The following is a 72089-nucleotide window of genomic DNA, read 5'->3' as shown; positions in this document are numbered from 1 at the left end:
CTCCTTTAATAAGATTTACAGAAGATTTATGTTTCTATTATAGTTAACCTTAAACATCTTGTCTGGAGGGTGAGGTTAATTCTTTGTACTGCAGATTTTTCAAATTGAAATCAGTCATTTTATGTGAATTTAAAAATATTATGCAAAATGGAATTATTTTATATTTTAACAGTTCAGAGCACTAACATTGCAAAGCACCATACTTACCTCACAGCTTCAGTGATTACATTTTTATTACTTTTCCAATTCAGTCATTTGCTTTTATATTCATTTCATGTACTTTCTTAATTTCACACTACGCCTGCATGAATTACATTGTATTTACCACTGAATGAAAGAGAAAAATATGTACATTGTTCTTACTATATGAAGCTCAGGTATACTTGGAATTCTAGAAATATTTAATGGTGGAAAAATCACTGCAGCATTTGATTTAAATTTCATATAATTTACAATCAAATGTGCACCCATTTCAAGCACAGAGTATTAAATATAAAGCTGAGCTGTTGATTACAGATAGTCAAATGCTTAATTTTTCTCTTATAAAATGCCAAATAAATACTACAGTAGTATAAATTGAAATATGCTGGCTGCTAATGTGCATTGACCAGAATCACAAGGAGAGGACTATAGCAAAAATATGATTTATGAAATAGGTACATGTAGTAGAACAATTGTAGAAAAATATAAATTCTACATATTGTTTCAAAGAACCAGCCATGTTACTACCTTAAACATGCCAATCAAATGAAAATCATTCAGATGCCTAACCTTTAGAATTGATTCAAAAATAGCATGCATCTTTTACTGGTGGAAACAGATATGTAGCTGATCTCTTTTTCCAACTACCCTATAGGAGTTCACCTGATTAAGATTTCTAATGCAAAAGAGGCAGGCCAGATGCTGGGAACTCAAATGCCATCTCCTCATCTGAATGCTGTTAAGCAGTTCCCATGGCATTTCTCATAGCCTTTCAGTGTGTGCTTGTCACTAAACTCAATCCCACAGATAAAACAGAAAATATAAACTCCTGAGGGAGGAGAGTTAAGTAAGTGCTTCTGTCTAGCACTAAAGCTTCAACCAACAATCTCAATCCTCTCACCATATACAACCAAGAGTTTGGCATGGATGGGTAATAAGTTAAAGTAAGGAATGCACAGTCTATGAATAGGTGTGCACACATGGATACATGAGTGTTCACAACTAATCTCCATGTTGAAGACATTGCAAACCCTATCATCCATATCCATTCCTGAGAGTGTGTGTTGTTACTTAGAAAATACATTTAGCTAGTGAAGAGGGCTTTAAAAGGTAGAGAAAAATGTTTTTAAGGATTATTGGTTCAATATTTATATATATGTACATATATTATTAAATATATTATATTAAAAATAAAAATAAAAATAAAAATATATTATTATATATACATATACAAGTATATTTCCACAGGTTTTTGCAATTCTTATTTTCAAAATGAGTCTAAAAAGAAATCATCTTACAGATACATTTTCCATTGGTATCTAAAATTAAGATATTTGTTAAGTATTCATCAAATAAAAAATAAGCTATTTGGCCAAATTATTTATCTTAAATCTTCATTAAAGTAGGCTATCAGAGGTTATAAAGTATCAGAGACTATAAAATAACTTATCAGAGACAGGCAGACTGAAATATAACTCTTACAGAAGAAACCAACTCAAGAAATTCTGAGTAAAAGGGACAGAGGAAAAAGAGAAAGAGAGAGTGGGAGGTAACAGCTAATAATGGATAAAGTGAATAGAAATATCTTGGACACACTTATGGAAACTATAAAATGGTAAGGGCATACTCTGCTGATGGCACAAGGCAGGAATAAGTACTAGAATTGAAAGACGGGAGAGTGGAATGTGTACAAATGCTGATTGATTTCTTAATCTACTCTAACATAGGGATTGAAAAGAGTATTGTTTCCATACATGTATCTTCCAAATTCACAGACATAGCAGCTACACAGAGGTTACCTCTGGGTATAGAATGCTATTTTGTTTATTAATTTGGTAATAATTAATAATAATAATAATAATATTGGAGAGGGCACTTTTTGTTTATTAAATATGCCACTACTACTAACAACAATAATGATACTAACTACTAATAATACTGCCAACTACACTTCAGCCACTGTTCTTTATATACCATAATTTATTCAATACCTTCACAATCTGTAAAAGCAAAGTATCACAGGACAAAGGACATGATTTGAGCCCAGGAAGGTCTCTAGTTCCTGTCCTCTTAAGCATTAAAGTCCTCTTAACTGCCTACACTATTATAGAAGTAAAGAAAGAAACTACCATTTATTGAGTTCTTTCATTTTTTACTTGGTAACAACTTTATATATACAATCTCATGTAATACTTCTCAAAGTCCTGTAAAGTCATTATTGTTGTCCCAGCTAAATTCAAATAAATTACCAGAGGTTAAAGCATGAGCAATTGATAGAGGAGATATTCAAATCTAGGTCTGTCTGACCTCAAAGCACATATTTGATTGCCCTTTCAACCAGTTAACAGAATACTACTGCCTGTACAAAGCCAGTGTTTTAACCTTAATTTCACATACACTCTTCCTAGGACCTTAAAGCTGTATATAGAAGCATAAGTTAATATGATGAATACCCAGCTGTCCTTATGGTGATAAGAAATCTTTGGGTTATATGGGTACACATGTTTCTCAAAGGAAAATGTGATTTATACATTTAAAAGTATTATTTTAGAAATTTATGTTAAAGCTTGGAAAAGAGTAAGCATAACATGAATGTAGATTTTCTCTCTCCTCATGAAAATCATCTTGGTGTGGCTATCTCAAATTTTCCTTAAAAATCTTTAAGGAAGAAGAAAGAAATTTTCTTCATGAGCCATAGGCAATGCAAGACTTAATTAAATAATGAATATATATGTATAAATATAGAGCTGTTGCTCTGGATATGCCAGTGGTTTTATTTTATGGCAAGCTGAATGAGGGCTCCTTGAGGGCTTGGTTCTCTCCTATTGCACATGATAATTCCAGGACCAATAATGGTGACTGGCACATAGTATGTGCTTGGACTCACCATGTGCTGAAAGAGGGCTCAGCATACGCATGGCTAAAGCATATAAACAGTGGAACAACATCCTTTATTAAGTATACCAATTACAAGTTTCTAGAAGCTACATTTGCTAATGGGACAGTGTTTCTTACTTTGCTGGATGATGTAGGGTGGGAATATGCAGAGCTATAAAAGGGAAAACAGTCAAGTCTACTGCTCTAATCTCTTAGTAGAGATCTTTAAACTCTTCTAGAACTTGGGTGTCTGGTCACATTTCCAAACTGTGGTAATACACTGCTAATAATTAGGTTGTAGGGTCTATATAGAATAATTTACAAATAAGAATCTCAAAACTATATTCAAGAGAAAGCAGGGAGAAAGGTGCTGAGTATTATCTACATAGATATGGAGAAAATTGTGTGTGTGAGTGTGTGTGTGTGTGTGTGTGTGCATGGTATATATATGTGTGGTTGCTTTAAATATCAATGCTTTTCACTTCCCCTATAAGTAACATTTGACTTAAGCCAGAGCTAATATTGCCAAATGAGCAAACATTCATGGATAAATGCCTCACATCTGGCAAAGTGAAGTTAGCTGACATTTACTTCACACAAAGGAACAAGGATGAGATCAGATGGAATCTCGTAGGGTCTAATATTGGTGTCTTTTTCTCTCATTTTTTTGTTGTTTTTGAAGAAAAGTAGGGAAATTCATTATCAGCTAAGAAGTTAAAGGAGGAGATCATATTTTATTTATATTTTTAACTTACTTGTCTTATTATATCAATGGATACTTACTGTAAAAATAAGGAAAAGCACAGACATGAATTGTAGATGACTTGGAAAATGCAGGTACACATAAAAAAAGGGGGAAAATGGCTCATGACTCCTTAATTCAGGGAGAAACACTCTTAAAATATTGTTGTGTTTCTCCACAGTATTTTCTGTGTATGGGTAGAGAGACGATAGATTTGTTGAAAGAAACAAAAATAGACCTTGATAGAAGATGATAGATAGATTTACATGTATGGATAAAAATTATTTTTTACAAAACTAGAATCAAATTATATAAACTCTTTATGATGTGCATTTAATTTCAAATATATCCTAAATATTTTCTGATGCGGTTTTAAAAAACTTTTTAATTTTTTCATAATATTCCGATCATAATTATTTTATCTTATAGCAATAAGTTGCCATTAAAGAAAATTTATAAATGCACTTTCTAAAGATCACTTTGAATATACCTTGAAGAGTGGAGTTTTGCTTAAGGGTGCATGTTTTAATAGAAAAATGTGGTAGTAATCTAGATAAGAAACATTAAAGAGAGGGCAGCCCAAGGGGCTCAGTGGTTTGGTGCCGCCTTCGGCCCAGGGCATGACCCTGGAGTCCTGGGATCGAGTCCCACGTTGGGATCCCTGCATGCAGCCTGCTTCTCCCTCTTCCTGTGTCTCTGCCTCTCTCTCTCTCTGCTTCTCATGAATAAATGAATAAAATCTTTAAAAAAATAAATCTTTAAAAAACAATGTTAAAGAAAGAGACAAATATTATAAATGCAGGATGGGGAAAATTGAAAGATTAAGAGGAATAAAGAATAATGTGGGTAACTGGGTAGCTGGGTGGTGATGTTTCATTTTTATTGAGGAGACAGGAAAAGAAGTTATATTGCTGTTTTTAAAGGAAATCAACATACAGTGATCACTTCAGTTGATGCAACAGGAAATAAAAGAAAAATAGACAATACTGGTATAAAATTAAGAATGAAAATTGAAATTAAGAATAATGTAATGTGTTGGATAAAGAAGTAGAAGATAATAGGAAATCAAATAAGAAAGAGACAATAAAGGGCCTAGAAAATGATGATTGATATGATTTCACAACCATGTCAGAATAAGTTAAAATATGCTAGGAAGGATAAGCAGTTATAACCATGGAGTGAATTTTTGATGCAAATAATAAAATGTATGTGGCATATATGGAAGTTAAAAAATATGAACCCTAATTATCCTCAAATGCAAGAGAAGAATTAGAGCATCACCAGAATTATTGAGTAAATTCATGTTTTCCTCGTTTATGCCATCCTTGTACCTTCTAGAGGTAAGTATTTTTCTGGAATATCACATTTATTATTTATTATCTTGCTTTTTAAAATATATATTCATACCTAATACATATTTTCTCTTTTTCTATTTAGGTCAGTTCTAACCCTTGAACTATACAACAACAACTAGTAATGTTTTTGACTAATATAAGATGATATCTATTACAGGTGGAAATGCTGTCTCTGTAAAGAGGGTAAATATGAAGTCTCAAGAATCATAGTAGCCATCTCAGGTCCAGAGATCCCAAGCAATATGCGTTCTTTGTTACCAGTTATGTGTGTGACTTCTAGTGATTTTTTCATGATTTATGAAAGTATTACTAAAAATCCTCTTTGTAAATGGGAAGAAAAGAGGGGTGTTTAAATAAATATACACATGAGACACCTGGGTGGCTCAGCAGTTGAGCGTCTGCCTTCAACTCAGGGCATGATCCCAGGGTCCTGGGATCAAGTCCCACATCGGGCTCCCTGCATGGAGCCTGCTTCTCCCTCTGTCTGTGTTTCTGCCTCTCTCTTTCTCTCTCTGTATCTCATGAATAAATAAATAAAATCTTTAAAAAATAAACATACACGTAAAGAGATAGTTAAAAATTTGTTTGTTATGTACCTAACAGAAATATACAATGATAATGCAGGCAATATTTTGTAATTAGTCAAAAATGTATAGTTGATATTTACCATTTCCTCTCTTTTTTTTACCTACACCATTTTTTCATCACCCTCAGCTAACCTCTCAGCTGGTTAGGGTCCTCTACTTGATGAGGTAATTTAATTTTTGAAGTATCTAAGTCCTCTATAACCTTGCATTTGTTGAATTACTTTTTCCAGTGACATCTACGATTTATCATAAAAGTACCAAGAAGTGCCAGCAAAACATTTAGGTAACATTCAGAGTCTTCCTTGCCTCCACCAGCAGCCTTATTTCCTCTTGGTACTTAGAACTGATCACCCTGTTCTGTCCATTGGCTCTGGAGCATAAGGAGCTTGCTGGCAGTTTCAACTTAAAAGAAAAAAACCAATTTGTATCCCATTTTTAAAATCCCATTAAGTTTTTTTTTTAATTTAAATTCAATTTGCCAACATATAGTATAACACTCAGTGCTCAACCATTAAGGTTTAAAGATTCTAAACAAAAAGAGCCCAAGATTTCAGGAAAAGAAAGCAAAAGTTTTGCAAGCCAATAGCTAAATGGTATAGTAGAGGCACTACTCACACTGCTCCTTAGGTCTCAGATATGTGTATGCTGGCTGTAGAAGAAACAACACCTTAATTGTCATTGTTTTAAAGCATATACTACATTGTATAGGACAGAACTCCAACTTCACTGGATATTATTATTGGCAGGTGCCTTACCTGAATCTTCCATAATTATATCAGACTAGCTGACTCTAGCAATGGTAAATTTGACATAATATGTGAAATCCATGATCCATGAGCATGGGTTTTGTTTTTTTGTTTTGTTTTTGTTTGTCTGTTTTTAAGAGTGTGTTATTTGGTTACAGCAATGCAGTCTGCGGTATCAGGATTGTAAACGGTTTCCTAAAATTATGCAGAGTGGTAGTGACAGAGGCATTGTTACAGGAAAAGAAATCAAATTCATATCCTCTCTTCCCTTCAAATCTTTCACCAATAGCCTGACTACCTATGAAGGGACCACATCAGGTGCTTAACAGCCTTGGTACTTAACCACATACAAGTATTGAAATCATCTTTAATGTTGGGGAGCTCTGTATTGGGCCTATGCATAGTTTGCATTTTAACACCAAGACCACTTTGTAGATGGATAAGGAGTGAAGATAACTTACATCCAAAACACAGGTCATTTTATCTGACTATGGAAAAAGTCATTTTTATTAAATGTTGGCGAAAACTAACAGGGGAAATTATATTCATAGACTATATGCCCATTTAGAGAAGTAATTCACATGACTTTTATTAAATTTCCTTATCACCGAATCTTGTTTGTATCAAGTCTGCAATCAATTTGCAAATTGGTAGGGCCTTTGAATCCATGAAAACCCATTCCTTTGGCTATCACTTCTTCCTGGCAAAGCAGACAATCAGATATACTAGATATACTGCTCGAATTTTCACTCACCAAAAAAAAAAATTCTATTTGCCACTGTCTTTCAGGACAACACCTGAATAGAATCGTAATATGATTTTAGACTATAATTTAGTCTTGAGTAATGTAAAGGTTAGGGACAACAACACCCATGCAGTTGAAAAATCTTCATATAACTTTTGACTCCCCTAAAACTTAACTATAATAGCCTACTGTTGACCAGAGCCTTACAGGAAGAATGAATAACACTATCTTGTATATGTGTTATATACTGTATTCTTACAATGGAGTAGGCTAGAGAAAAGAAAATGTTATTAAATCATAGGGAAGAGAAAATACTTTTACAGTATTTCACTTCATTTTCAAGAAAAAAAATCCATGTAAAAGTAGACCCTCACAGTTCAAATTTGTGTTACTCAAGGGTTAACTGGTGCCAGCATATCTACCTAAAAATGAGATTTGAGATATTTTTCTTCCTCCATCAACCTATAATAAAGAATTTCCCATGAAAACATAGAAATTAGTGTAGGAGTAGCTTTGCTGAAGTCTGAATTACTTACTTGTACAATTTTTTTGTGTCTTCAAAATCTACTCAAGGACTATCTAACATATACTATTTTCCATTTAATAAGGGATTGCTTCTGAAAGGCCCCCTTATGGCTTGGCAGATCACATAGCAGTTAGTTTAAATTGGCAGCTAAATCCCATAATCACTGTGACTCAATAGCCAAATCTTTAGATTCTGTGAGAGTCCAATAAAAAACCTGTTATTTAAAAGAAATAAATAATCTTCTAAGTCCTCTCATGTTACCATCCCAAGTCTGAGAGTCTCACTTCTTTCAAACTTACTCCTTAACACTTATGTGAAAGAATTAATGAAGTCATTGGAGCCCATATCATTATGGCCGCCTCTCCTACTACCAACACAGCTACAAAATAACTTTTTTTGATAAAGTAGATTTGGTCTTACCTTTTCTCAATGCCTTTGTGAATAAATTGGTTTCTAAGCCCTTTCAAGAGACACAGTTCAGATTACAATGAGCAGTGGCACATAATCCACTCTAACATTTCTATTTTATTGAAAATTTTAATTATTTCTCTCCACATTATGCTAGAAATAACGTGGCATGCCTATTTCATTTCATATAGACCACTTTTGAATCCAGGTATCAATCAGCCTATCAGAAGCTACTACCACCTTCAGGAGTGGAGGGATAATGGTAAAGAGGTAATATTATTATAGGTCCTAGAGCCTTTGTTGGGACTGCTTTGCAGATTTGAGGTCAAAGAAAGATTGAGTGATAAAATAGATAGCTTTTACTTAGATACCATAGGAAGCACATGGAGCAGAAGAAATATGTTGGTTTGGAGAAAGTGTCTTCATATTCCCATATCATCCACCAGCCCTCTGATTGGCTAAACATACCATGAGGTCAGCAGACATATGACATATGATGTGTTATAGAGAAAAGGTGGGAGACTGTGGACAGTTATCTTAAAAGTAAACATTCAATTGTCCAACATAATACTACAACATAGTTAGCCAGTCTTCTATGGTGGACACTTGGTTTGTTTTCAGAATATATTTTAATGAAAAATAAACAGTATAGCTATGACTACTTTTGGCACATATGAAATGTTTTCTCCAATGTATATGCCTATAATAGGATTACCACATTTTCAAATTCACAAAATAATGTGAAATGCTTGAACTATTTCATCCTTTCTCTAATTATATAAGAGTTTTTGTTACTTTGCATCCTTGCCAAAATTTTGCAAATTGGGAGATATAAAATCATAACTGAATGTGGTCTAAGAGTGGACACATTTTTTTTTTTCAAAATTAGAGCTGTGGAGGTTCATATGGCAGAAGAAAAGTGTCGGTAAAAAAACCCTCCAGATGAGAAAGCCAAACATTTGTGAGACTAGGATATTTTCTGAGTCATCTCTATAGATTATAAAACCACCCAGATGATAGTAAGACTTGAGATAAAGAAAGTCGTAGAAGCAGGGGCTAATGTCTGAAATAGGAAGTAATTTAGTTTCTGATGTTATAATATTAATTTTTGAACTAGAGGAGGTATTTGTAAAATAAGAAAGATACACACCTAATCTTTAAATGATAATTGGATATTCTCTGTATTGGAAAACAAGCCATCTTCACTAGAATGAACACCAACAGACAATGTTGTTTCCAGGGAGATCAGAGTTCAGTGAAGGCATAATATTGGCAAAAAAATGGTTAAAAAGATAAAGATATGGAGGACATGTGCATTGTGTTTTGAAATAGTATTTATAATACTTTGTTTTAATTATATTTCTAGATGATTTGAAGTTATCCCCAAATGTCCTATACTATAACATGCCTTTTTAGAGCTCTTATATAATTTTTCAGGCTAAGTTATCTGTATCTTTATCTATATACATATATGTAAATATAGACACATAGCTGGCTAGATATATATTTAAGTTACATACAATTATGATAGGGCTTAATACTCTTAATACTGTTTCATTTCTAATATTCATGTGATAAGTAGTCAGAGAATGAAATTCTTGGGTCACAAATATTTTCCTTAAAACTGTGTAGATGAATTACTGTTTTAGTTTTTTTCTTTATTTAATGTTATAGGTGAGAATATTAAAGGAGGCCCTAATTTTCTTCCTTTGTGGATATCCTAGTTTTTCCCCTTTGCATTTTTTAAACTTTCTGATTAGATTTTTATACAATTCTTTCTGTATTCTTGAAATTTAAAGAAAGTCACCATAATTTATGTAGACAGGGATATAGTTCTATTAATCTTCCCTGGAACCCTGCTGAACCCTTTCAAACTACAGGCATATGACATTCTTTGACTTTTTTTTTTATTGTATTTCATACTATAGCTTTCATTCCACTGTGCTCTGAGGTCTCTCTAGGGAGCACCAATTATCTCCAGGTATAATTCTGTTCTTGGTGCTCCAAACTTACCCTCTTTGCTTGTTATTTTCACTCCTTTGCCCCATCCTCATTCTGGGACATACTTTTGCTTCATATCACTTTCTGTAGTATCAACTCTGTTATTTCCTTCTCCTAAAGTATAAGGGACTTTTCTCCCTGCTGCTGTATTTAATTTAATTTCAATATTTTCCTATATCATCCATCTCTGTTTTATTTCAATCTGACTCTCAGCCAGAACTTTTGTCATGTGTCTTTTGTCTTATCATTCCACGTTTCATCTCCAGTTACAGAAGATCCAGGTTATATTGAATTACATTGAAAACACAGATGGATACATTCTAGCATGTATTCTTTTTCTTACAGAGAGATTTTTTTTCAAAGCCTCTCTTTTTTTCTTATCCTTGAATGGTATAACTATTTTTTTCTTCCTTTTTGTCATTGTAGAATCTTTTTATAGGCTAAAACTGAGGGGTTTCATTCTTCTCTATTTTATAATATTAATACTGGAAAGATCTATTCAGGGATATCATTTGTACCAAAAGGAAAAGTTCTCCTGCTGTTTTCTCATCCTCTGGTATATTGCTGTTAGAATATGCATCACAGGCATAGTGATACAAAGCACTGTTTCAAATGTTTCTCATGAATAAGTTCATGAAAGTTTGTCATTTGCCATTCTGAAAATCTACAGTGGATTAGCATACCCTATTTCACTTGGCTATAATTGATGAAATTGTCCAACTTATTGCTCCGAAAAATAAGACTAAATTTGAGTTAAACAAGATGTGAGCTACAATATGTTTATATGTTAATATTTCCCCCTCCTTGCTTTCTGTAATTTCTAACATTTTTTTCTGATATTTGAATTTCACATATATATGAGCTCCCAATTTCTGATGACAGAATCAAGAAATCAAAACAATGAAACTGGTAACTGAGGAACTGGACATTTGGGATTACAGCAAAGATGCATTCAGAAGACATTGAAAACTGAAACTATTCTTCACCTTCAGCATCAGCATAGGCCAGGGGTTAAGCAAAGGCCAGAAAACTGGTGCATGAAGAGGTATATCTTGTCTCATGCCACAGACAGATCAGGGGGAGAAGTTCCAAAGGTATGGAGACACTCGTCATGTATCAAGTGTAGAGTTGCTCTGAAATCTTCAACGTGCTGGTGATGTCTCCCTCTTTAACATAAGATAGCTGCAACCATTCTGAGCATCACACTTAGGAACAACTATGGTTTAGCATGAGGAAGGGGGCACTCTGGTGACCATATCTTTATTATATTGGAAAACATGTCCCAAAAGTTGCCCAGCAAGGTTCCATCGGTTAGCATTTGATCCTATTGCATTCATTAACAAAAAAAGAAAGAAAAAGAAGAGACAAAGACAGAGAAATTAGGTGTTGAGCATTTTTAACCTCCGAGATGAAAACCAGCCTCTACTATCAAGGAAGAATGGCACACATCCATTCATGGGCTTATGTCATGGAGAACCAGAGAGGAATATATATTTTTGTGGGATTGTGAAGAAATATTCATGTATCATCTTGCTCTGAGTGTCCAGAACTATCACCAATGAACTCAACAGTCTTTTTCTTAAATTCCCAAACAAAAAGAATGCTTAGAGCAGATTGATTCCAAAGATTTTAGAAGACTGGCACATAGGTTTTTCCTATTAGTGTGGCAAATAGAATATTTTGTTATCTTTGAACCATGTTTTAAACATTATTTAAATTAATATATCCAAAACTGTCAAAGAATCCTGAACCCACTCCCAAAATTTTATTCTCTAGGATTTTAAAAATATGCCTCTACGTCCAGACTGATACAAAACCTAGAAGAAGGAAAAAACAAAAGTATCTTAATTTCATGTGACTTTGTCACAGCTATACTGAATAGCACTTCTACCTCCTGTTTATGTCATTAAGTCATCTGGCAGAGCCAAAGACTACTATTCCTCATCTTATTAGATAAACCTCACCCAAGTCCATCCAAAATAAAAATGTTAAGCTGGAGAAATGGTTAATATTAAGCTACTTTATCAGTTTAAAAATCAAGCTAGCTAAGGTTAGTGGGGAGAAAATCTAGAGTAGCCTAACAGAGGAAATTCATATCTGTGTCTTGCATTCTCTAGGAATGGTTAACCTGCAGGAAAGTTTTCAGTCTGTTATGTCTGTCTTGTGTTTGAGGCGACCCATACGAGGCAACTTTGTGGTTTCACTGCACCCCTTTCTGCAGTCAGACACACCTTTAGGCAGCTCTACTCCTGGCAGCCTTTCTGCTTATTTTAGCCACCAGCAAAATTGTAATGTATAATCATCATCACTGATTTCAAATACTACATTACAGTGGGGAGAGGGAGAGAATGCACTTCAGGTCCTAAACTCCGTATATGATACAAGGCTTCCCTTGTTTCCTTATCTCACTACAAACCAGTAACTTTCAATGGGCTTCTCTTTTAAGCGTTCTCTGTAACTTCCCTGAGATGATACTGTTTCTCAGGAAAAGAAGCAAGTATAAAGTGTTCCTTGGTGACCTCAAGTCTAGTTCCATATGTACTAGACCTACTACTAATTCTTTATTATTCCCTATATATGAATAGCATCCTTCCCTAATTAAAAACAGAGTTTCAAAAAATAAATAAATAAAAAAAATAAAAACAGAGTTTCAGACTTCTTTTTTTTTTCAAACTTGAATATTCTGTTAATCATTTCAATAAGAGTTGAGAAGGAAAATTAGATAAACTTGTTTGTTCCTTTCTGCATCTTAGCTTGATATCTTTCATGCATTATTTTATACCGCTAAAATTTGAAGGAAAAAATTGGAAAAACACTTTTACAACTGAGAGAAAAAAAAGATAATTTCATCCAAAAAATATTTCTCTGAAGCTACTGAAGCCAACATAAATAAACTAAATTTTCATTTCCCACCTGTGGGTATGTTGTTATTGTTGTTCAATTATTGACATGTAAAATTTTTGTGAAGGTAAATCACTCTGAGACGATTCCTTAGTATAAGGTAATTTCTCAGCAGACAATTTATAAAGTGTATTCTAGTATAAAAAGCTTTATAGGATGTTTTGTACCTTGAATCCTTCTTTTTTTTTCAGCCTTGACTCCTTCTAAGTGAGATCTCAAGACCAAAAAGATTAAAAAAAAAGATTAAGAAGTAAGGAAATAGTTCAATTAAAACATCCACCAATCTCCACTCCCTCACACACACCACCATTTTAATAAACACACATGATCTCCTTTTCTCCCATCTATTTCCAGAGAATAACATCGTAATAAACAGTTTTATCACCACATGGCATTCAGAGGTGCTGACCAGAGCACAAAATGCTAAGATGAAAGAGATGAGAAAGCTAAAATATAGTAAGTTGATAAACACTTATGTTAAAGAATACATAAATAAAAGAGATAGCTGTAAGAATTCTTAATAAGAAGAATTGTGTGTATGAAATCTGATAACTCTTTCCAGAGCATTATCAGTGGAAATACATCCATTGAGAAATCTCTTAAGAAAGATTTAAACCAGGTAAACCATGAGAAATTCTGAAGATTAAACCTACAAATATTCTCTAAATTATAATAAAGGTCTTCAGGCTCTAGCACAGGGGAGCTTATAAAAATAGATGCAGCCATTCTGGAAATAATTTTGCAAGTATTTAATGAACCTTAAATTATACATATTTTACCAGCCAGGAACTCCATGCCCCAGTGTTTATACAGCCTAGCAAAATGTAAGCCAAGTAAATAAAGAGACACATATGAGGATATTCATGACTCTGTGTGTATGTTTGTGCATATGCAAGTGTGTTTATTTTGTGATAGCAAAGAGAGGAGAACAATCTAAGTGGCAATAAATGAATAGAGAATAAAATGTGATCTGTAGAAACAATAAGACATCTTACAGCAGTAAAAATAAAATACATCTACATACATCAACATGGACCTCAAGATGGATCAAAGGCCAATATTAAGAGGAGAAAAAACGACAACTGTAGTTCCAATAATGTAATTTTGTAGATATGAGATCATGATGATGATTTTTTAATAAGGAGATTTATAAGTGGTTTTAAGACATACATTAGATACCATAGGTAGCATGGGGATAAGGAAAATGAGGTAAAGAATGATAGATAACAATAAAATAAATATAATGGGATTCTCTGTGGAGAAAAAACCAATAGTCTAATTTTGAAGGTTATGATTCATTTAATTTTGTCAACCTGAGGTCAAATGTAAAATCAAAAGATGAATAAAATAAAGTCAGATGAAAATTGAAAATATTTACTTTAGTAAATTCGGGTTTTTAAAAATTGTTTATTGAGTGCAGCCCGGGTGGCTCAGTGGTTTAGCGCCACCTTCAGCCCAGGGTGTGATCCTGGAGACCCGGGCTGGAGTCCCACATCAGGCTCCCTGCATGGAGCCTGCTTCTCCCTCTGCCTGTGTCTCTGCCTCTCTCTCTCTCTCTCTCTCTCTCTCTCATGAATAAATAAAAGATCTCTAAAAACTTTTTCATTGAAAAATAAATTCAGAACAAATATTAGGACCTTATAGTATAAATTATGGAGTTTGTTTCATGTTACAGTTTAATTATAAAAGGCACCTTGACCAAACCTACATGTCTGTAATACAATGAACCTTTTCATCCTCTATTCTACATGGCATCTTATAAGCTATCACCACTCTGAAAATTCCATTGTTAGTGATATATTTTTCTTAGTTTCTATGTTTGCTCATTGTTCTGATTTTCATATTAGTTTCCTAATTGTTCCCTCTTATTTCCTTTCCCTGGGCTACCCTTCTCCTCTGGGCCTTTTCGTTCTCCTTTCACCCCACAGCATTTATCTTTGGGATCTCAGCCAAAACCTCTCTGTGTAGACGAGGATTTCAACAGACTTCAAACACATCATTTACAAATCTGAACACTGGATCTTTACTTTGATAAACCCAGTCCTCTTCCACTGTTCTCCATCTCATTGAGCAGCCCTATCATCTAAAAATTTCCTTCTTCATTTCTTTCTCATGAATCCTACATATCCAGTCCACTGAGTACTGATGATTTATGATTTTTTTTTCAAATTTATCCATTTTTTCCATCTCTACTGTCACTCACAATCATGTCATGCCTGAAACGCTTCAGTAGCTTTTTTTTTTTTTTTTTTTTTTTAGAAAGAGAGGGAGAGAATGTATGTCTTCTTTTGAAAAACATCTATTCAGGGCCTCAGATCCTCTGCCCAATTTTTTAATTGGATTTTTTTGGTTGGTTGTTTCTTACTTTTGAGTTGTATAAGTCTGTATGTATTTTGGATATTAACCCCTTATCAGGTATATTATTTGCAAATATAGGAATAACTAGAGTTTTAAAAATTACATGTAGTGCTCGCTTCGGCAGCACATATACTAAAAATTACATGTAAACTTTAAATTCAAAATGTTGGCACATAACTCAAATGTTTTAAAAATACCATATAAAATAAACAGATGACATCTGTGGCAGGATTTGAGCTATAGGCCATGAGATGGCAATCTCTGTCTTGCAGAGGCTGGTTCCATTAAAATACATTTGTTGTCACATATTACTTAAGCATTTTCCAGTCTTCAAATTTCTTAGATTTCCTCATGTATGATTATGAATATTTATATCATGTTGAAAGAATTTACTTGATGTTCTATTTTTATTTTTCACTAATTTCCATCAGGACTAAGTTAACAGATAATCAAAAATTAAGAATTAATGCACAGATAAGAAGACACAGATGGTGGATAAATGAAATAATTTATGTACAATTTCAACTTTAACGGTTTAAAAAATGGTTGCTTTCAAAGTAGAATAAAACATAACATAGACCCTAGGTGGGAGGCAGAAAACCTGGAATGCAATAATGATAAAATTAACTTTGCCTAAAAGCGTCCCCAAATTAGATGCACATTATTAGCATGAGACAAATAGCTCAGAGGGAATAATGCAGAATAAAGCAGAAGCAGGTACTCACTTGCATAAATTTGATCAAATTTTCACTTAAGTTGTATGTAATTCTTCATGGCAACTGAACATATTTTGGAAAGAGTTTAAAAAACACTAAAATGTGCAAGAATAAAAAAAATCAGTAATTGTCAAAAATAAGTGATATATCTATCCTTAATCTCTAAGGAAATGTGATAAAATACAACTTCAAATAAAGGACAAATATACCCAACTAAAAATGTGACATAAGTACATAATCATTCACAAAAATGATAGAAGGAGCAACCAAAAGTTGTATTTTGAGCTTTGTACCTCTTCAGAATTAGGCTGTGTCAATAATGAACTTTTGAACACAGAATTAAGTCCCAGATAGATAGGTATCTTGCCTATAGTAAGAGTTCAAGAAGTCTTTCAGGAAAAATTCCATAAAAGGCAAGTTAAAAAAAAAAAAAGAAAGAAAGAAAGCAAGTTAAGTCCTTTCTATATGAGAACATGGGTTATTCCTTTTCTAATGAGATTTGTCCTAGGGACCCCTGGGTGTCTCAGTGATTGAGTGTCTGCCTTCAGCTCAGGTCATGATCCCGAGGTCCTAGGATTAAGATTTGTGTCAGGCTTCCTGTGGGGAGCCTGCTTCTCCGTCTGCCTGTCTCTGCCTGTCTCTATATCTCTCATGAATAAATAAATTTAAAAAAGAGAGAGAGAGAGAGAGAGATTTGTCCTTGATCAGATGCCCTCTTGTCCCCTCAGGGTCTTCCTGAAACAATTATCTATTTGGTTACTAATTATTGACTCATAGCCTTGACTTTTTCTCCCTTTAATCCACAAACATTCTTTATTTAATCTTTAAAAAATTTTTTAAATCAACATATTATCTCACCCCAACTTTTGATCCTTAACTTCCATCTTTTCTTTAGAACCAAACTTCTAGAAAGAGGACTTCAGTTTTTATACCATTACGGAGAAAAATCATATATATTTTTTCACAATATAGAAATTTTTGTTGATATAAGAACCAGTTTTTTTTTTTAAAGAACCAGTTAAACAATGAAGTTTTATATGCAAAACTAAAAGTTCAAACTGTCTCTCTTCCTAACTCTCTGCTGTGGACCTTCTTCATCTAAGATAGATTCTATTGCTGATTAGGTGCTAAAATGAGCGTGATGCTGAGTGTTTTATATGTATTAAATAACTTAATGTTATCATAATTATTTGGAAATATTATACTGTATTAGATCAGAATCCAAACTTTCAGACAAAACTAGAGGAACACAAGTTGCCAGCTATGAATTTAGCATTCAAAGTTCACCTTCTGCTGCAATAAGCAGAACAGAAAAACAGCAAAAAAGGGAAAGAGTTGTCAGAATATTTTCTTAGAATCCTTTATCTACCCCCACTACATTCAAAGTACCAAAATTGTGAGTTCCATAGTTATCAAAAGCAAAAAAACCCAAAAAACTAAAAACCTTGTGTGTATCTAATTCCTTCAGGGCTCTGGAATAAATACACACACACACACCATACAACCTAGATGCCAAAAGTACACAAAAAAAGCAGAAAATTGTATCACATTTTTCTCTTTTCACCTGATAAACTGTCATGTAGATTAAAACCCAATTCAAGCATCAGCCCCATTCACAGGCTTTTCCTGACCGCCATAGATCTTCTGTCTCTTCTTTGTGTTCCCATAATATTTTCTCTTATAATACTTGCAACTCTCCATTATAATTTTTGGTTTTATTTGTCCTGCAAATAATGCTAGTTCACTGGGGTTATTACTCACCTCTCTATCCTTGAGGCTTAGTGTAGTTTCTAGCACATAGTAGATGCTCACATGCAGAAAAGAAGGAAAGGAAGAAGAGACAAAAGGAGGGAGGACAATGAGAAGAGAGCAGGTAACCACATTCTGAAAATAAAAAGTACAATTTTACAGGAAGTGGTTAAGATCATTTGTGTGCATAAAAGGAGTAAGAAAGACAAAAATATGTGGAACGGGAAAAAAAGCTAAAAGTTATCTGGATTCAGTGAAGGCAAGGACTTTGATTTATGGAATTTCTTTTTTTCAACATTTCTTTTTTTATTTTATAGAGAGAAAGAGAGAGTGGGGATGGGGGGTAGAGACAGGGAGAGAGAATTTCAAGCAGACTTTCCACAGTGTGTGGAGCCAAACTCAGGGTTAAATCTCAATGGCCCTGAGATCATAACCTGAGCCAAAACCAAGAGTCAGATGCTTAACCAACTGCACCACCCAGGAAGCCCTGATTTCTGGAATTTCAAAAGGCTAACAAGTAATGTGATAAATATTTCTGAAGCTCTATGATATATAATTAAATAGTAAATAAAAAATAATTAGAAACTATTAATATAAACAGTAATGTATCTTATAGTGGTGACTAATGACAGGCAGGTTCTTTTATACATTCCAATTATATATAGAGTTTAAAGCAAAATAGCAGGAGTCAATGCTTATACATGAATATATTTTAAATATTTAGTTTGCTAATTAACTATATGTCCTACTACAGCAATAATTAAGATGTGTGATTTCTTAGTATTTGGTACACTGAATATGCCACATCTGAGAACTTAGACAGCAATTTTCATTATTATCATTATTACGATCACATTTAATATCCTTTTACTCAAACACTCTCACCATGAAAATGAAGCCTTATCTTTCATCTTTTGCTACTCATTCTCACCTGCTTCATCGAATTAATTTATCTGTTACAGGTATGGCATATGTAGGTATCCTTCAAATGTATGATCTCAAACTGCTATAAAATTTGCCATTGGTTTGTTTCTGTTCTTTCCAATGTTATGTCCGTAATAAATGTAGCTGCAAAATTAATCTTCCCTTCCCTATGCTCATGTTACTTTAGTTAGTTAAAGAACAATTTCCTACTCACAAGAGAATTGGGCTAAAACTGTTATTTTTTGCATTTTTGAGTTTCCCTTGAATGATTCCCTTATATCTAGTTAACAATCTGTGTCTGCACTTTTCAGAGGACAACTGCAACCTTTCTGTGAATCCATCTGGGCCTTGTTCCATTTTGAAATCTAGGGCATTTTCCTATTTGACTCCCTCTTGATGAAATGTTCCATAATTTGAAGTTCAAGTATGTGAGTTATTTAATTACTCTAAGATTCAAGCTAGCACACATATTTTCTACCATATATTGTGTGTTTATGTTCATCTGCACACTAAACAGAATGTATTTTGCTTTTTCTGTAAGCATCGATTTTCTATAATAATGAGACATAGGAGTGTCTGGACACACAAAAGGCACACAAATACAAAATGAATGAAATGATACTTGTATCAAGATAACTTCCACAGTTTTAATATAATGGACAGTAATTTTTGAAACTGTGCTATTGAATTTTTATGGCTGCAGTAACAACCACAAAGTTGGAGGCTTAACCACACCGTCTATTATAATAATTCCCCTTATCTGTGGTTTTGCTTTCCACAGTTTTAGTTCTCCAAGGTCAACCATAGAAGGAAGCAGAAAGCCAACAGTAGCCTACTGCTGTGTCACAATGCCTACATCATTCACCTCTCCATCTCATCATGTAGGCATTTTGTCATCTCACATCATCACAAGAAGAAAGGTGAGTACCTTACAATAAGATATCTCTAGAGAGAGAGAGAAACCACATTTACATAAATTTTGTTACAGAAAATTATGATAATTGTTTTATTGTTGATGTTAATCTCTTACCATGTCTAATTTATAAATTAAGCTTTATTGGAGACATGTATGTATAGGAAAAAACGTAGTATATATAGGGTTCGGTGCTATCCATAGTTTCAGGCATCCACTGGGGGTCTTGGAATGTATACCCCATGGATAAGGGGGGACCCATACTTTACCATATAGTATCCTATAGTTCTGTAGGTGAGAGGTCCAACACTGGTCTGACCTGGCAAAAGTTAAAGTGTCTGCTGGCTGCAGGGCTGCATTCCTTTCTGGAGATGTTAGGGAATAATGTTTTCTTGTGTTTTTTTTAGCTTCTATAGAGCACTCACATTCCTTGGCTCATGCCCCTTTTCCTTTTTCGTCAAATCCAGCAACGGTAGGTGGAGTCCTAATTATGCCACCATCTCTCTAGTCCTCTGCAGCTGGGAAAGATTCTCTGCTTTTAAGAACCGGTGTGATTAGATTAGGACCATCTGGATAATCCGATCTAATCTTCCCATCTCAAGGTCTTTAACCTCAATCAAATCCGCATACCATTTGCCATGTAAAGTCATATATTCCCAGGTTTCAGAAAATTGGGAATGGCCATAGGGGTTGGTGAGCATTACTCTGCCTACTCCGACCTCAAATATACATACCTATAAACATCTCTTATGTACCCACTATATGATCTGGCAATGTGATCTGGAGAAACTTAGGAGTGCAAAGTAGCATTTTAAAAGTACTATGAGAGTATATCTTAAAAGTAAAAAAAAACAATGTAAACATAACTAATAAGTGGTGAAAATCTTGTTTCATCTCAAAGCCAACTCCAATCCTATTCCTTCTGCCATAATAAGCACTATATTCATACTTTATACACTTACATATATATTCATACAAATATAAATAAGATCATAGTTTTATTGGTAATTGCTTTAACAAATATATTATCATTTTTGCACATCATTGTATATAGATTCATGTCAGTCTACAGTCTAGCTAATACACAATTTACTAAATGTTTGCAATATTAAACTTTTCTATTTTTTAGCTTAAAAATATTTTGAAGAAAATTTTGGGGATTAAAACTCTGAGTATATGTATGTACGTATTAGGACTTCTTGGTTACATGACAAAAATGCAATTCAATTAGCTCAACAACAAAAACAACTTATTGGTTAATGTAAGGTGCATATCAAGAACTATTAGATTTATGGATTAGTCATCAGCATGTGTCCATCCAGATCTCCATTTTTCGTTATTTGGTGTCATTCTGAGATAATTTCTTTCAATATGGTGGAAGATTATATCCAGCTGCCCAAGTCAATATCCAAACAAGAGAGAGTAACTTTGCAAATGTTTGGAAAGATCCAGTAACAGCACTGATAGGCTTAGTCTGAGTCATATACCCAGATAGTAGAAGACAATAAACTGTGAGTAAGAAGATGGACTATTCTGACTTGAGTCGCAGAATTGTGAAAGAGAGCATGGGGATCCCCACTGAAACAACAGGATAGAGAAGATTGCCCTGGTTTAGTTTAGGCATAAATTCCCAAAGGAAGGGAACTATGAAGTGTATGTTTTTCTGTGGAGTTTCTGAATTAAAAGGTATGTCATTTATAAACTTCATATTGTTATGAGCTGTATTCTATCCCACACAAAATTTATGTGTCCTAACACTCAATATCTTAGAATGTATTAGATCTGGAGATGAGCCTTTAAACCTTTAAACAGATAATTAAAGTAAAATGAGGTCATGTCAGGGAGGATGTAATCCAACATGACTGGTGTCTTTATGAGAAAAGGAGACCAGGATACAGGCAACACATGGACTTGGGGGCAACCATGTGAATGCACTGTGAGAAGGCAGGCACCTACAAGCCAATGAGAGAGGCCTCAGAAGAAACCAAACCTGCCTACATCTTGATCATAGAATTCTAGCCTCCAGAACCATGAGAAAATAAACTTCTGTTGTTTATCCATCCAGTCTGAGGAACTTTGTTATGGGAGCCCTGGCAAACTAATATAATAGTTATTGACAAATTTATAGAGAGAGAGATGGTGACATTTAACACTCTTATGAGCCACATAAGAAAGTGACTAACCTGCTTTTATTTTTTATTATTAATGTTTTCCATTTTTGACTAAAATGGCATCTCATTTTAAATAGTTATTTCCCTAAGGATTAGAAAATTTTAATATTTTGTGTCATTTTTGGTCATTTTGTATTTCACCTTCTATGAATTTGCTGTTTATATCCTTCATTTTCATAGGGTTATTTTTCATTTTACACCCTTGGTTTGATTTTATGTTACAAATACATTCTTCTGGTTTGTTGCATGTCTTTTTTTTTTATTTGTATCTAAGCCTGAGTGTTAGTGTGAGTCTGCTAAGAAGCACACAGAACAAAGTGGAATTAGACATGCAAGATACTTAATGGGAAACATCATGAGAAAAAAAATGGAGAGTTAGCCTGAGGATGTAGGAAAAGCCAGTAGGACAATGGTGTAGGTCTACCCATTGAGGAAGAAAGGAACAAGAAGGAAACAACAAATAGACTGTGGTGCAGTTCTAAGAAAGTTTTATCAAAACCCCCAGGAGCCAAAGTCACTATCAGAAGAGTTGCCCATCTCCCATGTATGGTGCTGCCTTAATATCACTGCAATATGCTGTCATTTCTTGGGAGCAATTCGTGTGAGGTGTGGTCTCTGTGCAATATACAGTGTGACCACAAAAGCTGGAGATTTTGATCAATTATGCTCCATGCAGTCAGTGATCCACGAGGTAATTCAGAACTTTCATGGCAGCTACAGCCTCTATGCTCTAAGATACATTCCTGTGCTTCCTCTGCTCTGTTCACTAATGCAGAAAACTTCATTTTCCAGAATCCTCTGCGAGCTACATTTTGGCATTTTCTGCCAATGGTAGTTTCTCACAGGAGACCAGAAAGTGGGAAGAAGAGAAAAGCTACCGGATTTCTTGCTCTTTTCCTCTGCTTTTGGAGAGTGTCTCCAGCACTGATTGTTCCTCCTCCAGGGCTCCAACTTTTGTGGAAAGCTTTATTCCCCATTAATTCCAGTTTCCATTGATCTAGGAATATAGATATAATTATTGAACATAGAAGTGTAATTTTGGTCAAATCCTAGAGGCTCAAATGCCAGTTGTAAGTAGGTTTTTAGGGAGAATAGAAGAAGAGAGTAGATTTCCATGAATAGAATAGAATAGAATAGAATAGAATAGAATAGAATAGAATAGAATAGAATATTAGCAGATTTCCATGGTGTGCAATACAAGTTCAACCCCACCAGCAAATTTGGGAGACGTTGTGGAGTGTATTTTAGCATTATCCCAAGAAAGAAATCTGAAATATTTATTGACCACTACTCATCTGTCATTGAAATATCAAACTCAGGGACTTCCAGTCTTCTGTGTGCATAAGCTAAACACTCACACTCATCCACAGCTGGAGGGGGAGGGTAATAAATGTCTCTGGTAGAGCACTTCTGTAATTATCAAGGTAGAGACCGAGGGGGTGTATGTTTGGCACAAGCATCATCTTGTATAGTTAATGTCCCCTTTGGAGACAAAATATGAATTTACCCAACACTGTGTTTGAACACTTTAACTAGACAAATGGGAAAGGGAAAAAGGTTTTGTTAGCCTTTTCATTTGCTAGAATGGTAATAAAGTCATATGTGAGGAATGTGATAGAATGGGATGGGGTAAGAGCCAGTGGGTACCAAACAACAAACAGACAAACAAAAAAACCTTCAAGAGCACCAAACCAGCTTCTTCATGGGAGAGAATTCATGTAATAAATGGAGTCCCTCAAGGAATCAATATTGACTTATACTCAATCCACACACAGACTTTACGAAGCACTGTCATCGATTCATCATTCCCAGCAAAAGACTATTTCTATTTTATTTTATTTTTTTATGAAACAAAAATATTATGAGGTCTTAGTTAAGACCTTTCAATTCCAAATAATAAAAACCCATATGAGCTAGCTTAGTTTAGGAGTTTGTGCTTAAGCTAGTCAGAATTATCATATGGCCAAAAACTATATATATATAGGCAGGTCTCATGAGATTCTAGAATCAGGAACTGAAAAGTCATCTGAAAAAGAAGCATATATTTGTTTTTCTATGAGTATCTTGAGTTTAGGTGATCTGGGTTTTGGTTTGGTTTGGTTTGGTTTTGATTTTGATTTTGTTTGTTTGTTTGTTTTTTAGCTTAGATCACATTCTCCCTCTCCCTCCTTACCTTCTTCTTCTCTCCCTCCCCCTCCTGTACTCCCTTCCTCTCTCTCCCTTAATTCTTTCTACCTATCCTATTTGTTGTCTGTGCTTCTGCAAAAATATGTTCATTTTCTATTTTACATAACAAATTTCTAGAAACTTAATGGTTTGAAATAACATTAATTCATTATTTCACTGTATCCAGGGGTCAGGAGTCTGAACGTAGTAAGTTAACTGGGTTCTCTGCCAGGGTCTCACCAGACTGAAACCACAATGTCAGCTGGAACTCAGGATGCCCTTCAACACTCATTGGTTGTTTGCAGAATTTGGTTCCTTTTGGCTGTAAGAATAAAGGCAGTTGGATTTTTCTTTTTCTCTTTTTTTAAGTTTTTATTTAAATTCCAATTAGTTAACATACAGTGCAATATTAGTTCCAGGTGTACAGTATTAGTGATTCAACATTTCCATACATCATCTAGTGCTCATCACCACAAGTGCCCTACTTGTCCACCTCCTACCACCCCAGTAACCATCAGTCTGTTCTTTATAGCTACAAGTTTTTTTCTTGATTTGCTGCTCTCTATCTCTCTCTCTCTCTTTTATTTCCCTTTGCTCATTTGTTTTGTTTCTTAAATTCCACAAATGGGTGAAATCATATGGTATTTGTCTTACTCTGACTTACTTAGCATAATACTCTCTACCTCCATCCAGGTCATTGCAAATGGCAAGATTTTATTATTTTTATGGCTGAATAATATTCCCTTTTTTTAAAAAAAATTATTCATTTATTCATGAGAGACACAGAGAGAGAAAGGCTGAGAGACTGGCAGAGGGAAAAGCAGGCTCCCGGGCCCCCAGGACCATGCCCTGAGCCAAAGGCAGATGCCCAACCACCGAGCCACCCAGGCATCCCTCCCTTTCTTTATCCAATCATCAGTCAGTGGACACTTGGGCTGTTTCTCTAATTTGGCTTTTACAGATAATGCTGCTATGAATATTGGGGTCCATGTATGCCTCTGAATTAGTATTTTTAAAAATATTTTTTTTATTTATTTGAAGGAGAGAACACACACAGGGGGATCAGGAGAGGGAGCAGCAGTCTCCCCACTGAGCAGGGAGCCCAGTGCAGGGCTTGATCCCAGGACACTGGGGTCATGACCTAAGCCAAAGGCAAATGCTTAACTGACTGAACGACCCAGGTGCCCTTGAATTCGTATTTTTGTATTCTCAAGGTAAATGCTGAGTAGTATGATTGCTGGATTATAGGGTAGTTCTATTTTTTTTAACTTTTTGAGGGACCTCTGTATGGTTTTCCAGAGTGGCTGCACCAGTTTGCATCCCCACCAACAGAGCAAGAGGGTTCCTCTTCTCCATATCCTCACCAATAGCTTTTATTTATTGTGTTGTTGATTTTAGCCATTCTGACAGGTGTAAGGTGGTGGCTCATTGTAGTTTTGATTTGTATTTCCCTGATGATAATTGGTGATGAGCATCTTTTCATGTTTCTGTTGGCCATCTCTCTATCTTACAGAAATGTCTGTTCATTTCTTCAAGGCAGTTGTATTATTCAATGCCAGAAGGAAAATCTCTCCTATCCTTCAAATTTCTTCTTTCACAGCCAACTCCCTAAATCTATACCTAACTAAGCTTGACCAGTTAAGCCAGGCCTATTATCTTTCTTTTGATTCCTCATAGTCAATTGATCTGGAAACTTAGTTACACCTACAAAATCTTTCCTCCTTTGTCAGTATAATTTTATCTGATTATCAGAAGAAATCCATCATATTCTCAGTCTCATACACATTTCACACTTATGAAGGAAGATATATAAGGCATGCACATCGGGGAATGGGAATCTTGGGACTATCTCAAAATTCTGCCTATAACTAGACATACTGGCAAATGTGGCCCCAAATGTAAAGCTTAGTTTCAGCTAGCAGGGAGTGACCATTTCAAAGCTAATTTTAAATTTCTGGGAGTAAGACTGAATGATTGATTTGGGATCTGGCAATGACTTTTCCCTATTCATTATGGCTTGTGGGATTGAGTAATTTACCATAAGCCTGTTGTGTTAAAAATAGAGGGGATGCACAAAATAGTATCAAATAATAGAGAGATTGAAAATAAGTGATTAGTGGGGGGAAAAAAGAAGACCAAGGAACTGTGCTGACCTTAAAGTCAAGCAAAAGATATGTATATAACATATATATTTTCCCAAGGGAGGGGTAATAATCATCTAAGCAAAATGTTGTTTAGGATTGACTATTAGATCTAGCAGAATAATGATAAAAATAGTAAGTATAAGTTATATAACCACTATTTCTATTATGCCAAGTGTCCCTTGACTACCTGAAAATACATTCAACTTCCTGCATGCAAACATTGTCATTCCTATCCTGTATCTAGAACTTTTATTTTTTATCTTAATGTGAATTAAAATCATCTCCGTGGTGAACTACTCACTTATCTATTATAATCTAAGTGACTATTTAAACTTTGGCATGATATATGTATATATAAATTGTATAAAATACAGATATATATGTGAGATAAGTGATGGAGACAGTGAGTTTCATGCACCTCATTGTGTTGGTACAACTCTTGTTTGAAGGGATGATTTTGCTGGCCAGCAAATCTGGTTGCTTTGATTTTTGACAACTGATAAAAAATGTCCCTTGTCTAGACCTTCTAATGTCTGTGAAGGGGCAATAATACTGAAGGGTTTGTAGCAGGTGGCTTTCAGTTAGTACTGACATCCTTTGTACTCATAAACTATCTCAGTAATGGTCTGAATGACCAACATTCTCTGTTTTCTTGGTGTGAATCAAGCAAGGTGCATATTCAATAACAGATGTTTTCCCAATTTTATTGAGATATATTGGCATATTGTGTTAGTCCAAGGTGCACAATGCAACTATTTGATATAAGTATATATTGATTACTACAGTAGGTTTAGTTAACATCAATTGTCTCACAGAATTACATTCTTTCATCTTGTGATAAGAACATATTTTCCTTTTATGTTTCAAGTTTTAATTTAAATTTTAGTTAACATATAGTGTTAGTTTCAGGAGTAGAATTTAGTGAATCATCACTTGCATACAACACCCAGGGCTCATCACAAGTGCCCTCCTTAATGCCCATTACCCATATAACCCATCCCCCACTTACTTCCTTCCATCACCCCTCAAACTGTTCTCTGTAGTTAAGAATCTCTCTTATGGTTTGACTTCCTCTCTCTTTTTTTTTCTTCCCCCTATGTTCATCTGTTTTGTTTCTTAAATTCCACATGTAAGATCATATGGTATTTGTCTTTCTCTGACTGACTTATTTAACTTAACATAATATATTCTGGTTCCATCCTCGTCATTGTAAATGGCAAGATTTCATTCTTTTTTATGGCTGTATTTTGTATTCCATTCTTTATCCATTCGTCAATTGATGGACATTTGTGCTCTTTCCATAATTTGGTTATTGCTGATAATGCTACTATAAACATTGTGGTACATGTGCTCCTTCAAATTAGTATTTTTGGATCCTTTGTGTAAATACCTAGTTGTGTTAAAATCTAGTCTCTTCCATTTGCAATCATGTGGGTGATATTATGCTAAGCGAAATCAGAGAAAGACAAATACCACATGATTTCACCCATATGTGGAATTTAAGAAACAAAACAAGTGAGCAAAGGGGGAAAAAAGAGAGAAAGAGACAAACCAAGAAACAGACTCTCAACTATAGATATCAAACTGATGGTTACTGGAGTGGAAGAGGGAGAGGGGATAGGTGAAATAGATGATGGGGATAAGGAATGCACTTGTGGTGATGAGTACCAAGTGATGTATGGAAGTGTTGAATCACTATATTGTATTAACCTAAAACTAATATTGCACTGTATGTTAACTAATTGGAATTTAAATAAAAACTTAAAAAATAACATCTAGTTTTTTAGTGGCTTCCAATATTTGGGTTTGCTTTTAATTGGATAAAAACCACATAGTACTTGAAACTATCTTTTAGTGATCCTTAATAACTTTAGTCTAGGGATCTAGCTAGCTGGACCAGTGTTGACATTTCAAAATAGCCTTGCACAAACCGAAGTAGTGGAATGTGCTTTAATAATAGAAAGTGGATTAATCTCCACATTCTCTATGAGTTAAACATAGTTACAGAAAGTGTGTTAGGTCCTATTATTTCATTTTTCAGGATTTCACTCGTTTTCAGCCCTGAATCACTCTGCACCATAGGTACAAGTAAAAGGACAGAACTGAGCCACTTCAGTTCAGCAAAGCACATTGTTAATCTATTGATAATGTCCAATATGGTATAGTGGTTAAAAATGTAGTGGTTGTTGCACAAAGCAGAAATGGAATCAAATCCATTTCTTTGGACAAATTTCTGAACACTCTAGACCTCAGGTTTGCTCAGAGGAATGAGAATGATAAAAGAATCCACCCGTTTGAATTTGCACAAAAATTAAATAAGACAATATGTATAAGTTACTTGACTCCCGGGAATCATGCATGTAAATTTCCATTATTATTTCAATTATTATCAATCTAATTAATTCAGATCTCAGTAACTTCAGAGCTTCCATCTACTTTTCTTTCTATTTACAGCCAAAAGAGCTTTGGACTTCAATTGTATTCTTTCCCATTATGTACAACGCTAATCAAAACAATTTGATTATATTTGGCTTCTAAGTCTCCTAAAGTATAATTTTATAAGAACATAGCATCTGGATGCCAAAGGCAGTAAAAAATCACTTGGTTCATGTACATATGGAGCCACTTTCACATGCCAGGATAAAGGGAACTTCATTATCTCTACTCCCCATCCAGGTTATGGTTCTGGGGCATGTTATTTGCAATCTCAAGCTTTGGATCAAATATTAAGTTAGTAATGACATTTGTGGAAGGAAAATTCAATCTAGGTTAAATGAAAAAGAGGAACTTCCTATCACTTACAGAGCCTAACTGTGGGAAACCATTCTATTGGAATATACTTGGTTCCAAATCAAAAATTACATAAGAAACAGGAAAAATGTAAGTTAGTACTTATCCCTTAGACTATCCCTTTGGATAATATGTCTCTCTCAGTCCACTTTCAGTGTCTTTCTCAGTCCACTTCATTTCCTACTCTCTTTCTACCTAATAATATTTACTACTTCATATGCTTGGCCTACTTAGGATAAAGGCTAAGCTGCTTTTTTAAAAAAGAGGCCCAAAGTAAAGAAGCTTAGAAAAAAATTTTTTTTTCTTTTGGATAAAAAAGTCCCAAAGTGAGCAGCACAAGTCGGCAATCATTTAAAGACCCAGATCCTTTCTAAATTCCAATTTTTATATACCCTTGATTTTGTCTTTGACAGTTCAGGCTGGATTGTAGGTATTTTTATGTTCCAACAATTTGAGATGCATGGAAGCACAGGGTCACATAATGTCTTAAGACCAAGACAAACATTTCAATGATGAGAATTTAGTATAAGGTCACATCTGGTACAGTGGAGGTTGGAAAATATTATCTTTACTGAGGCAGCTATGTGAAGACCAGTATTTTTTACCTCAATACTGAAGTCTCAGCTGCTGAATGTATTTTTCTTAATTTTGAGAAACCAGTAAAACTAATGTTTTTAATCTCATTTTTAAGTTTTCATTTGAGAGAATCTGAATGGACCACTCTTGATCCAAAAAGTTATGGACAGAGATAAGTAATCTAAAACAAATACGGCTATAACTATCCATATCTAACGTCAGAGAATGGTTCAATGGAAAGAGGTTGAACAAATAATCCAGTGGTCATTTACTACCTATATAATAGAATGTTAATTTTGTGAAGCTGATTATAATGCAGACATAATGCCAACATCAAAACAAGATAATACACTCACAAACAGAAAACTACTGACCAAATTTGGTTGATGAAAATATTGTTATCTAAAATACTACCAAACTGAATTTTGAAGATACCTCACCAGTAAAACACCATGTTCAAGTATAGCTTGCTCTTCAAATGTAAAGGTATTATATAGAATGACTCTTTTTATATAACTTATCCTATCAATATGTCAAAGTAGAGTAACTATTGTTGTTAGATTTTGTTAATTAAAAGGCACCTGAATTGATTCAACATATATTTTTCTATTTAAAAACATAGTACTAAAAATAGATTTACCATTAAAGAGATACTGTAGCTTAAAACTTTCAGTCTTTAGATCTGCTGATAGATTGTATGTTTTTTCCTAATTTAGAAAACCCATAGAATGCTAACCTGGCATGATGTATGAGTTGGCTATGGGATCACAGTCCTTGATTCAGTCTGCCAGGACATGAATGCCAGAATTTCTGGCTTCCTCCTGTAGTGTGTGTGTGTATTTGTGTGTGAGAGAGAGAGGGAGGGAGGAAAAAAGGGTGGGAGGGAGGGAGGGAAAAAAGAAAGCGAGAAGATAGAGGAGACTTTTGTGTGTGCAACATGGAGACTTCCCAGGAATTAAAAAAAAAAAATCTTAACTGTAGTTAAATTCAGTTAATTAACATATAATATACTATCAGCTTCAGAGATAGAGGTCAGTGATTCCTCAGTCTTATATATAACACCATGTGCCCTCCTTAATGTTCATCACCCAGTTACCTTGTCCCCCACGCCCCTCCCGTCCAGCCACCTTCAGTTTGTCTCCTATGATTAAGAGTCTCATGAAATTTTAACAAGAAAAATGGAATATATTTTTCTTATTAGTTATTTATTAAACACTAAGCATAATTGAAATTGATGGTACCATGGCTATTACTAATTATTTTTACCATTAAGAAATTAAAATTTAAAAAGTCAAGTATTTTGCACAGTTTTGGGTACTTCAAATATTTCACTGAATAAAAAATGCAGAAGAAACAATTTAGATTATTCTCAACTGAGAATTCTCTTCCTTTTACCATCTTTCACAATATCAACTAATTCCATAATTGAACAAGCAAATTCCAGCACTTAGAAATACTTTCTAGATGTATGGCTGCAGTGAGACAGATCTCCAAACATAAAGTATAGCACTCAGATATTCAAACATATTATTTGTTCTTATGTGAAAGGAGTTATTGATTCTTATATCTATTAATAAATCAGTTTTATACACATGCAATCAAGGTTCAGTAAGAGTTTCTAATTCAAATTTGCAGATGCATTAGACATGAAATATGTTTAAATCTAAACAAGCAGCACTAGTCTCAAAACTTGCATTGCTATTTCCTATCTTTCAAGAGAGAAAATTTTCTCTTCTACTTACTATACAACATAACCCATGTTTTTAATCCTCATAGCATCACATTAAGAGAATAAACATGCTTTGAATATATCTGCTTTACAAAAAAAATATGTATCTCTTACATATATTTTTCAATCTTTGGTGAGCTATAATTTAGTACTGTGCTCTAATTGTTTGTGTATTTCTAAAATGCTTAGCTAACGGAAGCCCTGCCAAAGAATGCCATGATCAGTTGCTTCTAGACCTTGTAAATAACTGCTTATGCAAGCCTACAGACAGACCATCTTTATATAGTCCTGATGCAACTGTGTATATGGGATGCTTAGTCATTATTATGTAACCATTGAGCAATGTAGCTAGATAATGCTGATGGCATACTAAATTGTTTTTCAGATAAAGACATTAGATCCAGTATTCTGGCTTGAAAAAAGGCAAGTTCTGCAAACAAGTAATCTAATTTTGCTGGGGATTCAGGATGACATACTTGGAGTATTTACAAGGGTGTTTGCTAAGCCCCCAGTCTCTGCTTTCCACAGCCTGGTGAGGTCTTACCCTGACGGGCAGATTTTCAGCACCACCTCCATTTAGGAAATGGGAAACATTTAGATTCCCTACACACTGAACTCCCCTTTAACCCTCTGCTTGATGCCCTCTACTACTAGAAAAGGATCTGTTTAACATATTTTACTTAACTGATTTCTCTGAGCTTTTTATTCCTTTTTTTTCTTTTCTTTGTTTGTTGTTGTTGTTGTGGTGGTGGTGGTGGTGGTGGTGGTGGTTGTTTTGCAAATACCAAGCCATATACTTGGTAGCAAAAATCAAGTAGCACATTCTGATGTGGGCAGTAGAAATTCAGTGAAAGATTTTGTAACCAATCAAAAGGATAAGTAATTACCACATCTTTGAAAAAAATCTTTGTGATCTCACTTCTGGATTCAATAGCTTTATAACCATCTGTTCCTCTCTCCAGTATTTCCTATCACAAGTTATTCAGCACACTATTTCCAGGTTATTCTTTCTTAAATGAGACATTTCCTATAACATCATCTTGTTTACAACCTTGATGACTTTTGAGGGAAAAAGTGTGTAATGTTTATTAAACTTTATGTTTGTTAATGTTTAGAATATGTCATCAGAGCTTTTATAGACTAGATATAAAAGTTACTCAGTAAAAAATTAAATTAAAGGACCTTTGTTGGTTATATGACTATTGTAAGCATTACCTACTATTTAGCAATTCATCTTGAATATATCTAAGGTAAACGACAAAGCATTCATTATAAGGGCAAAAATATTCAGGTTCAACAAAGTATACATTTTTGGTATGTGTTCCCTTCCTACTGATTACAAAGGAGTGAATTTAAGTGAACTTCATGGAAAGAAAATTCACTGAGTTTGGGGAAAATGTAGGATTAGATCTTTGAGATTGGGAAAGTGTTCCATGTTAAGCTTTTTATTTTTTTAAATTTTTTTTCATGTTAAGTTTTTTAATCTTGAGCTATCAAATTGGCACTGGGTATGTAAAGCTGGAGCTCATGGAAGAGGAAATCTAAACACTTATATTTTGATGTCATTACAAATAATTGGAATATAATGGCCAGAGGGCTAAAGTAGATGATCTAGGAAGAAAGTGCAAATAGAGAGGAGAAAAGGACTGAGGACAAAGATCTAGTGGATGCCCCTTTTAGAGGTTAGGGAAAGGATGTATGGATGACAATAACAGCCAATAACAACAAAGACTCTAAAGGAAAAGATAATTAGGAGACAGTGTCATCATAGAATCCAAGTGAAGGAAGTGTATCAAAAAGGAAAGATTGATCAAAAGTGCCACATGCTCCATAGAGATATTGAAGAACAATGTATTTCAGAAGACGGAAGATGTTGATGACCTCAACCTGATAATTGTTCAAATAAGATGTGGGTTAAGGTGAAAATGATATTATGAGGAAACAAGCTCAATTACTTCAGACAAACTTTTATAATAAATGACTAGAATAAAGGAAACTGGGAAGGGGAAATTGTAGCAGAATATGGAGATAATAGGTTGTTGTTTTGAGTTCTGATTAGTTTGTTTTTTTTAATAGTTTGTTTTAAAACAAGAACTGTTATGGCAGTTATGAGAATAATCCAGGAGAGAGGGAAGATTAATAATGCAGGGAATGGAACCTATCAGTACAAATTCCTTTATTGGGATCTCCTGCATATTTGAAATTGTGAGTTGTCTGAATAGGGACAGAAACATCCATTAGAGGGACGAGGAGAATATTCTTCTGCAGGCAGACTTTTAAAATGAGACTTTTTTTTTTACTCTACTTTTTAAAATGAAGTAAGCTAGATCATCAGCTGAGATTGGGGAGAAGGTAAGTGTAAAGTTATATAGAAAAGAGGTATTGAGGACACCTGGGTGTCTCAGCTATTAAGCGTCTGTCTTCAGCTCAGGTCATGATCCTGGGGTCCTGGGATCAAGTCCTATATCGAGCTCCCTGCAAGGAGCCTACTTCTCCCTGTGCCTACATCTCCAGTTTTATTTCCTATGTCTCTGCCTCTCTCTGTGTGTGTCTCTCATGAATAAATAAATAAAATAATTTTAAAAATACTCTTAAAAAGGCATACTTTATCTATATGTATTTAACAACTGAATACGTGGGATTTATTAGAGCTATTTTTTTCCCATGCAAGTATTATAAAGGGATACAGGATTTATTGACATTTATAAGATACTTGTTACAATGATGGATCATGGAATCTAAGATGAGTCAGGAAAACACAGAACATGAGGTGTTATGGACTAAGGAAAGAATGAATGGTTAAAGCCAGTGGTTCAGAGAACAGGAATTCTCCTTTAGGTTGAAGAAATTCTGGAATAGATTATTGAGCTGAAAAAATAATGGAAAGTAAGACAATCAGAGGGTATAAGTCAAGATTTTGAATGTGACACTGTTGTTGGTGACAACAAAGTCAGGGCTTATGGCTGAAGAGTAATGGATGAAAATGTTATTGAAACCAAGAAGACCAAAGATCTAAGATCCTCAAGTAGTTGCTCAGCTCATCCTTATGGGTTTTGACATTAGGCAATATTTACTACAGTGCAGGAATGAAAATAAGGGCTGACATTACTTAAACTGTTGGCTTCTAATAGTCATATAAAAAAAAGGAGAATAAGGACATGACAGATTTAGAAAATATTGAAACTCTACTAAATTAACATTATACAATTAGTGTAATGTTAATGGAATAAAGGGAAAAAGTCTCAATAGATGTTGAAATGGTATTTTATAGAATTAGTAATAAATATATAAAAATGCATGTGTATATATTCATTTATATATATATATATATATATATATATATATATACTGTCATTACTATTATTTAACTTTGTCTTGAACATACTAAATGAAACAATTAGCAAAAAGAAACAGAAATGAGGTATAAGTATTGGGAAGTAGAAGGCAAAACTGTATACATTCATATTTTATCACTTATTAATAAATTTACAGGGAAAATTCGGTGACTTCTCTACTCTCTTCCAGGGTTAGCATTCTCCAGTGCCTTTGTGTTCTTCCCTAGCATCACAGTTTAATTGCCCCTGGAAGCCTGCATGCTTTTACTTCATCCTTTATCACCAAGGTAATATCTATTGACTCATGAATCAAATAAACAGACTGATGATTGTATAGGTTCTTCATATGTATCTATGATAACCTTCCTTGTGATTTTAGTTTGCTTTTTTACATTGAGTACTATATTCCCGATACTGTTTTGTAACTGGTGAAAAGGAAGACACTCGTTTGATAGGAATAGTTTAAACAAAATTATAATAAAACCTTAACCTTGGCTTTCATTTCTTTTGTTTTTTTTGTTTTTCTCTAACAGTGACATAGGCATTTATGTAAGCAACATAGTAAGAAAGAGTAGTGGATTGAGAATGAGGATAACTGGGACACTAAATGATCGAGCTAGTTTGGATGATATTTGAGTTTCATTCCAGCTGGAAAATGTATTTTCTTACTTTTTGGTTCTTTTTCTTGTCCTAATTCTTCACTCTCCCTCTTTCCTGCCATTACCTAATCTTTATCTGACATTGCCAAAAAATTAAATCAAAGTAATAGAGCCACTGATATGCCTAACAAAATTTTGATAAATATTCCTTACACCTTACACTATTAAGCTTCCAGATACTCTGGAATCGGTGGAAAGCCTGAAAGGACTAATATAACAAAATTTCATTGCTTGATCTATGCCTCAAGGACAGAATGGATATTATTCAACAAGCCCAAGCAGACACAAATAGATACTCTCATAAACAAAATGCTGGAGGCAACTACATCATCTCCAGTTTTATTTCCTAAATTCTCCTTTTACTGTTCTAGACCAGCACTCAGATGATATATCACCTTTCTGGAATGCCAGAGAGGGTAGCGATACAACCAAGGAACATGTTAATCAGCAGAATTGATATGTTTTTGTCTCTATTCCCATTTTTTTTCCTTCTCTGCTTTTCTTTCCCCTCTATTCTTCCTTTATATTTCAAGTTTCTATTGCTGAATTTATTACGGCCTGGATTTCTACCTTTCCTCCATTCCACTCAGAAGCAAAGACTATATAGATAGGGCATCAGGAACGCTAAGCACATACATTTTTTTAAATTTATAACATGAGAAGGAGTACCAGATTGAAGGATATTTTTATTTTTGTCATAGAACAGTTAATTAGATTACATTAGTAAATTCTGTTATAATATTGCATTGTTATATATGTTAAGCACTGTATGTGACACATTAATAAGAGTTTATCCTTGACTTTGTGGAGATAACAAGACATTTACTGAAAGAAAAATTACCATAAATATGATAAATATTTTCTCTAAAAAGAAATAAACACAGTACTATAGATTTTAGAGGAGAGACATAGTCAACTGTGTTAGGACTCAAAGAATAAAAATAAGGGAGGAAAATAAAATTTAAATAAAATTTTGAGGTCTGAACTGAGAATATATCAAGTAGTAATAACTTAAAGTGTAGGAAATAAATAAATACGTCTGGACAGTAACCAGCAACCCAGTTTCATTGAAGAAAATGGAGGAGTGATCATTAGGGCTGAGAAGGTACTGGATGTGAAAGGCCCATGCTTTTCGGTGGGAGGCTGGCATCAAATTTATTCACTATCATTGGGAGCCAGATGGGCTACAGAATTTGTAGAGCCCAGGGCAAAGTAAAAATGCACAGTCCCTTGTTAAAATGTGATTAAGAATTTTAAGACAGCTATAGCAAAGCATTAAATCAGGCGTGGGGCCCTTCTAAGCACGAGGCCCTGTGGGACTGCACATGGTCATGAGTTGGCCCTGTTGGTTAGTCACTGTTTTTGAGTATTGAAGAAAGGACAGGAGGTTTTACTAAGGAAAATAAATCTAGCATGAACACAGGTATCCGCTGCTTTTCAAAAGTTCATGTATGCCACTTCACTTTTACAAAAGACTACATTAGTACCTGTTTTTGCTAACCAAAAGAAATCTGAAGTGCATTTTTATTTTTATGAAGACAGACAAAATGAAAATACCACTCAGCATTTGTTTTGCAGAGCCCTTATAGAGGCAGTGCATATCCCCAGCCATGAGAGAGGCCCTACCAGACAGACTCCTTCCCTGGAACTATGCTCAGCATCTCAGCTCCCAGCCACCAGAGCTTTGAACTTTGTCTGTGAGTGTCTGTGCTTTATCTTGATTTAATTTGTGCATCTTGTAGAGCAACATGTGTCCTGAGGTATCAGGAAAGCCTAAGAAAGATTATTTTGGGGTTCTGGGAACACTCAAAAAATTCTTCTAGGAGTGCCTGGGTGGCTCAGTCTGGAACATCATGAAGCTCCATGAAGTCAAGCAAAGTAGGAAAATGAAAATTAATGAAGAAGAAATGGAGTTAGGAATCTCCTTTCCTCAAGGTCATCTTAGCAACATTTTTCTCCTTGTGAGAATATTTAAGGAAATAAACATACAGTATATAACTTTTTGAGGATATTTTTTCATTATGCATAATGCATTTGGATCTGTCTAGGTTTTTATGTGCATCAGTACCTTTTACTGCTTCATAGTATTTCATCGTATAGTATTCCACTGTATCAGAGTTGGCTTAACAGTTCACCTATTGAAGCAGGACATTTGAGTTGTTTTGAGTTTTAGGTCATTATAAATAAAGCTGCTATGAACAGTTGTGTATAGGTTTTAGTATGAACATAAGTACTTATTTCTCTGGGATAAATGTCATAGAGTATGATTATTGAATAATATTGAAAGTGCTTATTGAGTTTTAAAAGAAACTATCAAACTATTGCCCAGAGTAGCTATTCTATTTTACATTCCTACATGCAGTGAATGCAAGATCCACTTTCTCCACATGTTCACTTGCACTCGGTATTATCACTGTTTTTTTCCTCCTTCTAATAAATATTTAATAATAAGTCATATGTGGTTTTAATTTTCATTTCTTAATATCTAATGATGTTGAACATATCTTCATGTATTTGCCATCTCTATCCCTCCTCTGGTAAAATATCTGTTCATGTCACTTGCCTATTAAATAATCGGATTTATTTTTTTGCTATTGAATTTTTAGAGCTATTTTTACAGTTTGTATTTGATACCTCAGTTAGGTGTGTTTTGCAAATATTTTATCCTAGTATATAGCTTTTTTTTTTTCATTCCTTTGATAGAGTCTTTCACAGCATAACAGTTTCTAATTTTGATGAAGCTCAATTTACCCCCCCTTTTTTTTTCTAACAATCGATTTTGATGTCACATCTCAGAACTCTTAACCTAGGCCTAGTCCCAAAGATTATTCTTTCTTATGTTTTCTTCTGATCCTTAATATTTTAAACAATTCCCTATCCCAATTCCCTATCCCATGTATCCCTATACATGCTACTATACTATGGTAGCAAATAAGCGATGTAGCTGGATTTAGTTAAAAATTGAAATGTATGAAAAGTTTCCTGAAAGATGGTATAATTTAACATAAAAATAACATTATCTCATCATCATTCTGTTTCAGAATGAGATTTGGGGAAAAGGTGCCAAAAACAAATATGTGAAATAGAAAAAAACATCACTAAGTGGAGAATAGCCAAAAACTTAAATAAAATTTTCTATATCTGACTTTATATAGCAATTTAATTAACTAATTAGTTAGTTCTTCCCACCTATTTCTATGACACACACACTGACAATCACATAATAATCCATTAAAGAGTGTCACATTTTTAAAAGTGAGGGTAGACATTTGGTATTATAAGAGAAAAGTAGGTTAAGCATAACTTCTATTAAGCTCAAAAGTTAACTCTATATGTCCTGGAGTTGCAAGCATAAATGAAAGCATAATTTGTTATGAAATTTTTATTATTTGTTAGTAAGAAGTGTATGCTAGCTGGTAGGGCAAAATTGATCATTCCCTGTAAAAATCTCAAAAGGACTAATTACATACATTTTTTTTTCCATCATTGCCATTGAATAAGAAAGAAACATTGTTTACAAATGTAACTTTTACCAATAAGCAGAAAAGACACTCATAGAATCGGATTGCCCCTTTATAAAATCAGTTCTCAAAAGAGCTAAAGAAATGCTTTTTTTAGGGGACGCCTAGGTGGCTCAGCAGTTGAGCATCTGCCTCCAGCTCAGAGCATGATCCCGGAATCTGGAATCAAGTCCTACATTGGGCTTCTTGCATGGAGCCTGTTTCTGTCTCTCTCCTCTGTGTCTCTCATGAATAAATAAATAAAATCTTTAAAAAAAAAGAAATGCTTTTTAGTTACATAAAATTCTGGCGTTGTAATTCCATATGCCAAAAGAAAAGGAGTCCAAAGGAACAAATATCCCTTTTTAATTACTCTTAAATATTTCAGTTAACTCAATCTGAGCTAAGAGATTTCTGAGAGAAGCTAAAGACCAGATTATTAAATATCAAAGTCACAAAAAGAGTCGAAGGAACTAACATTCATAAAGTACTTGTTGCATGCTGTGGTCATTTATGTACACAAGAAAATGATGAGGATGGAGAAATTGTTTTTTAAACGATCGCTCTAGTTATTGTGATTCATTTCCTGTTCTTCAAGAGATGCAAAAAAAATTAGAATTTCTTTTAATGCACTCTTGGCTTTGTGAGTGTGTTTCTTTTACTGTAACATCGTGCTCAGATTAGGCTTATAGTCTGATTATATTTTAAAGTCATTTTAACAGATGTGGGACAGTGGTGCAGCACCCAATTGGATCTTCTACTAAAAGTATAGCTTTGAGCCAAAATTTTGTTTTTGTATAACTAGTCAAACTGTACTCATAATGTAATGTCTTCATAGTTCTAAACATACATGAGAAAGTTAACAATACTATGGGAATATCATTGTGATAGTAACAATTATTTTGGAAGAGAATGCTTTCTTCAAGACTCTGACTCAGACATAGATATATGGCATACTGTGAGTTCATATCTAAACATCTTCTGAAGCTATCAATTAGAAATTAGATTTAATCCAACATTTGAGCAACACTGAGTTTCATATGCTATTGAGCCTTTCTTCTCTTTTTAACAGATAAAGTTAACGTGATGTCTGCCCAGATTAATTTTTAAATTCCACCTGGCTCCATTGGCCACAAATACTTTGAGAAATGAAGTTTGATGTTTTACTTTCAATCAATCATCCTTTTGAACCAAAATATAAGCTAACATATTCCTGCTTTGAAAATATTGTACCAGGGACTAGGAAAAAAAAAAAAAAAAAAGAGTACTTAGCTGTATTTGAGAAGAAGCCACTGAGAAGATGCCATGATGAATATCTTTGGAGGTGAAGGCCTGCTGAGTGCCTAAGTAGGAGTCTCCAAGGTCCAGAAATCAGGATAATTTCATGCCTCAGACCACAAACCTTTTCATTTGTTTGAAAGCCTCTCTTCTTTCAAACAATCATAAGACAGAAAATCAGTGTGATTGAGATCCAGAATTCAAATATGTTATTCATTCCCCAGAAGTGAAAATATCTGACTTTGCATTCAAAGTGAAAAAACTGCTATAGGAAGCTATGTGGGAAAGGCAGCTACTAGCAAAGCATATATACTCAGAAGCACTTGTATCTATATATATATGAATAATTTAAACTCAATATTTAAATGCATCTAAAAGAAATTTGAGTACTAAAAGCAAAAATTGTAACACTATCTAATAGGGTTCTCAAGGTATGTAGATGTGATATAGAACAAAATCATAACAAAAGGAGGAAAGGTAAAGGGTCTATATAGTGATCAGATGTCTTTATTCTTTTGGTAAGCTATTGATTTTAGTAGACTGTGAAAGCTAACTGTATAGTTTATAGTCCCCAAAGCAACCACTGGGGGAGGAAAAAACCCTATACAAATATACAAATAGAGTACAAAATAAAATAGATAAGGTACCTGAGTGGCTCAGTTGGTTAAGCATCTGCCTTCATTTCAGGTCATGATTTCTGGGTCCTGGGGTGAAGCCCCACATTGGGTTTCCTGCTCAGGTGGGAGCCTGCTTCTCTCTCTCTTTCTGCCTCTCCCCACTGCTCATTCTTTCTGTTTGTCAAATAAATAAATACAATCTTAAAAAAATAATATAAACAGAATGAAATAGCAATGCAAAAAAAAAAAAAAAAAAGACAGGAAAGGAGAATCAGAAGAGTGAAAAAGAAACAATAAACCTCTAGGAAGATTGACAAAATTTTAGTAAAGACACAAATTACTAATTTCAGAAATGAAAGCAGCAAAAGAAGTCTGAATATCTAATGTAAAATGTGGTGACTATAGTTTTTAACATAGTAGGTATAGTTGAAATTTGCTAAGAGCAGGACTGAAATGTTCTCACCTAAAAGAAAAAAAGAGAATAAAAAGAAAGAGGGATATTGCTAGAGACATTCAAACTTTAAGAAGGTCATGACTTCTTAAATATTAATTACAATATTACAAAAATTTAACATGCATAAATGTGACAACTTAAATGAAATGGACTAATATAAGTATTAGAGAAATTACACTCATATTTTAAAACCTGGAAAAGAATTCTCCAGGCTCTGATGGTTTTACTGGAAAACTCTGTCACACATTTTTAAAAGAGGAATAACACCAGATATTCTACATAAGGTCTTCTAGGAAACAGAAAAAGAGAAATTATTACTTCCTAATCCATTTGTTTAAGCTAGTATTACATCATTACAGAGAAATAGAGATAAAGAGAAACAGAAAAATATTAGACAAATATTCCTCATGAACATAGGAATGAAAACTCTCAGTAAAATTATTAGTAAATTGAGTACAGCAGTACACACACTTCCCAGGAATGAAAAGCTAGCTCAATATTTGAAAACCTATCCAAGTAGTCCAACATATAATATATAGGAGAAACTCTTTATGGACCTGGAATTAGGCAAATATTCTTAAATGCTACATCAAAATCATGATACATAAAAGAACAAAATTGGTAAATTTTTCTTCCACAGGAAAAGCAAATGAGCCATTTCAATGAACCTCTCCTATAGTATATTGGAGAGATGCCTTATATAGTAGCTTATAAAAATATATGTGAAATAAATTAATAACTAACATGAATTTAATGACTTTACAGAAATATTTAAACCTAAATAATTTGCCCATAATTTTGCAATGAGTTTTTAAATTCCAAATTGAAATAGTAATGTTTAAACAGTGAACTATATTAAGATGCTGATATAAGGACTGTTCACAATCACATTTTTTCCAAAGAATTAGACCTGTAAATCCAATGAGATTTTTACATATGAATGTAGCAGTATTAATATGTGAAGAATGAAATAGTATGAATGAATAAGTGGTATAAAATACCTGTTTATTTCCTAAATTAAATATACCTAAAAGTATATAGATGGAGAAAAATAGAAATGGGCAGAGAGGGAAGATATGAGATATATATGACATATGATTTACATTTACAGATAATTGATAGTCATTATGAATCATCTTTGAAGGAGAGAAATAATCTTATGACAGATCAAAGTGTTTTTCTGTTGTAAGAAATATATTAAAAGATTTTTAAAAATTTAAATAGTATGTGTGTCTGTGTATATTAAATAATTTACTAAGATTTTAGAGTATACAGAATAGTTAAAAATTCTGAAGAGGTACTCTACCCTTTTGGTATTTTCTCAGGAATTTATAGTTTCATTATCTTGTCAGTTCTTTTAAAGTTCATAGGTTAATGCCATCCTGGCATCAACCCTGCTTTGAAGTTAACAAAATACTTTAATTGTAGTTATAACTTATCCCTTGTAGTTTAATATCTTTGTGTAGTGCAGAAATTTAAAATGAGAACTACAAGAGGTCAATATCTGAAATTCTTGCTTCACTTCTGGAATAAAAATTAGTATATTTCAAAGGTTGAAAAAATATCTCAGAAAAGCTAATTTCACTTAATTTTCAGAATTAAAAAGATACCATTGGTTCTATTCTGAGAATTAGAACATTTGTAATTACTTAAAATGATTTGTGATAAGTCGATAATAAGAGAAATGGATATAGTTATCCTATCCATATATACCTCCTAGAGTATAATCATATTGTCTTATACTTAATGTCTAGGGTACCAGAGTATTTTTATTTTATTTTTAAGGATTTTATTTATTTATTTGAGAGAAAGAGAGAGTACAAGCCAGAGGGGCAGGGAGAGGAAGAAGTGGACTCCCTGCGGATCAGGGAGCCCAAAGTGGGGCTTGATCCCAGGACCCTGAGATTAGGACCTGAGCCATAGGCAGACACTTAACCGACTAGAGCCACCCAGGTGCCCCCAAAATATCCGTTTACTACATAAACCAGAGATTTCAAAAAGCCCATGTTATAATGAACAATTTACCTGAGAATCCTTGAATTTCTCCTCAGTTTATTCTGGAGTCCCAGTTTATCTTCAGTCACAGGAATTTTTTCAATCAAATTACCATCATTGTCATCATAATTAGAATTTTTCTCAATGTTTCCTACAATTAGCAGCCATAGAACATAATGGGCTGTTCAAAATCATTCTTCCTGTATAAGAAAAAAAAATTGTATCAAAAAATGAGCTCAGGACAGAACTATCTTATTTTTTTTTTTTTGCTTCAATTTACTTAATAAGAACTACATGCAAATGCAAAAGTAAACAAAATGTTTTAGAACAGAAATTCAAAGGGTGGATTTCTGTTTAGAGTAATAAATTGAAGATCTCTAAACCCACTGCCTATAAGACATACAAAAGATTAAAATATTTTTAAATCATGAAAGAGACTGCCAGGAAATAGAAGAACCATTTGAAATTAACAATGAAGTAAGGATACCCATCCAGGAAACTAAGTATATGGGAGAATTATCAAAATACCCTAATGGCACTAAGTCTTAGTGCTTGCATGTGTAGCACTGCCCAGAGGGGAAGAAAGAAAGGTGCTATGGGCTGATCCTGGGTTGTATACTGAGTGGTGAACCAGAAGAGAAACAGCTACTCACAAAATCTGGAATCAGGACAGACTATGTCTTTTTTTTTTTTTTATAAGATTTTATTTGTGTATTTGAGAGAGAGAGAGATCACGAGCAGGGGGACGAGCAGAGGGAGAAGCAGACTCTGCTGAGAAGGGAGCCTGATATGGGACTCTATCCCAGGACTCTGGGATCATGATGTAAACCAAAGGGAGACCCTTAAGTGACTGAGCCACCCTAAGGACCTAAGGACAAGCTATATCTTGAGGAAAATTATGAATTAAGAGAAATAGCTTTTTGTGTGTGCTCTGGATAGTAGATTAAATAAGCAACAGTAAAACTAGCTCCCTATTTCTCTCTGGAATTTCAAATGCATCAGCCACCCTCATGTGTTTAGGGCCATTTACATCTGCAAATCACCCAGTTAAGATGGTGGCTACTCCTGAGAGTACCAGGAAAAATCAAATGCAAGTCTTCTTGGGTAAATACACACTGATGCACATGCTGATTGTGAATGGTTATTACCTAGGCAGAGGGTAGGGGGATCTCCAACCTAATACCAGTGCCTTTGAACTCTTCTTCCAACATTTCTGACAGAAGTGAGCCTACAATAGTAAAATCATAAACACACCCAAAAAATGAAAGAAAATCCAAAACTATTACCTACTTAGTAACTGAATCCTTCGCAAATTTCAGTGAATTTATTTATTTATTTATTTATTTATTTATTTCATTGGAGACAGAGACAGGCAGAGACATCGGCAAAGGGAGAAGCAGGCTCCATGCAGGGAGCTTGATGTGGGGACTCCAGGATCACACCCTGAGCCAAAGGCAGACGCTCAACCACTGAGTAACCCAGGTGTCCCTCAGTGAACTTATTTTTCATCTCTTGTATAAATTACATCTTAAGGTATTGATGAATGGTGTTGATTTTATGGCAGGTCCGCTGCAATTAGCATTGGTTTTACAATCGTGGAGAATCAGAGAATAGGTTAAAGTGAGGTGGTTAGATAAATGCAGCGATATTTAAAGTAATCCATTTCCAAAATTAAAGGACTGTAATGAAAACACCATAATGAAATCTAGCCTGAATTGTCATACATATTTGAAAAGACTAAAAAAGAATCATCAGTAGCTACCTTAAGTAGAATATCCTATAGCAAAAATGATAATAATAAAAGAAAAGAAAAAAACATTCTAAATTCTGTTTTCCAAAAGCACTGGTAAAATTTCAAATAAGCATCTCAAATGGAATTAGGAATATAATGTTTGATGTATTATTTATATATTAAATATATATGATTTTTTTCAGATTTCAATGTCTTCATAGACATAGTAGAGATGATTGATGGTGGTATAAATTTTGATAAATATGTTGTTTTATTGCTGCATTGCTAATGGAAATACTATACCCAAAGAAAGATTATTATACAACTGTTCAATAGGGACTGAAATCTCTTGCAGTGTGCCAAAGAATTCTCTCTTCCTTTTACTTACCCATTCATTTTTCCAACATCTGTTTTTAGCATTTACCATGTACCACTACTGTCCTAGAAACTAAGGATGTGACAATGAAACACAGTGCAAACAGAATCAGTAGCCTTATTATATTTGTATTCAAGGGAGATAGACACAGAGGTTAAACAAATGAATCTATAATATATGAGATGAATTAAATGTTTTGAAGAAAAGTAAGGCATAGTAAGAGAGAATAGAAAATTATAAGATGTTTTATAGATGTTATGATGAGACTTCTCTGATAAAATGACGTTAGTTCAGAGACCAGGCAAAAGTGACCAAGAAAGCTAAACACTTTGAAAAGAGGAAAGAGCAGGAGCAAACAACCTAGAGCAGAAACAGGTGCAGCTCATTGATGAACTCATGAAGTAGGTCCTCATGGCTGGAGCAGAACAAGCCAAAGGAGAGTAATAAAGTATCTGAGCGCTGTCAAGAAACTCAATCATAAAAAAAAAAAAAAAAAGAAACTCAGTCATATATAAATCTCAGTGGAGAGTTCTGAGCAGGATAGTTGCATGATCTGACTCATGTTTTAAAATTTTAACTATGGCTACATTGAGGAAAATAAACAGTGTACAGGATGAGGAAAATAAAGAGTGGAAGCAGGGAGAGCTGTTAGACAACTATTGCAAATGCCCAAGTAAGAATATTTAGATGAAGCTATGAATGTTTCCATCAGGTCAATAGCAGTAGCAATGGAAAGATTTGACAGAAGGTGAAGACAGAAAGAAATGTGGAGTATAAGAGAAAAATAAATGTCAGAGGACTCCATGATTGTTCATTTGAGTAATTGAAAGAAGAATGGTCTTCTTTTTGGAATGGGAAAGACCTTTGGTGAGGCGAATCAAGTGTTCAGTTTGGAACATGTTGCATTGGAAATGTCTGTTGGACATTGAAATAGAGATGCTGAATAGGGAACTCACGTTTAGAATTCATGAGAGTTTTTAGTTAAAGATACATATTTGGTTTTCATCATAATAAATGTTATTGGAAGTCGTAGATTATGATGTTACCTAAGGCATAAATGTATAAAAAAGAAAGAAAGAAAAGTTCAGTGGACTAGAACCAAAGCTGTCCAAAGTTGAGAAGTCAGGAGGAGATGACCAGCAACGACATGTGAGAAGAAGCATTCAATGAGGTGGATGGAAAAAAAATAAGAGGATTGACTAAAAAATAAGTGGAAAAAAGTGTATTTCAAGAGGAAGTTATGGTCAACTCTATCAACCGTTTTTAATTGCTTTAGTAAGATATTACTTGAGAAGTGAACATTGCATTTACTACCAAGAGTCATTTGTGAATTTTATAATAACTGGTTTTGAAGGAGTGGTTAGGAAAACACCTGACTAGTGTGAGTCCAAAAGTTAATGAAGAGAAAGAAACTACATTCCCTGAAGAGTTTCACTGCAATTGGGAGCAGAGAAGTGGCACAGCAGTTACAAAGGGGTGTTGAGATCCATTTTTGTTTTATAGTAAGAAATATATAACATGTTTGGATGATCTTGGAATGTTACAGTAAAGAGGGAATAATTGGTGATGCAGGATAGAAGATGCAGTTGTAGGAGTTGTGGTGCCTGATGTGGGAAACAAAGGCAGAAAAGAAATTAATAAATTTCCTTACTACCTACAGCCCTTGAAACAGGCAGAGAGACATTCCTCTAGGGACTCAACTGCCTCAATTTTAATATTTCACTAAGGGCAAAGGGCAATCTTAGCCAGACTCCCAGGGTCCTGCAAATCTATGTTAACATAGAATATTCATTTAGAAATTTTCTTTATCTCTAAGCCCTCCAAGGTGTGAGTTGGTAATCATCCTGCAAGCATATGGCCCACCGATATACATCTGAAGGGTCTCATGACTAAGGTTTTGTTAGAGGGTAATAAATGACATTTTCCCAACAATAGCTAGTGTGGAAGCCGAGAAAATTAAGGCCATTCCACTTTAAGTTCAGCGTTAGCACAAGTACAGCCATCCCAGGCCCCTGTGAATAAGAGCTGAAATTTACATTACTTCAGTTACAGGAAAAAAAAAAAAAAAAAAAAAAAAACAAAACAGCTTACAGCTTAATGCCCTAGAAAGCCCCATATTAAAATGAGAACAGAGCCCAAGCCAGTGGCAGGAAGCCCCATTTCAGAATGAGAACAGAACTTGAGAAATTCCTCCCCCCCTTCTGAAGGTCCCCTAGACCACCCCATAAAACTAAGCTGAAACCCACCTCGGGGTCCAAGTCCCTGCTCCGCTGTGTCGGGTACACTTGGACCCAAGCTCCAGCTTGTAAATAAATCCCCGTGTTTGCATCGGTGTCAGCTCCTTGGTGGTTTCTCAGATTCTCTATCTTGGGCACAACATTAGCCCCCTCAAGGTCCTGGAAATCTTGCTTCCAAAATTCCTTAGAGACTTACGCTATCCCTAACCCCCTCCCAGAAGTATATAATGGACCACTCCTCATGACCCCGGTGCAGCTCTTTCTGCCCATGGGCCCTGTCGGGGAGCCTGGGTGACTCAGTCAGTTAAGTGGCTGTCTTCAGCCCAGTTCATGATCTCAGGGTCCTGAGAGCAAGCCCCACATCAGGCTCCTCTGCCTCTCCTCTTTGTGTGTGCTCTCTCTCTCCCTCTCTCTCTCTCTCAAATAAATAAATAACCAAGCAAACAAGCAAACAAACAACCACACACTTTTTTTGCCTCCAAAGACCTCTCAAGAAATCTTTCTTAGCCATTGGCTTTAAACCCTAATGTTCCTTCCTACATCAGTGCCTAAATGAGGAGTTTCCCCATCAGTTAGGGGCCCCAAATGTAGGGCATCAACTGAGTGGAAGCCAGTGGCACTAGAGGTCAAAGCATTCACCTGAGACAGAACAAAGAAAATAGAAGTTTATTGAATACCCCTCAAGGGAGCTGAGGGTATGACAGCAGAGTAGAGGCTTCTGCAAGGAGGCAGGGGGTGGGGCCTGTTTTTAAAAGGCAAAGATGAGAAGGCATGGCAACATACAGGATCTTCCCTTTTTTGGTAACTGTGCCTAGTTATAAGTAGCCCATTGGTCAGTCAAGGCCCATGGATATTTTGGAGGTGGATCTCCTGCTGGGCCTGTCTGTATTCAGCCTGGTGGTCACCGTAGGTCCTTTCTACATTCCATCGCTCAAACCTTTTGCCTGAAAGCAGCCTCTACAGGAGTGCTAGCCTACAGAGAATGCACAAAAAGGATTGATTTTTTGCTGCAATCATGGGTGGTTCACGGAAAGCAATTTATATTAGGCCTATGTATGGATTTGAACCACATACTACATACTTGGCATTACTGTGCTGATTCACATATTCATCCATTGTACTTGGCAACTATTTGCTGAGCATTTTTATACTTGTCATCCTCACATAGGCCAGGGAAGAAGACGCCATTGGACAAAAATTGAGGTGAATTAAAACATTGACCGCAGATTCTAAATTAAGGCAATAGTTAAGAATAAAAACCCTGTAGATAATATAAAAACCTAAAACTCATCTGTAAACTTGAATTATTTTCGTTTTCTCACATTCTGAATTGACAAATTGGTCTCAAGAAGCATCTAGATTTTCTACTCTTTTCCTTCTCGTGTTCAGGAGAAAACACCCTAATATCTAATGTGAAGGAGAAGTGGAATTTGTCAGTCCCAAATATGCCTCTTCGGCATGAGGATTATTGGATTATTTTAGGCTTTATCTTTAAGAAACAACAAACACAGGAGAAACTCTGAATGGAGTAGAAGTTACCTTTTGTAGGAATATTTACATTTACAAGGGAAATCTCCATTGTAAGGGTGTCTCCCGGGCAGAGGAAGGAGGAGATGGCTAAATCTCTAGAAACTCTTATCTTTGGAGAAGGCAGAGACTTAATTTTGCATAACAAAAATACCTTCTTTTACTGAGCTTTGCCTGGAAACCACTCACAACTTGGCTCTGCTCTCCCCAGTGTCTTTTGTCTTTAGCTGGACATGGTATTTAAGGCAATAATTTGGGCCATGGGGGCGGGGGGAGGTTGGGCAGGGGGTAGTAACTTTTCCTGGGTATCTCGCATATATACTGAAGTTATATGCTATTAATTTTGTTTTTCTCCTGTTAACCTGGCTTTTGATTCTAGGGTGTTGAGATCTTAGCCAAGAATCTAGAAGAAGGAAAATTATTATTTTTCTCCTGTACAGATATTTTCAAATTGTCCCTTTTGGATAGAAGATACACATTCCAACACTAGTATTATCATATAGGCATGCAAAATGTGTTATCTTATTTGTCAGAGCGCAACTACAAAACAAAAATCTATCCATCTATCTGTGTAGGTCCATATGCTTGTTTTTTGTTGGTGGTGGTTTTGGTTTTTGGAGGGGTTCTGGGTTTTTTTTTGGGTTTTGGGTTTTGGGTGTTATTTTTGGTGTTGTTCTTGTTGTTTTTGTTTTTTTGTTGTTGTTGTTATTGTTGTTTTTCCTCTTGTGATTTTTATGTTGAATGCTAGTAAGACAGCCCCAGGGTCAGTCCCAGCCCATCATGTGCATTTTAATGACTTGAGATGGAAACACCTGGCATTTATTTTTAGTTGTAATTGGCAGATTATATAACCTACTAACAATGTAATTGGTAACATTACACAGCTCGGGATGTTTTGCAGCTAATGTTAAAATGTGATTGAAATGTAAATATAGTAGCAAGTATTGCAGGTAGCAATGAGTTCTAATATTTTCCTCTTAAAAAAGGAAATCAAATTGGAAGAGCAAGTTAAAACCAGTTTAATTAATAATTTAGGGTAAAACTGTATCTCTTCTTGCTGGACATTGACTAGTTACTGCATTAATCCAATAATTAAGATGTTTTCTTTTTTTAATTTTCATTTTTACAGTACAATAGTGTGTATTTTGAACTAATTGGTGACATTATCAGGCAAAAAAGCTTCCAACATTTTTTGAAACCTTATGCTTTTTATGTAAAGTCTTTTTTATATCTTGGCAATATAACACAATTCTGCTGCATTAAAGGTTGGGTTAGATATGTGTCCCATTATTCTTGCATAGAAATATTAATGTATGGAGTTTTTGTGTTTTCTTTTCTTCTCTTTTTCATTTATATGATAAGATGAGGTTTTTCTTTTGGTAAAAGAAAATTGACCCTCTCTTTAACAAAAGATTTTTCTGCACCATTTTTGAAGCATTATCTCTCTATATCAGCTTCTATCTTCTGCAGCTGTTCCTACCAATACCATAGATAAATAAGCGAAATCAGTGGCAAGAGAATTGTTCTTTATAGATTGAGTTCTGCATCAGGTTGGCACTATCACCTCTTCGGGTCATCACCTTTTTTATGATGATTGGCATATCTGATCTGACATTTTCCAGCCTGCCTTTTGATTGGATGAATTTCTCTGTTAGCCCTCCCAAGGCACAACCTTGAGCCCTGTGCTTTGTCCAACAGCTGTGCTTCTCAGGAGTCGCTAAGCATTTTCATGAGGAAAGGACAGAGAGGTTAGGAAAAAATGTCAATCATCTCTAGTTCTATTGCATTCCCTACTGCCCTGGAGATAAAGAGAATATAGTTTAGGTGACTTCAGCATAAATGCTATTATGTTCTTTTATGGCTAATTGTATCCTCTTGTCTGGCCTAGTCTAATTAATATAATCTGTGGAATCACATGCCTATTTCAAAATATGTATTAAATAAGGAGATTAAGGTAAATTAATACATGTGTGATGATGAAATAAATCTCCAGAAGCTAATCACATAGAGACATGAAACATGCATACATAGACTTTTATGTAGATAAAAGTACATACACTTTTATCAAACTATTATAAGAGATAATGATTTACTTTAGATATAGGATTTTGTATCTTCTATAAGAAAAGGTTAATCACTAAAACTTAACTAAAAAACAAAATTCAACTGATTAAATTTGAGGATCTAATTGGCTTTAGTCAATGATTCATGAACTGGGCAGCATCCCATCGAGCAAATAGAAAAGAGCTTCAAGAAGCTGTACAAAAAAAAAAAAAAAAAAAAAAGAAAAGCTGTACAAAACAGAAGACTTTTAGTAAGCAGAGGGGATGGTAAAAGGAAGTTTCTAGCAAAGAGTGGATTGTTTCAGGCAAGATCTTCTTGGGGGGGAAAAGCAGGGGTAAAACAGATTACCTCACTAGTGCTAACCAGGTGATTTTTAGATTAGACCGGTTAAAGATCACCTACCTGGGGGAGGCTGGAATTGCAGTAACGTTAATTATTAAGTATTGCTTTGCTGATGTGGTACTTAGCAGGAATGACTCCATTTGGGCCCAATGTTTCTTTTTGTTTTTAACAAGTTCTAAAGCAAACCATCTTTCCCCAGTGACACAAAAGAACCTTTCAAGTGTGTACAAAGATTTGAAATTAATATATGAAAAGTCTGTAGCCCCATACATAGGTTGCCTAGAAATTTATGCTTAGACATGAAAAAATAAGATATATGAAAATCAGTTAGGAATAGCTGACTATTTTTCTGAATTGTTTCATATAATATTTTTTTGGGAATATGAAGTAAGTAATGAGCTAAAATTTATTTCTACTTTAATTAATAGTATTTATGTTTCCAAAACATTAAAATATTCAAAGTAAAGAATGATACAAATGTATTTCAGAGATATGAAATAATAAAAACCCATTAATGGAAAATTTTGTCACATCCAAATATTTTTGCGAATATCTGCATTTACCTCTGTTTTCTTGCTTGAAAAAATTCAATATCCACACAAATTAATTGTAACTACAGAGAGCTTTAAGATAATTAATTTGCAATGTAGCACAAATATTTTATCTTTTATGAAAAAAGTTTTTAAAGTGATCTCAAGAGATTGCATTTGTTTTCCTTTTAGAAAATCCAATGGGAAAGTGTTTACTGTAAACACACTAGTAACTTTGATGAAATAGATTATTTCACTATTGGGGGTAGGAGGGAGGAAAAAGCCTGCTCACTTTGTTAAGGAGCTGATCTAAGATGCATCAGCTGTCATCTGTGCTGTCTCCATTTGACAGTTCAATACCTCCTCATCTTCTGAGAGTGGCATTGCTGAGCTCTGAGTAAACGGTGCCTGTATGCAAACTGTCAACGAGAGCCTGACATGTCATCAGTACTGACCTCCATGATGACAGTCACAACATGAAACCAAACAGCACAGCTAATTTTCATTAGAGTTCAAATTAATCTCTAAATCTTTCCATCCAGGATTGTGCAAAGCAAGTCCCAGAAAGAAGGCATTTGATGAACTGGGTGATAGACTGACAAAATCTTAATGCTGAGGAATCCACATAAAAGTCTGCATTCCGAAGGGCTCAATGCGATTATTTTCATAACTCAGGCAAAATGCAGCCTTTGCGACCAACAGTGGAATTAAATTAGTGTGTGGTAACTCACAGCAAGTATTACAAATTGCCCAATCTCAGCAGCACTGCTGCTTTAATTCCCTTCTAGCTCAGATGCTTCAGAGGAACACCAACTGCCGCAAGAGACACGCAGGTATGGCGTAGCTTGCCAAGCTCTCTGATGTTTCTTTGCCCAGCTGCTCCCTGGCCTTACTTGAGCATGAAGTGCACGGGGATATGCACAACACGTGACCCACAGTGTGAGAGAGCTAGCAAGCAAACAGGACCAGCAAGTGTCATATTGAAACACTGTGCAATGATGCAAATGCACCAATTTTCTGGCGTTTGCTCTTCAAATTTCAAGAAGTCACAGAGCTAGGTCATCTGGGGGAAACAATCTGCCTCGTAGCCCCAGGACTGTAAAGATCACACATTACCCATCCTCTCGCCCTGTGAGAGTCAAACAAATGACCTTTGGTCCTGACAAAGTCTGTTTACTAAAGCCATCAACACATTCAGCATCAAATGGTCAAGTCATACATACAGCATATGGGACTCCCCGAATATTTGTTCAACTCAATCTGGGGGAAAAATACATTTTAAGGATTAAAGGATTGCTTTTAAATATTTAAACTGCCTATTTCTGTATCTTAATACCTAAATTGATTTCTTACAGAACAAGCCAAATTTTCCCAGAAAATTACATTGGGCATCTTTGGAAGAACATTAAAACTTTGAGGTAGCCCTGGTCCTGTTGCTCAAATTACTGCTCCAGTGCACCAAACGGTGGCCTGTTCAGTAGCTCAGAGTATGCAAAAAACAGAAAATCTACAGTACGTACTGGCAAACAACCTCAGGAAAGGAGGCTCTAGCTGTGGGATACTGAAGGGCACGATCAGTCAACTAACTTGGGAATTCAGCAATCAGATATGGAATAGTTCATTTTGTGCAAAGGCCCTAGACAGCTGGTGAGGGAAAGTGGCGAAGCGACAAACAGTGACAGGCTCTGGAGACAGTGACTACATTAGCAACAGTGATGTATATACAGTGACTCATTTCTTTTCCACTTTCAGCCACCCTCACATAAATAGCAACAGCATCAGGAACAATAACTAAGCTGAGATATGAAACATCAATGATATATTTTAAAATTTCTCAAGACTGGGATGTTTGTCATAACTTCATGGAAGCCACATGGCCTAGTAGAGAGAGCACAGGGCTTTGAAATCATGGGGACTATGGTTTAAATCCTGTTCTTGGTCCTCACTGGTTTTGTGACCTTGAAGTGGTTACTTAAACTCTCTTGTTCTCACTTCTTCCTCTGTAAGATGGTGATAATAACCTCAAAATTACTTACTAAGGCATGGATTAGAAATGGTATATATGACTAGAGAGGCAGAGCCACTGGCATGTCAAGTGCTAATTATAGCTTTTGCTTCGTAAGGCTGCATTTCCTGAGAGTCTTATTTTCTGCTCGATGCCTGAACTAAAATTTAGATAACTGCTAACAAGTTAAGACTGTTTTTGACTTTGATTTTATGGTTTGAATATCTGGGTTTACCCCAAAGCATAGTTATCTATGTCAAAAATAACTCAAACCCCTTTTTTTATTCGATTGTATTTTTCTCATAAAATTGAGGATGACTAGTTAATGGCACGTGTTGACCACAAGGAGGAGCTCAAGATTCCTTTATCCTCTTACTCTTTGTCTTAGAATAGGATAAATCAAAGGGCAGGGGAGGCCCAGGTGACTTGGGTAAGCTTTCTTTGTCTATACCTTAGGAGTCTCAAGCTCTCCCATTGCATCTTCTCTTGAGATTCATCACACTGGAGCTGTAATCCCTGAGGTAATTAGGAGGCAACTGGGTTAAGCGAAGGCCTTTGCGAAAATGGAGGGATACATTTCTGATAAGGCATCAGATGGGTGAATTCATCTACCTGTGCTCTAAACATTGAGGGGAGAAAACACTTTTCTTTTTTTCTTTACTCTTCTTTGATCTGGTCTTTTCTTCTCATCGGAGTGGTAATTTTTCAAGAACTGTGATCCAGAATTAGGTCTAGGGACAAAGAGATCAAGTAGGTATCCTGGCCTACATAGGTGCCAGAACTCGTCTGCCTTGTTTCAATGACAGGAATCTTTGCTGTGCCACAGAGATCAAGCTGATGACACACAGGGGGCTTCATTAAGAATTGTCAGTATAATTTAACTTGCAACTTGGTACTATAGGAGATTGATTGTTGCCTATTCGAGCTTTTAGAATCCTAGATGCCAGGCAAAAAAATCATTCTTCCTATAGGCAGCTATATATAGCATGTACTCAGAACTTGGAATGAAACTGTGGCTCTTCCATTTGTTAGTTGTATGACCTTGGGTAAATTATTTAATCTTTCTATGCTTGTTTCCTGATCTGTAAAATTAAGATTATAAAAATGCATTTCTCATAGGCTTGTTAATTCACTTACATAAGCCCTTGCTACTTAACAGACACTGTTCTAGGCTTAAAAATATAATGCTTAACAACAAACAGTCTCCACAGACTATGTTCTAAGGAAGGATATTGGCAATAAATGAATATATATTCAACAAATAAATATATGTATCAGTTAAGGTACTATTAAGAAAAAGAATAAGGACACCTGGGTGGCTCCGTGGTTGACCATCTGCCTTCAGCTCAGGGCATGATCCTGGGGTCCTGGGATCAAGTCCTGTGTCAGGCTCCCCACAGAAAACCTGCTTCTCTCTCTGCCTGTGTCTCTGCCTCTCTCTCTGTGTCTCTCATGAATAAATATATATATATTTTTTTAAAGAATAAGAGGTAAAATGTTTGTCAATAATGTCATCCCAGATGCTTGGGTGGTTCAGTAGGTTAAGTGTCTGACTTCAGCTCTTATGGTCTTCAGCTCTTCATGACCTTAGGGTCTGGGGATAGAGCCCCACTCTGTGCTCTGTGAGGAGTCTGCTTCTCTTTCTGCCTCTGCTCCCCACCCTGACTTGTGTGTGCTCTCTCTCTCAAATAAATAATTTTTTTAAAAGTCATCTCTAAAGTAGCAAGCCATGCAAATATTAGGAGAGAATTCATTTCATGCTAAGAAAAAAAAAGTGCAGATACCTTAAAATGGTTTGTTTTTGACATGTATAAGGATCTGCAGAAGTAGCATTGTTGTTGAAATTACTTGAGCAAGGAGGAGAGTGTAAGAGATATGGTCAGCCCGAAGATACAGATGCAATGAAACGCCGGGATACCTGCACCCTTATATTCATAGCAGCAATGTCCACAATAGCCAAACTGTGGAAGGAGCCTCGGTGTCCATCAACAGATGAATGGATAAAGAAGACGTGGTCTATATATGCAATGGACTATTACTCTGTTAGAAATGATGAATACCCACCATTTGCTTCGATGTGGATGGAACTGGAGGGTATTATGCTGAGTGAAGTAAGTCAATTGGAGAAGGAAAAACATTTTATGGTCTCATTCATTCAGGGTCTCATTCACTATAAAAAATAGTGAAAAGGATTAAAGGGGAAAGGAGAGAAAATGAGTGGGAAATATCAGTGAGGGTGACGGAACGTGAGAGACACCTAATTCTGGGAAATGAACAAGGGGTAGTGGAAGGGGAGGTGGGCACGGGGTTGGGGTGACTGGGTGACAGGCACTGAGGGTGGCACTTGATGGGATGAGGACCGGGTGTTATGCTTTATGTTGGCAAATCGAACTCCAATAAAAAAATATACAAAGAGAGAGAAAGAGAGAGAGAGATGGTCAGAAAGGTCAGGAAACAGATAATATAGTGTCCTTTGGGGCCATTGAAAGAATTTCAGCTTTTATCCTATGTTTGGGGAAAAGATATATTCTCTTGAGCAGAAAATGACCCAACAGGACTTCATTTTGACTACATGTGGACAGTGGAACATAGGAAAGTCCAGAGTGGATAGAGAGAAATATTGGAAGTTAGTAAAGTGGTCCAGCCAATGATTATGGCTTGGACTGGGACAGAATATAAAAGTATACTTCTGGAGAAGAAAGAGATTAGAAATATATTTGAATGGTATATCTAACAGAATTTTCTCATGGAGAGATTATATGTAGAGTGTGAAAGAAATGTGAAGTTTTTGCCAAGAATGAATGGCAGTGCTGGGAGAGATGCAGAATAATACATATATCAAGAGTTCCTTTGAGGCACTTGCTTAACATCAAAGTGGAGATTTTAAGAATATTCTGATAATTATTAAAATATTGAAACTATGTTTTACACATTATAAGAATTCAAAAAACCATATCTATTATTTCTATTTCTGTTTCTGCTTTATCATCTGACATAATATTGACAGAGAAGGTGAAGATGTGCGCAGACGATCAAGGATAAAAGTGCTGCATAGGGACTATAGGGCTACAGTACTGAGACTGAAATTATTCTGGATGAAATCCCCTGTCAAAGTAACAGCATCTGGCATTTGTAGGATTAGCATTTATTAAGCAGGCTGGATGTATGGAATTTAGGGATTCAGACATTAAGTGGCCAATTCATTATAGGCCTCACTGGAGACAAAATTAGATTGATAAAAGCTATCTTTATTTTTAAGTAATTGTTCAGAGGAAAAAAAAAACACACCTGGATTTTTTTTTTTTTTTTTTTTTTTTTTTACTTTATAGACCTCCGACTGTTTTTTCTCCATGTACAATCGAAACTATTTCTATCTTTAGGCCTAGTAGAACATATTCTTCTAACTCACCTAGAATCCTTCTAATATTGTCTATGGTGCTTTTGAACATGAATAACTTTGTGTCAAAGACTATTACAGAGAATTTCAGCTAGCCTTTTAAGTTATCTTTAAATAATTTAAATGGAGAGGGTAATGTACTTTCAATATAAATGGAGATATGGATACTAAAATTATTTTGAACTTATATGAGGAGACATTTTTAACACAGAGAAAGGCCTAGAGAACAAAATCATATGCAGTTATATCCCTACCACTGAACTTTATAAAATATTAGCATTTTTGCTATAATCACTTCAGAATTTTTTGAAATCCTTGTTTTCCTCCCAGACCTCATTCTTCTTTATTATCCCAAAGAGAAGAATTCCTTTGATTTGGAGTGTATTTTTCTTACACATCCTCCTAACTTGTGTTATATAGCTACATACTCAAATACAGTCTTTTAGTATTTTTGCAAATATATAGCTTTATCTGAAGAGTAACAGTCTGCACCTTAATCATTTTCACTCAACTTTACACTTCTAAAAGTTATCCATTTTGGTGCATGCACCTTTTGGCCATTTATTTTCATTTTTGGAAATATGCTATAATGTATTAATATAGTCTATTAATTCATTCTCCAGTTTATAGACTTTTAAGTTGATCCAATTTTTCAATATTAAAATGAAGTTGCAAATAATTTTTTTCTACATCGTCTCCTTGTACACAAATTCAATATTTCCTCTCAGGCAGAGACTGTTCCCAGTGTGACACAGATGGATTTCGGGGATACCAATATAATTGTGCCCTCAGGCCTCTGAGCAGCTGGTGGTAAAGGGGAAGAAGCCTAGTTGCCTCCTAGAACAGCCCAATTTATTTATTTGAATGGTGGATGGGTTATAGGGACACAATGTGGGGTTAGGGACACTGACCTCCCAAGATGTAGAAAATCCAGATACTACTTTGACTCCCCCCAATTTAACTACTAATAGCCTACCGTTGACCAGAAGGCTTAATAACATAAACAGGCAGTTAACAGATATGTTATACATTATATGTATTATATGCTGTATTATTACAATAAAATAGAGAAACAAAAATGTTAAGAAAATCATAAAAGGAAATACATTTATAGCCCTGCACTGAATCAAAAAGCATCTGTGTAAAAATAGACCTATGCAGTTCAAACTCATGTTGTTCAGGGGTCAACTGTACTTTAATAGGTCTTCAAATATTGTCATTCTTACAGGTTTTATGGCAAGGAAATATTTGGGAAACAGACATTCAGCTTACGTTGCTAAAAGTAGAATTTCTAATAATTGGGCATACAGAAAAGAGTGAACATGGCAAGACTGAATGCTACCTTTTCAAAGGCCCACTTACAAGGTTGGCCCTGACCTGACATCTGGGAACTTGGATTTTAGGGAGTTTTTACCCTTCCCAGAACTGATAAAAGTGGCTCACTGGGCCTAGAATGTTTGTACAAATAATATAATTTCTACCGAATACCTGCTTTCCTTCTCAGGCTCTGGAATTTTGGTACGTGCTAGGCAGAGGATCACATGTGACTAGCCTCCAGTAAAAACCCTGAACACTAAGTCTCTAAGAAGCTTTCTTGAAAGATAACTTCCCTATGTATTGTCACAATCCATTACTTTGAGAGCTGAGCACATCTGTAATGCCATTGGGAGAGGACTCTGAAAGCTTGTGACTGTTTTCCCCCAGGGTCGGATGGCTTTTCACTTTCGGGATTTTTCTGTGTATTCCTTTTGCTGTAATAAGCATAGTGATGAGTATGACTTCATGATGGGCGCTGAGAATCCTCCTACTAGAGAATCATCAGATCTGCAGTTGGTCTCTGGGATCTCCCAATACATGGAGTGCCACTACATTATTATTATATAAGCCTCACTAGAAGGGTTTCTGGTTTTTGACTTAGAAACCAGGTATGGTGTGTTCCGTCCTGCAACTCAGAAGATTCTAATTCTTATGTGGATTCCAGAGCCGCCAATGCAGGTCCTCTGAAAAAAAAGAAGCTTCTTCCTGGTAGGTGCCATTGTTAGTGAGCAAGCAGCCAGGCTACAGTGGGGAAGCTCTGAATTTACAGGTCATCATTTCTGACATCCTTTTTTTTTTTTTTTTTTTTTAATGGGCAGTCCTTACAATTCACTCCTCTGTTCACTTGTTTCACTTCAGATCATATTTTTCCACTTCAGGAATTTCCTTATAGCTGGATTTCAAGCTATGGTCTGTCCACCTCTATAACACCCTTCCCCTCTGCTATTAGTTATTATTTAATCATTTGCTTATAAATTACCTCTAAACTTCTCAACAGGCACCCCAAAGATGAACTATCTTTAAATGTGTCTTTTTTAAAAAAGAACATATTTGTCCCATTCATCTAAGAATTTAACTGATTCTTTGCTCATTGCACTCATTTTTCTATTCATAATACTTATTGAACTAAAGATAGATAGATGATAGATGTAGATAGATCCATATATGCATCTATACATACATACCATGCTACACAATATCTCAAATACTCATATTTCAGAAAAGCACTTAAATAAATCATTGATGAGTTAAGTATCCTCATTTTTTAGGGGGTTAATTGCTGATTATTTAATTAAGTACTTTATTTAAGAGATTTTACTTTGAAAATATATATTAACAAATCCACCTGTTTGGATCTCACTGTTGTTTCTCTCTCCAAGAAATCATGCTTTGTCAATATTTTTATATGAAAAATAATTTCTAACCAAAGAAGTTACTCAGTTAAATTTTTTCTTAGAAATAATAAGGTAAATAGATGATTAATTTTTGAAGATTTCATTATTTTTCTGGCTTAAACAACTTAGCTAGACTTCAAACTTTGCTCTCTACAGAACACTCTGAGCCACATTATTCACAGTAATGTATTGTCACTTTTGAGAGTAAATTTGGCACCTTTGGTAGCATCTTTAGTTGTTTCACAGTACATGAATGCATTTAACAAATAACTTTCCATAATAAGGCTTATTTTTCCAATTAGGTTGTAAATTCTTGTAAGATAAGGAGATATGATATAAGGATCTTAGATAAGGTGTCATAATGATGCCTGGCATAGTGATAGGTGCACAGGGTACAGCTGTACACACACACACACACACACACACACACCATTGCTAAATGTATAAAAATGAGGATTACTGTTGACAAAAGAGTAGAAAGTATATGATTATTTTTTTAAAGTTAGCTAATGAGTCACTGAGGGAAAGACATTTTATAATGACTTTTTTTTTTCTAGAGTTTTGGACAAAATTCCTCCCAAACACCTCACCTGGGATCACTAGAGTCCGCAAAAGTCGTATCCTATGCTGGTATTGTGAACATTTTGCCTCACTCTTAAAGCGATTTTTCAAAGAGTTCTAATCCAATTTCACTTTCAAGCCTTGCTTGCTGTGGACCATCCCTCTTCTATTTACTGCACAGCATCCACTTAGATGCCCTGTGGTAATTGTTAATGTAACTGCTATTGAAAGAATAGTGTTGCCCAGGGATAGAGTACATGTTGCCTGCATTAGAACTTACTTAAAAATCAAGTGTTTAGGTGTCAAAACCAGTATAAACCTTAGGGACCTGACACTTAGATACCAATTCATTGCCAAGATGTAAAAAATGCTTCAAGCAGAGGCACAGAGAATTATAGATGGTCTTATATGAGAAAACATTACATATTAACAATTAATCAATAGGTAGGACTTTTTATTGTATACCTCACTGGATAAAGGTGAAAAAGAAATGAAAATAATAATGCATTTTTTGAAAATATAATGGGGGCAGCCTGCATGGCTCAGCAGTTTAGCGCCACCTTCAGCCCAGAGCGTGATCCTGGAGACCTGGGATCGAGTCCCACATCGGGCTCCCTGCATGGAGCCTGCTTCTCCCTCTGCCTGTGTCTCTGCCTCTCTCTCTGTGTCTGTCATGAATAAATAAATAAAATCTTTTTCAAAAAAGAAAATATAATGGGATCTAGAACGAAAAATAGATTTGTTTTAGTGGTGTCATGTGTGAATTCAACTCCTATGAATTTGGCCAAAACAATCAATTTACTGAGTGTCAGTGAATCCTGTAATTTTATACAGGAAAGAGCTAAATTGAGTATCTAGTGCAGAGATTTCAAAAGTTTTTTCACATGAAAATCATTTATTTTAAAATATCAAACAAAAAGGTTATGTTTTCAATATCTGATGACTTAAAAAAAAAACCTTTAAAGACTTTTATAAACTAGTATAATGTCAATAGTGTTACTAAAATCATATATACCTTTCCAAGGTATTTTCTCTATACCTGTATACATTCAACACTTGGAATACATATGGATTCACCAACCACTTGAAATCATGCCATTACCCTCTTCTTTGTCATTCCTGTAAAATGCCTGATCGATACATTGGGACCTATGATGTAGGACAAGAAAAATCTGAAACCCAGGCAGTAAGTGACTTCTGTCAAAATACAGATATTCCCATAAGCAAAAGGCAAAGCGGGGACTCAATATCATTTCTCCTGATTAAGAAGACTGTGCTTCCTGAAGACTAATCCTTTGTCTCCTGTTAAGGATCATTGTTGTAGGGCCAGAAAGGCATGAATAAACCTTAATCTGACCGACATTTGCAAACAAGGAAAATGCTATTACCAAAATCAAGGTCAGCTTAATCTGACCTTTCAGTTTGTGGTCCAGGTGATGAGGACCTTCTCAGAATGGGAAGAAATGGGCACGAGCAGGAGGAGAAGAGCAGAGAAAAATACCTCTGGTTCCCTGCTGCCAATTACCCTTTGTTTAACGTATCTGCTCTGGCTTATTTATTTCCACTCAGTACTGATCCCCGAGAATGGTAGCTCATGTCGTTGCAGCTGGCGGTTCAGTTTGTGTAGTAAGGTCTGCAATTTTGTACTGAGAGTTGCTGTTTTGATCCCAGTTAGAAAAAAAAGCAAGTGATAAATTATTTTATTCAGTTTTCTAAGTACAGAGGAATTGATGGACAAAGATCATGACTAACTATAATAGGTGTGGCTTGGAGAACTATAAATGGTAGCTATCCACTAATATTTAAGGGCTGAGCAGCCTGGGGCAGAGTGTAAATTTAGGCAGGTTGAAATAAGTATAGGGGAGGAAATATTAAAACAAAACAGCATAAGTCAACCAGATAGAAAATATGGACTCTGCCTGTAAGTAATCTGGTGAGAAGGGGAAAAGTGAGATGGAGAAGCGAGATGGAAAAACACTTCTTTATAAGAGGCTGTTGTCTTGGGAAAGAAGGTTTGTGGGGCGTGGGGTAGGCAATATTAAGAGGCTTATTGGAGTCCAGAAGAGACAAGTAAGTTAACCGTTGGAGAGAACGTAACTATCTCCCCATATTCTTGTCTGCCTAATGGAGAAATATATTATTCTAAATCCAACAAAAAAGTCCTGAATTCCTGAAAATTTATGTGAGTATTTTTTGTGGAGTGTGTTCATTGACAGTACGGAAACCCTCTGATTTTGAAAGAAGAAATTCTATATGACATAATTATTAATAGAATTTTTGAATATACCCATTGCTTAAAGCCTTCGATTTCTTTTTTTTTTTTTTTAGCCTTCAATTTCACTGTAATCAAATAGAGTAATTCCTTTAAAGAAGTTAAATAAACTTTAACAAAAAGATCAGCCATTCATTAGTGTTAGAATGGATTATTTTACCAGCTAGTACAAAACTGTGTAACATTGCTCACTGCATTCCTTCCCTCTGAGTCCCTTTTACCCACCAAGAACGGATTTGCTTATTAGGTCAGGCAGTGATTTGCAGAAATGTCACTTACTATGGGTCTGTCTGCAATGTTCTTACACTATCTTGTCCTTTGCAGCCAGTGGTACGTTTTTGAAGTACGGCCTGCAATTTTGTACTGAGAGTTGCTATTCTCAACTCTGTAGGAAAAACCATCAGACTAGAAAGCAGGTGATACACGATTTTATTCAGTTTTCTAACTAATGGCCAGAGGAATTGATTTATGGAAAAATATTGAAAACCCACAATGGGTGTGGCTTAGCTAAATGAGTGCTCTGTATGATAGCTACCCACTAATATTTGAAGGCTGAATAGCCTAGGGGCAGAGTGTAATTTTAGCCAGGTTGAAGTAAGGATATGGGGAAAAAGAATAGAAAAAAAATCAGCATAATTTAACTAGAAGAAAATGTCGCTATGAATTAGTTTCCAAGGAAGAGAGAGAGAGTACTTTATTTACACATGTATTTTTAAAAATAGCAGTTTAAATAAGGTACTCCCACACTTTGAAAAGGAACTTCAATTTAAAATGATACTACCTAGAAAGATGCTAATGGACAATGGTATGACCCAGTATGTAAATGATTTCTGGGATGACAAGGTGCTTCTGGAACTGCTGGCTATTAGAATTCACTAAACCTTACAAATAGAATTTTAATGTAGTTAGTTTGGAAAATACAGGATAGTTTTTATTTTACTTGGAAGTAAAGAGGTGGTCATTTGCAACCAGCAAAATTAAGAACCCAAACAAGAAGGTTTTTTAAGAAATGCTGAAGGTAGGGACACCTGGGTGGCTCAGTGGTTGAGCATCTGCCTTTGGCCCAGGGTGTGATCCTGGGGTCCTGGGATCGAGTCCCACATCGGGCTCCCTGCATGGAGCCTGCTTCTCCTTCTGCCTGTCTCTTCGTCTCTTTCTCTCTCTCTGTCTCTCATGAATAAATAAATAAAACCTTTAAAAAAATGACTGAAGGTAAATAACTTATTGAACAATGTCATTGATTGTAAAATAACTGATTTCTGTGTACTGGTGGATAATTTGTTTCCCCCACTCCATTTCACATCACTTAACAATAATTTTTCCTAAACCTTAGATCCCACCAATCTGAATTTTACCTAAAGTTTCTTGCAGGTCCTTTCTATTTTTTTTTCTTTTATATTGTTGTTATTGTTAAAATATAACCTTTAGTATTGCTTTGCTGAAGAAAAATAATGATGAATTCCTTTAGTCTTTATATAAATGAAAATATATTTTGCCCATATATTGTTATTTGATATATAATCAAAATTGATATTTATTTCTCTGTGATTAAAATTTTAATTTATTGTCCTCTATAATGTATTTGTTTCTGATTTTTCTGTAAGAGAATTCTGATTTTTCTTTTTTTGCCTAAGAATGACTTTTTTATTGATAATCAATTTTCTCACTGACAGCTTTTCATATTTTTTGTTTATTCTTGCTGTTTTGCAGTTTCAAGAAATCTTCATCCTCTTTCTATGTGAGCACAATTGTGATCTAAAAATACAATAATTTAAAATCTCAGGGATCCCTGGGTGGCTCAGCGGTTGAGTGCCCACCTTTGGTCCAGGTTATGATCCTGGAGTCCTGGGATAGAGTCCCATGTCGGGCTCCCTGCATGGAGCCTACTTCTCCCTCTGCCTAGGTCTCTGCCTCTCTCTTTGTGTCTCTCATGAATAAATAAATAAAATCTTAAAAAAAAAAAAAGAATCTCAGCAATTGTCTTCAATATTGTTTCTCTCCCTTTTGACCACCTTCTGTTAGAACTTCGTTTAAGACATGTGGTCAGGCTTCAGATTCACCCTCCAGGGTCTCCTCTTTGCTGTTTGCTTTTGGATCTTTGAATTTATATTTTCAAAATCATTATGTCTCTTCTTAAATGAATTCTTTCTTGAAGTTTATAAAGTTTCATTTTTGTTCAAATCTAACCTTTAGTATTTACAGAACTTACCTTAAGGTTTTTTCAATTAATGAAAGTGTGTAGTTTTACGTGAAGGCTCACTTTTGATGTGCATTCCACAGGTATATTTCATTGCTCTAGAAGTCATCTATGTTTCACCTATTCATCCACCCTTCTTGTTTAATCTCTGACAGCCACTGATCTTTTTCTTTTCTCCATGGTTTTGTTTTGTTTTTTTTTTTTTTGTTTTGTTTTGTTTTTCAGAATGACATATAGAGGTATCATACAGTATGCAGCTTTTTCAGATTGGCTTCTTTAGCTTAGTAATATGCATTTTTCTTCCATATCTTTCCATGACATGATAGCTCATTTCTTTTTATTAGTGAGTAATAATAGTCCATTGTATGGATGCCCTATAGTTTATTTATTCATTCATTCATCTTTCCAAGGATTTCTTGGCTGCTTTTGAGTGTTGGAAATCACGACTTAAACACCTATTTATATCTGTGTGCGGGTTTTTGGGTAGACATAAGTTTTCCACTCATTTGGGTAAATACCAAGGAGCATAATTGCTGGGTTGTAAAGGGAAAAATGTTTATTTTTAGTTTTATAGGAAACTGTTAATTGTCTTCTGAAGTGACTGCACTATTTCCACCAGTAATGAAGGAGAGTTCCTGTTGCTTCATACTTTCTAGCTATTGGTGAAGTGTTTTGTATTTTAGCCATTGAAATAGGTGTGTATTGGTATCTTTCTTTTATAATTTGCATTTCCCTAATGACACAGGAAGGTGAACATCTTCTCATATATTTATTTGCCATCTATTTATCTTCTGTGGTGAGGTATCTTAAGAGCTTTGGCCCATGTTTCAATTGGATTGTTTTCTTTCTTTCTTTCTTTCTTTCTTTCTTTCTTTCTTTCTTTCTTTCTTTCTTTCTTTTTCTTTCTTTCTTTCTTTCTTTTTTTTAGAAAGATGTTATTTATTTGTTCATGAGAGTCAACAGAGAGAGGAAGAAGCAGGATCCCTGCAGGGAACCCGATGTGGGACTCGATCCTGAGACTCCAGGATCACGCCTTGAGCCAAAGGCAAACACCCAACTGCTGAGCCATCCAGGTGCCCCTGTTTGTTTTCTTATTGTAAAGTTTTAAGAGTAATTTTATATTTTGGATAACAGTCCTTTAGCACATATGTGTTTCATGAAGAATTTCTCCCAGTCTCTGGCTTATCTTTTCATTCTCTTAACAGTGACTTTTGCGGATATTTTTTTGAATCTTAATGTTGTCAAATTTCATGATTTTTTTCTTTCTTTCTTTTTTTTTTTATGAGAGACAGAGAGAGAGAGAGAGAGAGAAAGAAGCAGAGACACAGGAGGAGAGAGAAGCAGGCTCCACGCTGGGAGCCCAAGGCAGGACTTGATCCCGGGTCTCTAGGATTGCGCCCTGGGCCAAAGGCAGGCACCAAACCGCTGAGCCACCCAGGGATCCCCTCATGATGTTTTTTCTAATATGGATCCTGCTTTTGGTGTTATATTAAAAAATCATCATGCTCATGGTCACCTGTATTTAAGTTATTTTCTAGGAATTTAATTGTTCTGAATTTTACATTGAGTTCTTTGATCCATTTTGAGGGTTTTTTTTTTCTTTTAAAGGTATAAAGTCTGTGTCTAGATGATGATGATGATGATGATGTATATAGATGTTCAATTGTTCTAGCACCATTTGTTAAAAAGACTGTCCTTTCTCTGTTGAATAGATTTTGCTCCTTTATCAAAGATCAGTTGATTGTATTTGTGTGGTCTCCTTCTGTACTCTCTATTCTGTTGCATTGATCTACTTGTCTATTCTTTTGCCAATAGCACACTGTTTTGATTACTGTAGCTCAATAAGAATCTTGAAGTTGGTGACTGTCAGTCCTCTGACTTCAGTATTGTGTTGGTTATTCTAGGTCCTTTGCCTTCACATATAAACTTTAGAATGAGTTTTTCAATATCCTAGAATAACTTGCTGAAAATTTAATTGGGATGGTTGAATTTATAAATTCAAGTTGGGAAGAACTGACATCTTGACAATATTCAGTTTTCCTATCCATGAACATGGAATGGCTCTTCTTTTATTTAGATCTTCTTTGGTTTCTCTTATAAGAGTTTCGTAAATCAAAAAAAAAAAAAAAGAGTCTTGTAAATCTCTTAAACGTATTTTGTTATATTTATGCCTTAGTATTTAATATAAATAGTATTGTGTTTTTAAATTCCAGTGGTTCATTGCTGTTTTTTAAGAAAGCAATGGACATTTGTGTATCAGCCTTGCTCCTGCAACTTTGTAATAATGGGAGAAGAGGCAGGGGAAATTCAAAGACTAAGAGAGATTCAGCACTTTACTACTGGCTTTGAGATGACAGAGTGAGGCATGAGCCAGGGAATATGGGCAACCTCTAGGAACTGGGACTGCCCCTCAGCTGACAGCTAGAAGGGAAAAAGGGACTTTAGTCTTATAATCATAAGGAAATGAATCCTATACATTGTATAAATGAGCAAAGAAATGTTTTCCCCCCTAATGCCTTCATAAAGGAATACAGCCCTGCCAACACCCTAAGTTTAGCTTGTTGAGACCTTGTGGCAGATTTACCTGCAGAACTCTGAGATAAATTTGTGTTGCTTTAATCACTAAGTTTTAATGACATGTTATGGCAGGATTCGAAAAGAAATATAATCTATGAGTCAAGGCTGTCATGTTATAAGCAAAATAAGATGATCTCACTGATTTTACATACATACAACTTAATAAAGTGATATATGCCAATTCACAGGTTTGGTAAGAAGACTCTCAAATCAATTTTAAAGCAAATCATCCAAGATCATACACCAAAACCAGACCATGGATTTGGTTCAATTATAAATCTGCTGCTTGAGTGAACCATAGATAAATCATGACTCACCACGGGCTGAACAGCTTTTGCACCAGGAACCTGATGTCACAGCCACCGGTAAATGCTGCCATTGGCACTGTAACTGCAACCACCAAATATCTAACACTTCTGCCATCAGACGTGACAGCAAAAATGCAAGTTCCATAGAGCATAGTTTTTTGAATTGGTTATTTTTGAACAGAAATAATATTGATTTACATCCACTGGCAGACCCTAGATCATATCTATATTCTGGTGTGTAAGGCCTGCTGAGAATTTGGGTTTCTACTCCTACCTTCGGGAAGTAGGATTCATTATGTCAGCATATCACCAAATATGTGTAAAATTTCAAATACATCGTATGTCATGTTGGTACTAAATTTGTGGATTTAAGATGAGTTATCTGGGACAGAAAATATGTCAAAATACAAATGAGATATGCAAAGATGCAGATAAAAGAACAGGTGAGTTTATATAACAGGGCACAATAGGATGGGAGCCAAGATTAATCTGGGTAGGCAATGATCCCATTGCTTTGGTTACAGAATTCTATCCTCCTCTTAATGACATTATAATAAAATGATTTTTTGAAAGATTTTGTTTATTTATTCATGAGAGACACACAGAGAGAGGCAGAAACACAGGCAAAGGGAAAAGCAGGATCCCCATAGGGAGCCCGATGCAGAACTTGATCCCAGGACCCTGGGATCATGAACTGAGCCAAAGGTAGATGCTCAACCGCTGAGCTACCCAAGCATTGCTAATGACATTATAATAAAAACAAATTAATTAAATAGTGATCATGAGCCTTTCAAAGAAAAATCTTATGAACTTTATTTTGAAGCAGAAACGAAAAAGCATGTCAGAAGTGTTTCAATAGAGGATAAAGACAGAAATCATATAGGGTATAGCTTGGATGGAAATACAGCCAATTCTAATTATTTACTATCATTAGTTCTATTAAATGGTCACATATACTAAGTTGTTGCTCATATACAATGGGGAAATACGGGGTTCTTTTTTTTAAGATTTTATTTATTTACTCATGAGAGACACAGAGGGAGGCAGAGACATAGGCAGAGGGAGAGGCAGGTTCCCTGCCTGGAGCCCGATGTGGGACTCAGTCCTGGGACTCTGGGATCACACTCTGAGCCAAAGGCAGATGCTCAGCCCCTGAGCCACCCAGGCATCCCAAAATGTAGGGTTCTATTCCTACAAGCCTCTGATCACATTTTTATCAACTGATTAAAACAAACGTTTTATGTGTGTTTCTTTTTGAAGATGCCTCATTTAATATATATTGTTGGCTTGCTAACATTGACTTCATGGCCAACGGAAGTTTGACTCGTATCTGAAAAAATCTTGTCTAACACTTGCACAAGGCACCTGATAGTTTTCTTGCACTTGGGAGCACTAGGCAACACTTTAGCATTATACTCTGGGGCCATTTGAAACAGAAAAAGCACTAACGAATAGCACAGAAATGTGAAAAGCATGGCACTAAAAAGGCTGAAAAGGACACTTGTTTATAGTGAAATAGCTGCAACAGAAGGCAGAGGGCTGCCTTGTTTGACCTCCGCTGGAAATGTGATAGTCAGGTGGCTCAAATTTTTTGCCTTTCTGCATGTGTAGAAACGCCTGTGAAAGCATCATGATTACAGGTTTGGGGGTTACAAAATAAATGTGTAGATTTGCAGATGTGGAAGCTTGAGGATCAACTACTTATGGAACACACAGCTTGCATGCCTACCATTTCTCCAACTGGCATCATCTCTACCACATAAATAAACCAAATTTCCATAGTCCATGTTGCCTCACCTTTCCTTCTTGTTAGTACAATGCCTGTAATGAAGCCCTAGATGTAGCCTGGCACTGAGCTCAATAGGATATGTAGCAAAAAAAATTAGAAAGAACTTAAACATCCCAAAAATAGAGTTGTGGGAAATAAGTTATGTAAAATTGTCAATATTGATATCATATGAAGTCATTAAATATTATGATAAATTTATTAAGCTTTAGTGATGTGGAAATACTTTTATGTATGATCCCATTGAGAATAGAGAATAGTGTGATCCATTTTAATGATTCATTTACATGAAATATATTTTTCTATGAATAGGACTGAAAGATTTTCATCAAAATTTGTCATTGTCATTCCTAGAATTGGAACTTTGAGGTGTATTAATTTTGTTTGGTTATTTTAATTTTCCACTTTTCTATAATGATTACATTTTATTTGTGCATCTAAAAATACATATGAAATAGAAAAAATTTAGGTGATTAATATTAACTCAATGAATTACGAATCATTATTTAGCTTAGTCCATATGCACAACTGTTTGTTTTCCTCCCCTTCCCAGATTTTTTTTCTTCTCATTTTCAGTACATATTTCTGGTTCTTCTAATCACATTGATATACTGTCAGTCAAAAATAAAGGAGCTGAATTGAGTTCACACTTCATTACAAAACTAAGAACATTATGTAAGTGACATTTTTTGAGCTTTAAAATAATCTTGTTAAATGAGTAAATATTATTCCCATTTTTTATAGATGTGAAATGCTGAAAAATAGTTTATACTTAATTTGTCCAAGAATACACAGCTAGTGAAGTATGAAAGTAAGATTTATAGGCAGGGAACTAATTTCAGCGCTCATGCTCAAACCACTATGCTATTTGGCTGTCTCCAATAAAGACTTCCTGTTCTCTGCTTCACTGTCACACTTGGAAATATCCTATATATTTAAAAACTATATTTTTGAAATGGACATTTTTTTCCATCTTGGGGTGAACTATTTGAGGAGGGAGTTTAAGATTTGCTGTGGGTGGATGAGTTGAATAGGAAGGGAAGGGAGTGATATTCCCTTGGAAATCTTGAAACAATCTAGCAGTTCTATGTGTTAAATCCTGCTTTCCATCTACCGAGTCAGAGAAAAAATATCAATGGGCATTTTAGATTTTTTGCTCATAAACTCATTTGATTAATGATGTTAGCTGAGGCACATCAATTACAAAAGCACACTTTGCTCTAGGAAATCCCAAGATCCGGTCACAACGGGATATTTATGGGAGAACATAAGAGATTTATGCTGTTTATGTAAAGCACTATATGTCTTGGATGATAGTTTGTTTATCTCGTACTTCAGAACAGGGATTCCAAAAATATACATGCTATGAAAGACATCATAAGAAAAAGAGGCCCACAGTGTGATAAATGCAAACCTGCTTCTAGAACAAATTACTATCAAATAAACGGATCTCTTCAAAAATTTATGAAAGCAGAGTATCCATTCACAACCAACTATCACTGGCTGGGGGAAAAAAGACATCTACAGGATTATGTGTTCCTGCTAACTTTATTTTCCAGATTCACAGTGGAGCATGTAATTTGCACATTGCATTTTTAATCTTCCAGTTCATTCCACATGAATCAATAACAAGGAAGAATGCTGCCCACTAGCCCCATCAGTGAGGATTTATTCTGTGATACTGAAAACACCTATATTATGTGGAAGAAGTCAGTAGCTACCAAAGCCTAAACCAAAACACAACAAAAACAAAACTATTACCTGTGACATATTATTAGTACAAAGTATTGTTGTTGTCATTTATCTAATGTCTGCTATTTACCAGGCACGTACGCTAGTACACTATCATTAATTTCCAAACATCAGTACCAGGTAAGTGGTTTTACTGCACACTGACAATTTAGGAAGCAGGACTTGGGTGTTAAATGAGTGACATGCTTAATAAAACTCCATTAAATTATAATATATATATTTAATTTATTATGTATTCTGCTGTGCAGGGGTCCCTAACTTCTACACCAGGCGTACAGCATATAGTTAGTTGCTAAAATTCATCTATATCAAAACCCCTACAACAGATCTTTGGAATCAAAAGCTAGTTTTGGAAATTCAGTTTGCCTTATATCTCATCTACCATCATGTTAATAGTGACAAAAAATTAGTGATATAAAGACAACAGTAGAAATGAAGAGAGTAGGACAAAGCTAAGAAGAAAATTTTAAAAAGAAGGTACAACTTGTAAACCACCAGAAGTAATCCAAATTAGTGGGAAACAAGGAAGGAAAACTAAAGAAGGAAAAAATA

At 35.0% G+C, this 72089-nt stretch overlaps 1 long non-coding RNA gene across 2 annotated transcripts; it reads left to right on the top strand.

Moving 5' to 3' along the window:
- Positions 1-16632: 16632 nt before the first annotated feature.
- On the top strand, positions 16633-68540 carry LOC118355067 (uncharacterized). Of its 2 annotated transcripts, none has more exons than XR_004816750.2 (5): positions 16633-19264; positions 19618-19756; positions 34851-34947; positions 36898-37016; positions 67880-68540. It is a non-coding gene; the product is annotated as an uncharacterized LOC118355067 (long non-coding RNA). The 2 variants fall into 2 exon arrangements; XR_004816749.2 differs by having other exon boundaries at positions 16634-19260.
- Positions 68541-72089: the final 3549 nt, after the last annotated feature.

This window comes from Canis lupus, chromosome 6 (assembly GCF_003254725.2).
Source record: "Canis lupus dingo isolate Sandy chromosome 6, ASM325472v2, whole genome shotgun sequence".
NCBI lineage: Eukaryota > Metazoa > Chordata > Mammalia > Carnivora > Canidae > Canis > Canis lupus.
This window is presented reverse-complemented; position numbering and strand designations above follow the sequence as displayed.